Genomic DNA, 51222 nt, shown 5'->3' with positions numbered 1-51222 from the left:
TGAGCTTCAGTGGGTGTGTTCCGCTTGGCCCCTTCTCATAGATTCTTCCTGCTCTTCTTTGTTGCTGTTTTCCCTTGAATCCTTATTTTTACTATAGGAAATTTATAACCACTTCCACCTGGACCATCATAATTCTTTGGAGTTTGACCTGAGAGTCCTGATTCTTGCCGGTTTCAGAGATGAGACACTGTTATTTACTCATATATTATTTTACCTACCAAATACTATTTGTATGTTGCTATCAATGTCTTGAACAGTTTTACTTGATGCTTTCTAAGTCGTTTGTATTTTTGTAGCTATAAAAATCACTGTTTTATTGCATTTTTATTCTTTATTTGGATACCCAATCTTGAGTTCCCTAGGTTGGTTTTATATCTGGAGACCACACTCATTTTTCTTATTAATTCTACTAATTTTTCCAAAGAACGTCATGCTATTTTCAAATGTGTGTCATCATAGTTATCTCTCTCCTTTTTTTTTTTTGTCTCTTCCTATCACTTCTTCTTATTTTATTGCATTGGAGAATTTTGTCAGTAGTAAAAAAACTTATAAGGAGAGTAAACATTTTTTCTCTTTCCAAAATTAAAGCAAAATCCTCAAAGATTTGTTATTAAATAACTATTCAGACCCAGTCATCTTTGCTAGGTGTTTGAATCTTGCTTGCACGCCAAGTTTCAATGAAGTCTGTGGTCATGTGGCAGATATTAATGTGAGCGTTCTTCAGTGTTGAATAATTCCGGATTCCCAGTAGAAACTATCTTGCCATGGTGTCTTCTTTTTAGTCTTCATAAATGTGCTACATTTTTTTAGAGGTTTTTAATATTTATTCCCTTTTGTTGCCCTTGTTGTTTTATTGTTGTTGTATTGATGTCGTTGTTGTTGGATAGGACAAAGAGAAATGGAGAGAGGAGAGGAAGACAGAGAGGGGGGAGAGAAAGACAGACACCTGCAGATCTGCTTCACCGCCTGGGAAGCGACTCCCCTGCAGGTGGGGAGCCGGGGGCTCGAACTGGGATCCTTACGCCGGTCCTTGCGCTTTGCACCACCTGCGCTGAACCCGCTGCACTGCCGCGCCCGACTCCCAAATACACTACATTTTTATATTCAGAAGGTGAGTCCTTTCTGCTGACAGATTGCTGTCAACTTTCTGTTAATGAGTAAATTCAGTAATTTTCCTGTTTTCCTTTTTAAAAAACTTGTTTTTTCTGTTTGTTTTTTTTTTTTCTAAAACAATCCGGACTAAACAATGATAAGTTCTCTGGATATGTGGTGAAATTCTCTCTAGAATATTTTATTCAAAAATGTATTATCTCTATTAGTTGCATAGAGACAAGCAGAAATCTAGAGGAAGGGGAAGACAGAGAGGGAGAGAGACAGACACCTGCAGCCCTGCTTCACCACTTGTGAAGCTTTCCCCCTGCAGGTGGGGACCGGGGGTTAGAACCCAGGTCCCTGTGCACTGTAACCTGTGCTCTCAACCAGACGCTCCATTGCCTGACACCCTCTCTGGAATATTTTAGAAAGCAAAGGCAGGATTAACTTTTTAAAAATCTTTGGGGAGTCGGGCGGCAGCACAGCGGGTTAAGCACACGTGGCACGAAGCGCAAGGACCGGCTCAAGGATCCTGGTTCAAGCTCCCCACCTGCAGAGGAGTCGTTTCACAGGTCGTGAAGCAGGTCTGCAGGTGTCTATCTTTCTCTCCCCCTCTCTGTCTTCCCCTCCTGTCTCCATTTCTCTCTGTCCTATCCAACAACAACATCTATAACAACAACAACCACAACAAGGGCAACAAAATGGGAAAAAGAACCTTCAAGAGCAGTGGATTCGTAGTGCTGGCACTGAGCCCCAGTGACAACCCTGGAGACAAAAATAACATAAAATAAAATGAAATCTTTATTTATCAGAGACAGCCAGAAGTCAAGAGGGAAGGGGGAGGTAGAGAGGGAGAGAGACAGAGAGACACCTGCAGCCCTGCTTCACCCCTTGAAAAGCTTTTCCCCTGCAGGTGGGGATGGGGGGCTTGAACCCGGGTCCTTGCACATCGTAATGTGTGCGCTCAACCAGGTGCACCACCGCCTGGCCCCCAGGATTGCTTTTTAGATGTCAAATGTGTGAAGTCTCCAGGCCTGGTGCGATGATAGCCTTTCTTTTTGCCGTCACATTGTTTTCTAGAGGAGTGTCCACTTGAAAGGCTCCACTTCACTAAGCAGCTACATCGTTTTGCTTCCTCCCTGCCCCAGCTCTGTGCCAGCCATCATTTTATTCCACCTGCTGATTGTCTTTGTGTCTTTTCTTTGCCGCCATTGCTAGCTCTGCCTGAAACTTGACTGGCCAGATCACCCATTTTGTGTGACTGGTAAACTTCCCTCGTGTGTGCTGCACTGATGTCTCCGGTTTTACTAAATCCATTTTGTCTTTTCTTTTTTAAAAAATTTTATTGATTGATTAGACAGACAGAGAGAAACTGAGAGGGGAGACAGAGGCGCGAGAGAAAGAGAGACACGTGCAGCCCTGCTTCACCACTTGTGAAGCTCTCCCCTGCTTGTGTGTGCTGGGGGGAGGGCATCTGGGGGGGCTTGAACCCCGTTCTTCCTTGTGTACCGGAACTTGTGTGTTTAAGCGGGTGAGCCACCACTTGGCCCCCATTTCTTACTTCTCTGAGTCTCTGTCTTGCATTCTGCCTCCTTGAGCTGTGTGTTGGTTTCGGGATGTCTGAGATGGTTTTGGAGGGTGGGTCTGAGAAGGCCTTGAAGTTTCACTTCCTTCCTGCCTCCTTCTAAATATTTTGTCTTTCTATCGTTGCAGAGATAAAAATCACAGCTTTGGGGGCAAGGTAAAATTGTTTCCCCATGGGTTCCTTTCCTTCGCACAAGCTGGGGCGTTACTTTCCCCCATGAATTCAGGAGAACTCCTAGATTCTAGTGGATATCCAAGGTGGCTTCTATTCCTGTAGAGACATATTTAAATCTTGGTGCTTATCGCCATGACAACCCCAAACTATACCACTTAGCAAGATATCTGAGACAAAGCCTTTCTAAATAATTCCCCTTCTGCTTCGTTTCCTCCTCACCAAAACACCCATATGTGTAACGGTTTCATAAAGAGCTCGGAGCCTTTTCTCTGAAACTATACTTTTTTTTTTTTTTTCCTTTTTTATCATTATGTGAGAGCAATGATTTTTTCATGTAGAGGTATCCACAGAAACTTAAAAGAAGCTTTCCCAACGCATCCCATTCATCACATGTGCTCAGAAAGAAACGAGACGGGAGGAGACAGCTGGTCCTGCTGACACCTTGCCGCCCTGCTGTGGTCCCCACTGGCCATGGACACCCCCGTCGTGACATTCCCCATATCAATCACGGTGTCGCAGTGCTGTTGCAAGAATAGTGCAGCTCCTGCCAAAAGGAAACAGGAGTGGCTTGTTTCCTGGAGCAGGGAGGGAAAAGGAACTTGGCAAGGTGGATGAGAATAGGGCTTGTTTGGTATTGAATGGCAAATTTTTTTTCCTGTTTGATTCTGACTGTTGCGTGATTTGCAAATGTTATTTGATAGCCAAACGCATAAGGAACCCAGTGGGCTAACGGGCTAGTAAAAACCTGCTGGTCCCCTCATCTGGCTTTCCATGAGCCCAGAGAGTGGGGGCTAGAGTCTGTCCATTTCCTACTAGAGGTGAAGGGCTAGCCCTCATTTTTTTTTAAATAAATCAGTGATTAAATATTGATTTACAAAATTATGAGACAACAGGACTATAATTCCACATCGTTCCCACCCCCAGAGCTCTGTGTCCCTGTCCCCTCCATTGGAAGCCGCAGCCAAGGTCCCAGCTCTGGGCTGGCTATTATCTCTGTAACTGTCTGGATTCGTCTAGATTTGCTCCATTTTCACTATGGTTCTGCCTTCTCTTTCCCTCCAAATCACACCTACAACTTCCACTTGCCCTTCCCCAACACCTTTTTTAATTTATTTTTTCCTCTTCTCTCTCCGGGTCCTGGTGGATTTGGAGTTCAGAGCCCTCTAGTCATCTTCCCCTAACATTTCTCCCCCTCTGAGTGTACACAGCAATTTTTTTTCTTTTTTTTTTCCCTCCAGGGTTATCGATGGGGCTTGGTGCCAGCAGTATGAGTCCACTGCTCCTCCCCCCCCCATTTTATTGGATAGGACAGAGAGAAATTGGGAGGGAGGGAGGGAGAGAGAGAGAGAAAGAGCGAGAGACCTGCAGACCTGCTTCACCACTTATGAAGCTCCCCCCTCCCCCATCAGGAAGGAGGGGAGCTGGGGGCTCAAACCTGGATCTTTGCATTTAATACTATATGCGTTTAACTAGATGCACCACTGCCCGGCCCCCTACACCAAAATTCTTTTAAGGGGTACAGAAGGTAGGGTGTGGTAACTGCTTCTTTGCTGGATATGGGTGCTGGCAGGTGGACCCATCCCCCCCAGCCTGTTTCTATCTGTCCCTAGTGGCCTTGTTTCATTTCTAACCTGGGAAAGACAGACGTCTGCCTGGCTATCCTGCCCACCCCCCACCCCCACCCCCGGCCCCTGGTCTCCTTCTGGGAATTAACCAGATCTGTCCTCCTCATGCTCCTCTCTGCCTTGTCACTTGAGCATGGGGGCGGGCCTGCCAGAAAAAATAATGTCTCTGCTCTGTCCCCACTTGAAGCCAGGCTTCCCGACTATCCGCCTCCTGGGATCCCCAGCTCTCCCTGACAAAGACACTTAGGAAGGCGTGTCGGCATCCCAGTGCAAATGTTGTTCGACGATTTTTTTTTTTTTTTTTTTTTGCTGATTAGAGAAGGTCTGCTTTTCAACTCCTCTTTGCCTCCTGCTTGCCTGTCTTCACACCTAACGTCTTCCTGGAAGCACCTCACAGAACTGGGTCTTGGCTTGTGCAGCTGAGGCATTTAGCAGGTGACAGGCCGGGAGGGGTGACTCCTGGGTGTTGTTCTCAAATACACCTGCTTTGAGCTGAGGAGGGTTCCAGAAGGCAGTGAGCTTTGCCACAAGGTAGAGACAGGTGCTATCAGGGACCAGGCGGCAGTGCGGGGACCCACACAAGGATGCAGGTTCAAGTCCCCGGCTCCCTGCCTGCAGGAGGGTCACTTCACTAGCGGTGAAGCAGGATTGCAAGTGTCTGCCTTCTTCTCTCCTTCTCCATCTCCCCCACCTCTCTCAGATTCTTTCTGTCTTGTCCCATAAAATGAAAAAAAAGGGCCACCAGGAGCAGTGGATTGATTGTGCCAAAACTAAGTAAAGAGAGAGAGAGAGAGAGAGAGAGATTCTATTGCCTTCTTTATGCAGATAAGAGACTAGGGTTCGGAGAGTTAAACAGGTGGCCCAAGCCACGTGGCCAGGAAGTGGCAACTCTGAGGTCCCAGCCCCGAATGTCAGGCTTGAAGCCTGAATGTTCTGCACCAGATGCAGTAGCATTGCTTGAGAAGAGGGAAGGAGAATAAAGTGAGCAGGTGTGAAGATCAACTTCTGAAAAGAAACTTTTTTTTTAATATAATGATCGTGTAGCCCAGGAGATGGCTCAGTGGGTAAGATGTTGGACTCTCCAGCCTGAGGCCCTGAGTTGGAGACCCGGTATTGCTTGTAACAGAGGGGTATTTTGGAGAGCCTACCTCTCTCTCTCTCTCTCCTAAATAAATAATTTTTTTAAAAAAATACATAAAGTAAATCTTTTTTAAAATGTGACAAGGGGCCAAGTGGTGGCGCACCTAGTTAAGTGCACATATCACCCCGCACAAGGATTTGGGTTCAAGACCCCAGTCCCCACCTGCAGAAGGAGGCTTCTGGAGTAGTGCCTCTCCGTCTCTCTCCTTATCTCTGTCCCTCTCCCCTTTCGGTTGCTCTCTGTCTCTTCAATCATTATAATTTTAAATAAATTTGTGTCAGGTGCTGTATGCTCAGTCCAAGAATCAAAGTTGATGGACCCATTCACATATGGGCCCCTAGTGAAGACCCTGCCTCTCTGCTTTCTGCCTCCTGGGTTCTCTCTGGGGCTCGGTGCCAGCACTAGGAAACCACTGCGCCGGGCAGCCATTTCTTTCCATTTTCTTGGACAAGACAGAGAGAAATTGAGAGAGGAGGGGGAGACAGAGAGGGAGAGGGGGGGTCACCTGCAGCCCTGCTTCACCACTTGTGAAGCTTTCTCCCTTGCAGATGGGGAACGGGGGCTTGAACCTGGGTCCTTGTGCTTAGTACTCTCTGTACCACCACCTGACCTCTGCTTCTCTGTTGGCAAATGGGCTTGCGTCCGTGTGCACAGGGCTGGCAAGCACAGGTGCTCAGGTGTGTACTGGAGAGGCAGATGCACTGAGCCAGGCGTAACCTCAGAGCCGCACTCCAGGGCCGGGGGACGCCGGTCCCTGCAGAGCTGCTCCCCCAAGGTCTTTCTTCTCTGCTGGTCCAGCAGGACTGTGCTGCTTCTCACCATGAGCTCATCTTTCTCCTGGCCCTGGGGTGTGACCTGGTGACTTGCTGTCCTGGGGGGCGACGGAGAGAACGGGGCAGAGCTGGCACGTCCGTTCTCAGCTCCGCAGAAACCTCTGCCCTCCCACGCCCCATCGGAGCCAGGCCACCGAGCTGACACCCAGCAGGACTCAGGCAGGGACCGTCCTGATGAAAAGCCTGGGAAATGGGTTCATCTTAGAATCTCTGGGTGCCTGTGGGATGCAGCACTGGACAGCTCATGGCACAAGGGAGTGTTTCCAGAGAGGAGATGAGGGCAGAGGGGCCCCTGAGACTGCCAGATCTCCCGCCTCCCCTGAGCTCAGCAGGACGTGGCTGCTGGCTTTCCCTCTCCTTCCAGATGCTTAGAAATACTTTATTTATTTATTTATCTATTTATATTTATTTTAAAAAGGGGACATTATGGGAGTTGGGCAGTAGCACAGCAGGTTAAGCACAGGTGGCGCAAAGCACAAGGACCGGCGCAAGGGTCCCCGTTCGAGCCCCCGGCTCCCCACCTGCAGGAGAGTCGCTTCACAGGCGGTGAAGCAGGTCTGCAGGTGTCTGTCTTTCTCTCCCCTTCTCTGTCTTCCCCTCCTCTCTCCATTTCTCTCTGTCCTATCCAACAAGGACAATATCAATAACAACAATAATAATAACTACAGCAACAATAAAAAACAAGTGCAACAAAAGGGAAAATAAATAAATATTAAAAAAAAATTTTAAAAAGGAGACATTAACAAAATCATAGGATAAGAGGGGTACAACTCCACACAACTCCCACCACTAGATCTCCGTATCCCATCCCCTCCCCTGATAGCTTCCCCATTCTTTATCCCTTTATCCTGGAGTATGGACCCAGGGTCATTGTGGGATGCAGAAGATGGGAGGTCTGGCTTCTGTAATTGCTTCCCCACTGAACATGGGCGTTGACAGGTGGATCCATACTCCCAGCCTGTCTCTCTCTTTCCCTAGTGGGGCAGGGCTCTGGGGAAGCGGGGCTCCAGGACACATTGGTGGGGTTGTCTGTGCGGGGAAGTCTGGTTGGCATCATGCTAGCATCTGGAACCTGGTGACTTTATTTATTTTAATGAGAGAGAGAGAGAGAAGAGCCTTTCTCAGCTCTGGTTGTTGGTGGTCTCCCCAGCCTAAATGTTTTACTATTATTATTGTTATGGTTGTTATTATTTTTATTAGTGGTAGCAGTGTGTTACTACTGATTTACAAAGTTACAAGGTAACAGGGGTTGAATTCTGCACCATTCCCAACACCACAGCTCCGTGTCCCCATTCCCTCCACTGGAAACTGCAGTGGTTCTCCCAAGGTCACAGATGTGGATTCACGATTAGTTCTGTAACTGTCTACATTTATATGTGTTTGTCCATTTGTTTCCTATCATCCTGCCTCCTCTTCCTTTCTGAGTCACACCTCCCCCTGTTACTACTTCCGAGTGTCCTTCCTTGCTTCCTCTTCTCTCTCCGGGTCCTGATGGAGTTGGAGTTCAGAGCCCTCTGGGCATCTTCCCCTGACATTGTCCTCAGCATTGTGGCTCTGGCTTGTAGCAGTGTGGGGCATTGAGCCTGGGATTTTGGAACCTCAGGCATGAGAGTCTGTTTGCAGAACCACTATGCTATCTCCCCCACCTCCAGACTTTCTCTGTGGCCAGGCAAGCGGCCGTGGTCACGTCTCGTCTCCACTCCCTGGGGGAGTGGGGAAGATGCCCAGTGAACCATGTTTGTCCAGTGTTGGGTCTGCAGACTCTCTCTCCTTTCTTTCTGCCATGTTTACAGAGAATGCTGGGCCTCAGGCACTTTCTTCAGTATGAAGCCCCCACCCCACCCCCCCAAAAAAAAGATTTATGTCCTGGTTCATACAGTGCCATCCACAGACAGAGAGGACTCTGGGGATTCAGACACGCTGGGGGCAGGCAGATGGGGCCTGGGCATGATTCTAAATCAGCAGACTGAGGGCACAGCAGCCCCCGGATGCACACTGTTCCTCTGACCCCAGGGCGTGGGGCTGGGGCTGGGCAGGGAGGGGCAGTGGCTGGGGCCAAGTGTCTTGGCACGACCCAGGGACCCCCCCCACCCCAGGGGCTCCTGCACCTGCGTCCCCTCCAGAACGTCTCTCCCCTGCTTCTCTCTCCACCCGAGGAGGCTTGTACTCCTCCTTCTACCAAACCAGAAAACGTCCCACAGCATGTGGGACAGCCCTTTTTCTTTTTGTAGCACAGTTTTATTGCGAACGAGATATAAAACGATGACCTTTGTAAGGAAAACGTCAAGCTCATAGAAGCCACTATCCCCTTGAAAGCCATTGCTAGACTAGTCCAGCGGTGTTATCAGAGTATTTAAGACTCGTCCTTGAGGAAGACTTTGAAATAGCCTGGACTGTTCTCACCCTAATATGACAAAAATGGCAGTCACCCTGCACATATGTTTTTAATTTCTTTATAGGGGGGTTAATGTTTTACGATCCTACACATCTATAAGACATTCTCTCTCTCTTTTTCATAAACAGTTGTATTTTTATTTATTTTTGCAATAAAAATAGGTTACAACATTGTAAGTTTACAGGGTATAGTTCCACACGACATCCACCACCAAGATCCCCTGTCCTTGCCCTCCCTCCCAATGTTAATCACTGTAGTTTGTCTAGAGAACAATTTTTAAAGCCTGGCCATTTGCTATAGTACAGATAGATCTTTTCTTTTTTTAAAAAAATATATATTGTATTTATTTATTATTTTTGCCTCCAGGGTTATTGCTGGGACTCAGTGCCTACACTATGAATCCACTGCTCCTGGAAGCCGTTTTTCCCCATTTTTGTTGCCCTTGTTGTTGTTATTATTGTTATTGCTGCTGTTGTTGTTGGACAGGACAGAGAGAAATGGAGAGAGATGGGGAAGACAGAGAGGGGGAGAGAAAGACAGACACCTGCAGACCTGCTTCACCGCCTGTGAAGCGACTCCCCTGCAGGTGGGGGGTGGGGGGCTCGAACCCGGGATCCTATGCTTTACACCATGTGCACTGAACCCCTATTGTCCAGCCTCTGAGAATTTTCTTCTTTTCAGATTTGTGTGTTCCATCGTCTCGTTTTCCACACGAGTGAAGCTACCCATTGTATTCATGCCACATGCATCATGGCCGCCTAGATCAGTGACATGTGGCTCCTGTTTAGGGCTGTTACACAGATTTTAAATCTGATGGGGTTGGGGCCTACATTTCATAATAGCGCCACTGCCTAGAAGGTGCCTGCGTGAAGCACAGAAGACTTACTTTCATAGCTACTAGTAAAATCCTTGGAGTTTTATAAGAATGAACTTCAAGGGGACAGGTGCAGGCCAGCCTGGCTAAGCACACACATTACAGTTGGCAAGGGGACGTGGGTTCAAGCCCCTGGTCCGCACCTGCAGGGAGAGAGGCTTCACGAGCGGAGAAGCAGGGCTACTGGTGCCTCTCTCCCTACTCCTCCCTTCTAAATTCCTCTCGGCCTCATTTAATAAATGAATAAGTAATAAACTTTGAAGAAGAGTATAAAATAGAAGAGTCAACCTTCCCCTCCTGGCTGGCTTCACTGAGCATCTTCTCCACTTCCATCCACTTTATCCCCAAGGACACAACATCATCCCTTTTTGTTGCTGCATAATACTCCATTGAGTATAAGTCCCATAGTTTTTGTATCCAGTCATCTGTTGAAGGGGTGTTTTGGTTGTTTCCAAGTTTTTTAAAAAATATTTATTTATTTTTCCTTTTGTTGTCCTTGTTGTTTAACATTGTTGTGGTTATTGATGTCGTTGTTGTTGGATAGGACAGAGAGAAATGGAGAGAGGAGGGGAAGACAGAGAGGGGGAGAGAAAGACAGACACCTGCAGACCTGCTTCACCGCCTGGGAAGTGACTCCCCTGCAGGTGGGGAGCCGGGGGCTCGAACCGGGATCCTCATGCCGGTCCTTGCGCTTTGCGCCACCTGCGCCTAACCCGCTGCACCACCGCCCGACTCCCTGTTTCCAAGTTTTTGCTGTTGTGAATAAAGCCGCTGTGAACACGGGGGAGGGTGCGTGTTTATCCTTTCAAATTGGTGTCATTTCCTTTGGGTCAATGCCGGGCAGCGGGATTGCTGGGTCCTGCGGCATCTCCAGCCGAGTCTGTTTGTCTGTTTAAGGATCCTCCGCTCTGCTCCCCAGTGGCGGCACCAGCCTGCACCCCTCCCCGCCAGCAGTGTGGCAGAGACCCCTCTCCCCTCACCCTCTCACACTGGCCTCCTGCCGTCTTATTGATGGAGCCTCTGCTCAACATGTCAGGAGCAAATCAGGGCTGCTGAGGTCACTCACGGGGGCGTGTGCTGCTTTGCCAGGTGTGAACCCAGCCCCCACCACACTGAAGGAAGCTTTGGTGCGGTGGTCTCTCTCTCTCTCTCTCTCTCTCTCTCTCCCCCTCTCTCTCTCTCTTTCTCGGAAGAGCCTGGCCCCAGAGCATTCCGCCTATTCACAATGACCGACACACTGTTCTCCTGCTAGAAAGATGGAACCCGGTCATTTGTGATGTCACACTGAGTGAAATAAACCAGGATGACAAACAGAGAGACTTGTGTGGAACTGTACCCCTCTAACCCGAGGGTCTCGTCTGTGTTCCATTCATTTTATAAATAACAACTGGGAAAAAAAAAAAAGGAGGAAGGAGAAAAAGAAAAGGAACCAGTTATACTTCTTGCACTTGTGATGCTGAAGAGAAAGAAAGAAAGAATGAGAGAGAGAGAAAGAAAGAAAGAAAGAAAGAAAAGAAAGAATGAGAGAGAAAGAAAGAAAAGAAAGAATGAGAGAAAGAAAGAAAGAAAAGAAAGAATGAGAGAGAAAGAAAGAAAAGAAAGAATGAGAGAGAGAGAAAGAAAGAAAGAAAGAAAAGAAAGAATGAGAGAGAAAGAAAGAAAAGAAAGAATGAGAGAAAGAAAGAAAAGAAAAGAAAGAATGAGAGAGAAAGAAAGAAAAGAAAGAATGAGAGAAAGAAAGAAAGAAAAGAAAGAATGAGAGAGAAAGAAAGAAAAGAAAGAATGAGAGAGAGAGAAAGAAAGAAAGAAAGAAAAGAAAGAATGAGAGAGAAAGAAAGAAAAGAAAGAATGAGAGAAAGAAAGAAAGAAAAGAAAGAATGAGAGAGAAAGAAAGAAAAGAAAGAATGAGAGAGAAAGAAAGAAAAGAAAGAATGAGAGAGAGAGAAAGAAAGAAAGAAAGAAAGAAAGAAAGAAAGAAGGAAAGACAGACAAGTAACAGCTGGTCCTATTCATATAAGGACATGGTCAAAGCCAGACTTAAAAAAAAAAAAAACACCAGGGTTTATGAGCAGAACTGAGCTGACAGAGTGGAAGGGGTCTGGGGACAGCAGGGAGGAGGGAGACGGGACTGGCAGTTGGGGTGGGCATGGAGTGGCCACAGGCGTCTGGAGAAGGGTGACCCTGTTCGCTGCTACCACACAGTCCTGTAAACACTGCCGCCCCATGCGAATGAACGCCTGTTTGAGGGGCTTGGGCGGTGGTTGAGCGCACACACTACAAGGCACGAGAACCCAGGTTCAAGCCCCGGCTTCCGACCTGCAAGGGGACAACATTAGGAGAGGTGAAGCAGGTCTGCGGGTGTCTCTCTGTCTCTTTCCCTCTCTGTCTCCCCTCCCCTCTCAATTTCTCTCTGTCTCTAGCCAATAAAAAATAAACAGCAAGAAGGCTTTTGTGGAGAGCATATGAGACATCTGCTCTGAGGACCTCCCCCATGTGTCCTGGAGCCTCCCCTCCCCAGAGCCCTGCCCCACTAGGGACAGACAGACACAGGCTGGGGGTGTGGGTCCACCTGCCGACACCCATGTCCAGCGGAGAAGCAATGACAGAAGCCAGAACTCCCACCTTCTGCTCCCCATAAAGAATGTGGGTCCAGGCTCCCAGAGGGATAAAGAACAGGGACGCTTCCCATGGAGGGGACGGGACAGGGAATCTGGTGGTGGGAGCTGTGTGGAATGTACCCCTCTTATGTTACATTTTTGTGAATCATTATTAAATCACTAATGAAATAAATAAATAAAGCATATGCAGTGGCTCAGTGTCTGAACCAGCTTGTGGTCCACCTTGCACGTTACCTGTGTGTGAGGAAGGCAGTGTCCATGTGACTTAACAGGGTCTGAACTTTGCAGGGAAGAGCTGGTTGTAAGGGAGCCGGCTAGGGAGGGGCAGGGACATGGAGAAAAAGTACTTCCAATTGGACGCTTAGCAAACCAAACTTGTGGACAAAGGACCAAAACTCACGTGCGTGTGTGTGTGTGTGTGTGTGTGTGTGTGTGTGTCTGTGTGTGTGTGTGAGTCTGTGTCTGTCTGTCTGTGTGTGTGTCTGTCTGTCTGTGTGTCTGTCTGTCTGTGTGTGTCTATGTGTGTGTGTGAGTGTGTCTGTGTGTGTATCTGTGTGTGTGTCTGTCTGTCTGTGTGTGTGTCTGTCTGTGTGTGTGTCTGTGTGTGTATCTGTGTGTGTGTCTGTGTCTGTGTGAGTGTGTCTGTGTGTGTGTGTGAGTGTGTGTGTGTCTGTGTGTGTGTGTGAGTGTCTGTGTCTGTGTGTGTGTATCTGTGTGTGTGTGAGTGTGTGTGTGTGTGAGTGTCTGTGTCTGTGTGTGTGTCTGTCTGTGTGTGTGTCTGTATCTATGTGTGTCTGTCTGTGTGTGTGTCTGTGTGAGTGTGTGTGTCTGTGTGTGTATCTGTGTGTGTCTGTATGTGTGTCTGTATCTGTGTGTGTGTGTCTGTGTGTGTGTCTGTATGTGTGTCTGTATCTGTGTGTGTCTGTGAGTGTGTGTGTGTCTGTGTGAGTGTGTGTCTGTGTGTGTGTCTGTGTCTGTGTGTGTGTGTATCTGTGTGTGTGTGTGTGTATGTGTGTGTGTGTGTCTGTGTGTGTGTAACCACTGTGAGACATGCCCCTAGTCACTGCTTTTTCAGCAGGTTCTAAGGAGATGACCGGCCTGGCTTGGGTCTCAGAGCCGCAGTGACAGTGGCCGGGTGTCTCTGAGCTCCAGCAGCCCAGGGCGAGGGTCTTGGAAGAGCTTCTAGTCCATCTATCTGTCCATCTGCTCACTGTGTCTCTCTCTCTCTTATTCCAGCTCCCAGACCTGGGCTATTGGAATCCTGGATGTGTTTGGGTTTGAAGAATTTCAAAAGAACGAATTTGAACAAGTAAGTGGGTCTCTGGAAAGATGTGACAAGCGCCCTTGTTTCATCCAACTGGTAACTTAGCTCTTTTGAGCTCAGTGGAGTCCATGCTCGGGATGGGACTCCGGAGTCAGTGAGTGGTTTGTCATGGTGTTTTCAAATGAAAATACCTGAACTCTCAGGAGGTGGTGCAGAGACCACAATGTGGATGTATGAGCATGGCGTCCTGAGACTGATCCCCAGGCTGTAGTGTCAGAGTGATGCTCTGGCTCCCTCCCTCCCTCTCCCTCCTTCCCTCCCTCTCCATTCCTCGCTCCCTCCCTCCCTCTCTCTCCCTCTCACTTTCTCCCTCCCTCTCTCTCTCATTCTCTCTCCCTCTCTCTTTTCTCCCTATCTCTCCCCCCTTCCTCTTTCTCCCCATAGTTCATAAACAAATAAATAAATAAATCTTGTAAAAAGTTAAAAGATTGGAGGCCAGGTGGTAGTGCAGTGGGTTACTCACACGTGGTATGAAGCGCAAGGACCAGCTTAAGGATCCCGGTTCGAGCCCCCTGGCTCCCTACCTGCAGGGGAGTCGCTTCACAAAGGGTGAAGCAGGTCTGCAGGTGTCTTTCTCTCTCCCTCTTTGTCTCCCCTTCTCTCTGTGTTGATTTCTCTCTGTCCTATCCAATAATAACAACAACAATGACAAGGGTAACAAAAGGGGGAAAATGGCCTCCAGGAGCAGTGGATTCGTAGTGCAGGCACTGAGCCCCAGTGATAACCCTGGAGGCAAAAAAAATTTTTTTTAAAGTGGAAGGATGAACTTCTGTATCTGTCTGGCTGACATGTTCATCGTTTATATGAGAACTGGTAGATGGCTGGCGTGATCACTGTATGAAGCAGAGCTGTTGACTTTACTAATTTGCTTTCTGTTGCTCTGCTTCTAGTTCTGCTCTGGGATCCCTTCTGTTACAGTGCTTGGCGTTGTGGTCTATTTACACGGTCACTCTGTTACACGGGTTTGGTCTCACTCCCCCTGCCTCCGGGAGACTGTGGTTTAGTCTCTGCTAGTTTGCGCTTCTCTCTTCTCCCCGCCCCCATCCTACCTACTTGCTGGGTTCCTGACGCTGCCGCCAGAAGAGAGAGATGCAGGACAGATTCAGGTTGTGATTAGATTAGATTAGTTTTTTGAAGCGTCTGCTCGTGAATAAAGAAATACTGCTTCTCCGCTCAGCCGTGTGTCCCTGATCGTCTGTCTCCCGCCGTGAAGCTAGCCCGGCCTGCTGGCGCCCTGAACTCTGACTGACAGCTTTATTTCATTTTTCCCTAGAGTTGAGGTCTAGCACCTAAGTGCCACTCCTGAGCAGACTTTTCCTTGTTTTCGATTTCAATTTCGGATAGGAAAGGACAGACACATGGTGGCCTGAGCTCGACCCGGAGCCCCATGGCCGTGCCGGCCAGTCTGAGTGATGGCACAGGCTCACCCCGAACCCTCTCCACTTTCCAGCTGGTTCTGTGAGCCTCCGGTGCCGGGAGTCCGAGAGCCTGGTTTTACCTGTGCGCAGAATGATGACTGTTTGCTTGTGAAATGACTCTTCTCTCTACCGGCTGACGACCTACAGTCTGGAGCTTAAACTCTCTGAAGGAAAGCAGAGGGGGGAAGAGGTTTTGATTTCCGGGGTGGGGGGAAAACATGGTCCCTGGGAGATGATTTGAGGAGGAGGACAGAGAGGTGGAGGGGGCCAGGGCAGTCGGTGCTGCAGCCGGCCGAGTGTGCCTGTTACCAGGCACAAGGACCCAGGTTCAGGACTAACCCCTTCCTGTGGGGGTGGGGAGGGAGGTTCACCAGCGGTGATGCAGGGCTGCAGGTGTCTCTGCCTCTCTCGGTCTCTCTCTCCCCCTTCCATCTCAAGTTTTCTCTTTCTTTATCAAAAAGAAAGAGAGAAAGGAAGGAAGGAAGGAAGGTAGGAAGGAAGGAAGGAAGGAAGGAAGGAAAAAAAGAAGGAAAAGAAAAAAGTCTGGAGGGGAGTGGTGGATTTATAATGTCAGCATCCAGCCCCAGCAATAGCCCTGGTGGTGGTTAAAAAAAAAAAATGAGGGAGGGAGGGAGGACAGAGAAAACCGAAAGCAAAAGCAAATGAAAGACAGCCAGATCCTGACTCCGACTCCGACTCCGACAGCGGGCCAGGCACGGAAGCCGTCCGTCCCAAAGTGGGCCCAGGAGAGAGGCGTCTGTCATGCTGGGCCTTCCAAGATCCGCACGTGGCAGGATGCTAACGTCTCAGGGCTGGAGGTGGCAGAGCCCCGGAAATGCTGAGCTTCCAAGCTGGAGATCCTGCGTTCAACCCCTGAGGCCTTGGAGCCGGAGTGATGCTCTGATTCTCACTCTCTCTCTCTCTCTCTGTGTCTCTCTCCTCTCTCTCTGTGTGTGTCTCTCTCCTCTCTGTGTGTGTGTGTGTCTCTCTCCTCTCTCTGTGTCTCTCTCCTCTCTCTCTGTGTCTCTCTCCTCTCTCTGTGTGTGTCTCTCCTCTCTCTGTGTGTGTCTCTCTCCTCTCTGTGTGTGTCTCTCTCCTCTCTCTCTGTGTGTCTCTCTCCTCTCTCTGTGTGTGTCTCTCCTCTCTGTGTGTGTGTCTCTCTCCTCTCTGTGTGTGTGTCTCTCTCCTCTCTTTCTCTGTGTCTCTCTCTCCTCTCTCTGTGTGTGTGTCTCTCTCCTCTCTCTCTGTGTGTCTCTCTCCTCTCTCTGTGTGTGTCTCTCCTCTCTGTGTGTGTGTCTCTCTCCTCTCTCTGTGTGTGTCTCTCTCCTCTCTCTGTGTGTGTCTCTCTCCTCTCTCTGTGTGTCTCTCTCTCCTCTCTCTCTCTGTGTGTCTCTCTCCTCTCTCTGTGTCTCTCTCCTCTCTGTGTGTGTCTCTCTCCTCTCTCTGTGTGTCTCTCTCCTCTCTCTGTGTGTGTCTCTCTCCTCTCTCTCTGTGTGTGTCTCTCTCCTCTCTCTCTGTGTGTGTCTCTCTCCTCTCTCTGTGTGTCTCTCTCCTCTCTCTGTGTGTGTCTCTCTCCTCTCTCTGTGTGTGTCTCTCTCCTCTCTCTGTGTGTGTCTCTCTCCTCTCTCTCTGTGTGTGTCTCTCTCCTCTCTCTGTGTGTCTCTCTCCTCTCTCTGTGTGTGTCTCTCTCCTCTCTCTCTGTGTGTGTCTCTCTCCTCTCTCTGTGTGTCTCTCTCCTCTCTCTGTGTGTGTCTCTCTCCTCTCTCTCTGTGTGTCTCTCTCCTCTCTCTCCCTCTCTTTATCTCTTCTCTCTCCTCTCCTCTCTTTGTCTCTTCTCTCTCCTCTCTTTAACTCTTCTCTCTCTCCTCTCTCTTTCCTCTTTCTCCTCTCTTTATCTCTTCTCTCTCCTCTCTTTAACTCTTCTCTCTCTCCTCTCTCCTCTTTCTCCTCTCTTTATCTCTTCTCTCTCCTCTCTTGCTCTCTCTCTGCTCTCTCTTCTCTCTCTCGTCTCTCTATCCTCTCTCTCCTCTCCTCTCTTCTCCTCTCTTTCCTCTCTCACTCCTCTCTCGTCTCTCTCTCCTCTCTTTCTCTATCCTCTCTTTATCTCTTCTCTCTTCTCTCTCTCCTCTCTTTCTCTCCTCCCTTTCTCTCTTTCTCTTCTCTCTTTGACAACTAAATAACTTTCTGAAAGATTTCTCTTTATTGAAAATTCCGGTGTCATCACACTGTCTGTCTTTTTAAAAAATATATTATTATTGGATAGACAGAAATTGAGAGAGGAGGGGGAGGTGTGAAGACAGAGAGACCTCTGCAGCCCTGCTTCACCACTCGTGAAGCTTCCCCCTGCAGGTGGGGACCGGGGGCTTGAACCCGGGTCCCTGTGCACTGTAACACTGTAACGTGAGTCCTTAATCAGGTGCACCGCCGCCTGGCCCTTAGGGAAGAATCTTAAAGCTGGAACAAGTCAGAGACAGACCTCACTCACGATCTGAGCTTGTTCTCAGAGGCCTGTCCAGAGACCTCGCTCTACTTTCAGGTTGTTCTGAGGTCCGAGCCATGGCCCATCTTTCATATTTTTATCAGGAGACATCAGGGTACATTCTGGGCCCCAAGAAATCTCTCCCAGGCTCTAGCTGATGGGACACCTGTTAGAGTGCACATGGTACTATGGGCAAGGTCCAGGGTTCAAACCCCCAGGCCCCACCTGCAGGGGGGAATCTGTAAAATCCCTGAAGCAGGTCTGCAGGTGTCTGTCTTTCTCTCCCCCTCCCCACTCCCTCTCAGCTTCTCTCTGTCCATGAAAAAAGTGAGTGAGAAGTGCAGCATATGAGCTCGGCTGAGTGTCCCCTACAGACTCATGCACTGGGGTTGCTGCTTCATTTTCCTTCCCTTTACTGGGGGCTGGCTGGATGGTAGCACAGTCTCTCATGTCTCCTTGAAAGGCTTCGGGGGCACGTGGCCCCCCACCTAAGGCACCTCCCCCATCATGCAGCAGTGTTGTTTTCACCGGGCTATGTTGTTTTCGCCGGGCTGGCTTCACGGGAGGGGAACAGACGACCAGGGACTCATGGTTGAGCTGTAGGCAGTATCTCTTTATTCATGCAGGACGCAGCACAATCTAAGACGAGCTAAGCTAAACTCAAGGTACTGTAAAACTCACAATGCTGTCTTTATATATACTTGCCAAGTAGGGTGGAAACAGGATGTGACATAGAGAGGGTGGAGAGAAAAGTGACTGGTGAAAATCAGAGTGTGACAAGGAGAGGATCAGGGTGTGACAAGGAGAGGATCAGGGTGTGACAAGGAGAGGGGGTGGAGTAGGCGAGAATCCTATCACTGAACCACTAATGCCCTGGAGGGAGAGTGGTGCTTGTTAACAGCAGTTATGTAAATAGAATGAAGTGGTTATGTAAATAGAATAGTGTTAAGCAGGGGGGATTTAAACCAAATGAAACAGAAGGGGTCTCATGCATACCAACACAGCACGACTCCAACATCCCTTCATCCATCCCTGTCTCTGCTTCCCAGAGTCCTTTGCTTTGACGCCACAGGCCACACCCAGTCCAAGCCAACTTCAGGTTCCACTCACTGTCCTTGTTCCCTGAGTCCCAGCCAGGGGTGAGAGCCCTCGGTCTTGCTCCTTCCCTCGGCTGATCTACACACAGCATGATAACTTCAAGTTCTGTCCAACACACGGCAGAGGAGAGGGCATTACTTTTAACAGCAGTATAGTATTCCATTGTGGCTTTTTAAAATTCTTATTTATAAAGTGGAAATATTGACAAGACTATAGGGTAAGAGGGGTACTTTTCCACACAATTCCAACCCCAGAACTCTATCCCATCTCCTCCACTGGAAGCTTCCCAATTCTTTATCCCTCTGGGAGGATGGACCAGAGATCTTTATGGGGAGCAGAAGGTGGGAGTTCTGGCTTCTGTCATTGCTTCTCCGCTGGACATGGGTGTTGGCAGGTGGATCCACACCCCCAGCCTATGTCTGTCTGTCTGTCCCTAGTGTGGCAGGGCTCTGGGGAGGGGAGGGTCCAGGACACATGGTTATCTTTCTGACATAAATTTCTTAGTCACTCCTCTGTCCTGAGGCATCTGGATTGCTTCCCAAGCTTACAAACTGTGTGCTGTGAACTTCGGTGTTAATAGTCTATTCATTTTGTCCAGAGCACCACTCAACCCTCGCTTTTGGTGGTGCTGGGGATCAAACCTGGGACCCTTTGAATGCAAGTCCTGTCCGCCAGTCCTGTGCTGTCTCCCTGGCCCTAGTGGGCTTCTAGGGAGGAGGAATTGGCAGCTCACGCAGTTTGCATTTTTTCTAATATTTATTTATTTTCCCTTTTGTTGCCTATGTTGTTTTATTGTTGTGGTTATTGTTGTTATTGATGTCATCGTTGTTGGCTAGGACAGAGAGAAATGGAGAGAGGAGGGGAAGACAGAGAGGGGGAGAGAAAGACAGACACCTGCAGATCTGCTTCACCACCTGTGAAGCGACTCCCCTGCAGGTGGGGAGCCGGAGGCTCGAACCGGGATCCTTATGCCGGTCCTTGTGCTTTGCGCCACCTGCGCTTAACCTGCTTCGCTACCGCCGACTCCCACAGTTTGCATTTTTTTAATTGGAGGACTAACGCTTTGTAGTAAATACAGCTGTTGGCACATGTGTAAAATGTCTCAGTTTTCTGCAAAACACTCCCCCATCCCAGGTCCTCCTCCACCATCAACACCAGGACCTGAAAGCCCCCCCCCCACCCCCCAGAGCCCTTTGCTTTGGGGCAAAACACCAAACCCAGCCCACATTCTGCTTGGAGTTTCCCCTTCTGTTCTGATTTCTCCAATTCTGTCCCTGAGTGAGATCAACCCATCTTCATCCTGCTCTTTCTGGCTGATCTCACTTCACACGATTCCTCCCAGCCCCATCCCAGAGGAGGCAAACAAGGTGACTTCATCCTTCTTCACAGCTGAGTAGTATTCCATTGTATTTATATACCACAACTTGCTCAGCCACTCATCTGTTGTTGGACACCTGGGTGGCTTCCAGGTTGTGGCTGTTACACATTGTGCTGCTGTGAACACAGGTGCACACAGATCTTTCTGGATGGGTGTGTTGGGTTCCTTAGGATCTGTCCCCAGGAGAGGAATTGCAGGGTCATAGGGCAGGTCCCCTTCTAGTCTTCTGAGAGTCTCCAGACTGCTTTCCACAGGGCTGGACCCACTGACATTCCCAGCAGCAGTGCAGGAGGGTCCTTTGTCCCCACAACCTCTCCAGCATTTGCTGCTGCTGCCTTTTCTGCTGTGTGACATTCTCACAGGAGTGACGCGTTATCTCAGTGTTGTCTTTACTTGCATCTCTCTGACTATCAGTGACTTGGAGCATCTAACCAGTTAATTATAAGCCAGCTCATGTACCCTTCCAAACTCCACTCCCCCAGATGTGTTCATGACAAACCCAATTCCTTGAGTAAAATCTCTCCAGCTGTTCCCCTTCTGTCTGTCACCTGGTGAAGCAGGTCTGGAGCAAAGCTATAAGAGAGCCTGGCAGGCCTCACCCTGGGGAGATGGATGGGGCTGGCGGGGTGGGGGGCAGGCCGAGCCCTGGTGTCAAAAATTAACTGGAAGCATTATACCAAAGGGCTACGTCTGGCCTCGACCCCAAACCAATTCAATTAGAGCAGGTCCCTGACGCAGCTGGGCTTCAAAGCTCTCCAAGTGTTTCTAGTCTGGAGACAGAGGGAGGATGTTCTGTCCATTAACTGGCTTGCTCTTCAATTAAACACAAATGCATAGAGTGAGTGCGTGTGTGTGTGTGTGTGTGTGTGTGTGTGTGAGAGAGAGAGAGAGAGAGAGAGAGAGACTGTGACGGGGGTATCAGATTCAGACACTCAGCACTTCTCAAAGATATTCTGCAAAAAATGCTCCAAGTCACTGATGGTCAGAGAGATGCAAATAAAGACGACACTGAGATACAGCGTCACTCCTGTGAGAATGTCACACAGCAGAAAAGGCAGCAGCAACAAGTGCTGGAGAGGCTGTGGGGACAGAGGAGCCTCCTGCTCTGCTGGTGGGAATGTCCTTGGTCCAGCCCCTGTGCAGAGCAATCTGGAGACTCTCAGAAGCTGGAAGGGGACCTGCCCTGTGACCCTGCAATTCCTCTCCTGGGGACAGATCCTAAGGAACCCAACACACCCATCCAGAAAGATCTGTGTGCACCTGTGTTCACAGCAGCACCATGTGTAACAGCCAAAACCTGGAAGCAACCCAGGTGCCCAACAACAGATGAGTGGCTGAGCAAGCTGTGGTCTAGATACACCATGGAATACTACTCAGCTGTTAAAAGTGATGAATTCACCTTCTTCCCCTCCTCTGGGATGGAGCTTGAAGGCATCCTGTGAAGTGAGATCATCCAGAAAGAGCAGGATGAAGTTGGGGTGATCTCACTCATGGACAGAAGTGGAGACATCAGAACAGAAGGGGACACACTAAACAGAACGTGGGCTGGGTTTGGTGTCTTGCCCCAAAGTCAAGGGCTCTGGGGAGGTGGTGGCGGGGAGGCTTTCAGGTCCTGGTGCTGATGGCGGAGGAGGACTTAGGCTGGAGGGAGGAAAGGGTGTTTTGCAGAAGACTGATAAATTTTACACATGTTCCAGTGACTATATTTACTTGTTGTCTATAAGCCATTAACCCCCAATTAAAATAAAAGTTATCAACAGGGTGGGGGGTTACTGGAGGTGCAGGCGGCAGCCTGGGTTCTAATCCCAGAACATCCCTGCCTCCTGGGCGGCTCTTCCTGACCACAGCTCGTTCTCTGCCGGTCTCACCCCTCAGCCTCCTCCAGTGCTGCTCCGAGCACGTGTGTCAAATGTCTGGGGTGTGAGGGGCCCTGGGCGCCCAGACACCTACACTGTGCAGGCCTTCGGCTGTCTCTGTCTCAGACGAGACGCCATCACTAACAGGGTGGCAAGAATCAGTCTCTTCTGTGTGGGACTTGGGAGCGTTTGCTCCGTGGGAAGCGCTCAGTGTTCAACCGGGAATTCTGTGAGCCCCATCTATGGAGCTTGGAGGTTCATGCTGCAGAAAGTGGCTTTTTTAATATTTTATTTGTGGTGCCCGGGTGATGGCACACTGGGTTAAGCACATATCAAAGTGCAAGGACCAGCATAAGGACTCCAGTCAGTGCTGGCATGGAGCCCCAGAGATAACCCTGGATAGTAACAATACTGTTACTACTACTAATAACAATAATAGAGTGGTGAAGCAGGGCTGCACGTGTCTCTCTGTCTCTATTTGATAGATAAAGAAATAACATAAGAAAAGTTACAACCATCTATTGGATTTCTTTGCTTTAATGTCTTTTTTTTCTAATATTTATTTATTTACTTATTCCCTTTAGTTGTCCTTATTGTTTTATTGTTGTAGTTATTATTGTTGTCGTCATTGTTGGATAGGACAGAGAGAAATGGAGAGAGGAGGGAAGACAGAGACGGGGAGAGAAAGACAGACACCTGCAGACCTGCTTCACCGCCTGTGAAGCGACTCCCCTGCAGGTGGGGAGCCGGGGGCTCGAACCGGGATCCTGACGCCGGTCCCTGCACTTTGCACCATGTGCACTTAACCCGCTGCGCTACCGCCCGCCTCCCTGGGTTTCTCTCACTTACTTCACTGAGCAATATATGTGGCTTACTCATCACGCCGCCCGTGACCACGTCTCCTTCTTGTTTTCCTTTATTTCCGTGCGACTGCATCGCACCAACACACATAGGTGCCAGGGGTTCCCCCTTGTCTGCACTTCCCCTCCCACTTCCTGAGAATCCCCAGCCCCACCTGTGACCACCGGCGGAGACTTTAATCACAGTTTTCAGAGGGGCTTGGAGGCCTGGGAGGGGGGTGTCCCCACGACCGCTGGCAGGAGGACACAGGTAAACACCATCACTGCGGCTTCACTGTAGACATCGCCCTTTCTTATTTTTTATTTTGATTTTTTTTTCTGCCTCCAGGGTCATCGCTGGGGCTCAGCGCCGGCACTATGAATCCACTGCTCCTGGAGGCCATTTTTTTCCATGTTATTGGACAGGACAGAGAGAAATTGAGAGAGAAGGGGGCAGAGAGATAGAGAAAGAGAGGCACCTGCAGCCCTGTTTCACCACTTGTGAAATGTCCCCTCTGCAGGTGGGGAGCCGGGGATTGAACCCAGATCCTTGTGTGGGGCCTTACGCTTCACACTGTGTGCATTTAACTGAGTGCTCCACCGCCTGCCCCCCCCCCCCGTGTCTTCGTAATAATCTAGAAAGGTCTTTTTTTTCCCCCTGCTCCTTACATCCTTTTGATTACAGGAGAAGCCCTCTTCCTCCGGGAAGCCCTCCTTCATCATGACTCATTTACTAAGCACTTTGCTGAGGTCGTCTGCCTTCCTTCATGTCCTAAGCAGACTCTGAATGGCACCGCCAGATGGTGGGAAGTGGACAGTCTGATGTCCAGGCACCACTGCCGGGCTTTCCGGAGAGAGACTGCCAGCCGGGGTTCTAAGTCGGTATTTCTGCTCCCGGCCCCCAGGCTCGGTACCTCACGAACTGTCCTCTGTTCCCCCTGCAGCTCTGTGTCAACATGACCAACGAGAAGGTGCAGGAGTACATCAGCCAAGAGCTTTTCCTCCAGGAGCAAGAGGAGTGTGTCCAGGAGGGAGTCGCCATGGAAACCACTTACTCTCCCGGGAACCAGGCAGGAGTCCTGGATTTTTTTTTCCAGGTATTCATATCATATCATCACAGGCCTCACGGCTGCACGTGTTTCCACGTGCCAGAGACAAAGCACCTTCTCTCAAGGGCGCCTCGGCTTTGCGTCTGTCTGTCCCTGGCAGTGCATTCTCAGTCTGACGGACGGGCACAGGGCGCCTCGCTCTCCAGGGCCGGGAAGTCTGCTGACTCACTGTAGGGACAAGAAATATCAGATCGTTTTGCTACAGAAATAACCCGCATCGATTCTGTCTCCACTTCCTCTGGCATAGTTACCAATGCCCGTGCCCAGAATTAATATTTTATAAGATAACATCAAGAGAGAGAGAGACCATAAGACAGATTCAACAGAATCCTTTTACCTATATTGGGAAGGTTGGCAGGGACTATCTGCGTGCTCGTGGTTTCAGCTTCTCTGCAGGTGTTTTTGTACATCTATATCTATAAATAGTTTCTGCCTTACAGTACAAGAATCTTTCCTTCAATAATTCCACCACAGAGGGAGTCGGGCTGTGGTCCAGCGGGTTAAGCACAAGTGGTGCAAAGCGCAAGAACGGGCGTAAGGATCCCGGTTTGAGCCCCCGGCTCCCCACCTGCAGGGGAGTCGCTTCACAGGCGGTGAAGCAGGTCTGCAGGTGTCTGTCTTTCTCTCCCCCTCTCTGTCTTCCCCTCCTCTCTCCATTTCTCACTGTCCTAACAACAACAACAACATCAATAGCTATAACAATTGTAAACAACAAAGGCAACAACAACAAAATAGTAATAATTCTCCCACAGAAACCCAGACCAAGCAATGGACAGCCCGTCCTATTGACGAGTCTGTGAAGAAGGGCCTATGTAGGCAGGTGCAGGCTAACTCAAAGTCCCCTGAGTGCTGTTTAACATGGATGCGTATTTAATTCCTGTCTTTATTTCTGTCCTTGTTGACATATGCGTGATGTTGTTTTTGGTTTTTTTTGTTTTTTTATTTTGTTGTCCTTGTTGTTTTATTGTTGTAGTTATTGTTGATGTCGTTGCTGTTGGATAGGACAGAGAGAAATGGAGAGAGGAGGGAAGACAGAGAGGAGGAGAGAAAGACAGACACCTGCAGACCTGCTTCACCGCCTGTGAAGCGACTCCCCTGCAGGTGGGGAGCCGGGGGCTCGAACCAGGATCCTTACGCTGGTCCTTGCGCTTTGCGCCACGTGCGCTTAACCCGCTGCGCCACTGCTTGACTTCCCTATATGTGATGTTTTTATTAGTGATTTAATAATGATGAACAAGATTATAAGATCACAGGGGTACAATCCCACACAGCTCCCACCACCAGAGTTCCTGTCCCATCCCCTCCATTGGAAGCTTCCCTGTTCTTTATCCCTCTGGGAGCCTGGACCCAAATTCTCTATGGGGAGCAGAAGGTGGAGGTTCTGGCTTCTGTCATTGCTTCTCCGCTGGACATGGGTGTTGGCAGCTCCGTTGAAATATACATTATTTTATTTTTTATATTTATTTTTTTCCCTTTTGTTGCCATTGTTGTTTTTCACTGTTGTTGTAGGTTTTATTGTGTTGTTATTATTGTCATCATTGTTGGATAGGACAGAGAGAAATGGAGAGAGGAGGGGAAGACAGAGAGGAGGAGAGAAAGACACCCGCAGACCTGCCTCACTGCTTGTAAATCGACTCCCCTGCAGGTGGGCCGCTGGGGGCTCGAGAAATACACATTTTTTAAAGGTTGTTTATTGATCGATGAGAGAAAGCCTCAGAGCATGACTCTGGCACGTGCGGTACCAGGATCAGAACTCAGTACCCCCTGCTTGATAGCCCACATCTGTATCCACTCTACCACCTGCCTGGCCGGACCTTACCCACAGTGTCAGATGCTCTCGTTTCTGCCACTCACTTGCCAACGTATTTCTGTATTACTCACTACTGCCATGGCTGTTTGCAGAGCCAGGACTTCATACACGTGTATTTCACTGCTTTGGGGCCGACATTTCATTCTCATTTCAGATAGAGAGACAAAGGGACATGGAGACACCACCTTGCTGGGGCTTCCCCCAACCCCATGGCACCTCCCAGGTGTCACCAGGGTTTGAACCTGGGCAGCACACATGCCATAGTGTGTGCCCTTCCCAGGAGCTATTATTGAGTCCCATACTTTCTATTGATTTATTTTGACCAGGGTTATCACGGGGGGCCCTGTGCCTGGAGTACAGATTTGCTGCTCCCAGTGGCCATTTTTTCCTGTTATTTTTCTTTATTGGACAAGACAGAGAGAAACTGAGAGGGGAAGATGAGATGAAGAGGGAGAGGGACAGAGAGACACTCGCAAGCCTGCTTCACCGCTTACGACACTTTCCCCCTGCACATGGGGAGCGGGGACTCGAACCTGGCTTCTTGTGCATAGAGACATGGGTCCTTAACCAGGTGTGCCACCACCGCCCAGCCCCCAGCCCCAGACTCTTTAAAATTAGTTGCAGAAAATGCCCTTCTTCAGAGAGCCCGTCCCCAGCAGGACGACACGCAGAGCTTAGGGTTCACCCAGCTTGTCTGTTTCACAGTTTTTTAAGTGCTTTTAGACACATCTCCTCCTCCCTCGTCCACAGGAAGCTGAGGGAGCCGGCACCCTCATTCCTGCTTCCGGCATTTTCCTGACTCCCCAACAGCCCCCTGGCACACATGAGCGATTCTCCCTCTTGGTTTTCTTCCCAGGGAAGCCGAGCTCAGGACTCCTTTTCAGCCCCGTGTCCCTCCCTCCGCGGGAGATTAAGGTCCCCTGGTTCCCTCACCTGGCAGCATTCTGATCACACTCCTCAGCTGAGGGTCCCGAGTCCCCCCCCCCTTTTTTTTTCCCCTAGTCCTAAGCATGGGACTATTGGAGTTGTTAGTTCTTGATGAAAAGGATTCCATCACGATTTTGTAAAATAAAAATACTTCATTATGATTTTTTAAAAACGTATTGAGGGGATTAATGTTTTGCAGTCAACAGTAAATACAGTTGTTGGTACTTGTGTAAAATTTATCAGTTTGGGGCAGGGAGGTAGACAGCATAATGGTTATGCAAAGTCACTCTCGTGCTTGAGGCTCCAAAGTCCCAGGTTCAGTCCCCACACCACCATAAGCTAGAGCAGAGCAGAACTCTGGTAATTTAAATTTCTCAGTTTTCTGCCAAACACACCCCCCCCAGCCCAGATCCTCCTCCACCATCAGCACCGAGACCTGAAAGCCCCCCACCCACCCAACCAGAGTCCTTGACTTTGGATCAAGACACCAAACCCAGCCCACGTTCTGCTTGGTGTTTCCACTTCTGTTCTGATGTCTCCACTTCTGTCCCCGAGTGAGATCAGCCCATCTTCATCCTGCTTTTTCTGGCTGATCTCACTTCACAGGATTCCTCTCCTGGGGATAGATCCTAAGGAACCCAACACATCCATCCAGAAAGATCTGTGTACACCTGTGTTCACAGTAGCACAACGTGTAACAGCAGAAACCTGGAAGCAACCCAGGTGCCCAACAACAGATGAGTGGCTGAGAAAGTTGTGGCCTAGACACACCATGGAATACTATTCAGCTGTGAAGAAGGATGACATCTCCTCCTTCACTTTCTCTAGGATGGAGCTAGGAGGAGTCTGTCACAGGTTCTATGGCCTAACCCCTTGCTAGCACTGCCCCGTGATGTGTGCCTTCCCTTGGCAGCAGTGTGATGTGTCTGGTGTGTTCTTTAGGTTAAGGGGGGAAAAAAAATCAGGATTTTCTTTTACTTGACTTGTTCAAAAATTATTATTAAAATGAAAACATACTTTTCAGTAGCTCCAGTGGTTTATTTCCATGAGGAAACAGGATTTCCTTCTTTCATTCTTCCAGTCAACAAATATTTCTGGGATGCCGCACTGGCATAGCGCTTCTGCTGCTGCCATTTTTGTTAGGCCAAGGCGGAGTGCTGCTGCTGCTGCTGCTGCTGCTGGAACCCAAACTGATGCTCTTTAAAAACAGAAAAAGGTTTCCGCATCACATAACGTGGAAAACTGAGAAACGCTGTGCATGTACAAACAGTGTATTTACTGTTGAGTGTAAAACATTAATCCCCAATAAAGAAATTTTAAAAAAGGAAAAAAAAAAGGTTATTCTTAACTCAAAAAAAAAAAAGAAAGAAAGAAAGAAAACCAGAGTAAGTGAGCATGGATAGCTCAGTTGGGTAGTACGCTGCTGTGCCATGTGTGGGACCCAGGTTTGAGCCTGGCTTCTTCCACCACATTGAAGGAAGCTTCAGTGCTGTGGGCTGGATCTCTCTCTCTCTTTGTTTTTAATTATTAATTAATTAATTAATTAATTGGACAGAAACAGACAGAAATCGAGAGGGAAGGAGGAGAGACACCCGCAGCCCTGCTTCACCACTCGTGAAGCTTCCCCTCCCCTCCCCTCCCCTCCCCCCCCCCCCGCGTTCGGGACCAGGGGCTTGAACCTGGGTCCTTGCACATTGTAATGTGTGCACTCAACCAGATGTGCTGCCACCCGGCTCCCATTTTAGCGTCCTCTCTCCCTCTCTCTTATCATCAGTTTAAAAAATATTATCTTTATTTATTGAATAGAGACAGCCAGAAATCAAGGAAAGAGAAAGAGAGAGAGAGAGAGAGAGAGAGAGACGCCTGCAGCCCTGCTTCACCACTCACAAAGCTTTCCTCCTGCAGGTAGGGGATTGAACCCAGGCCCTTGCTCACGTAACATGTGCGCTCAACCAGGTGTGCCACCACCCGGCCCCTTCTATCTCTGTCAATCTCTCTGTATGTTTATATACCTATACAGATACATATATACTGATATATAATCAGTGTATCAGGCATAGAGGCTGGTGTGTTTGCTCAGCTCGAATGGGAGCTGGTGAAAATGTGAGTCCAGAAGCAGCAAGCAGGGATGCAGAGGAAGGCCACAGCCCCTGCCTCTCTCCCCTCCAGGAGCCTGCTGGGTTCCTGTCCTTGCTGGACGAGGAAAGCCACGCGCTCTGGGCCGCGGAGCCCGGCCTCCCCCGGAAGCTGCAGGGCCTCCTGGATGCCTCCAACAGCAACGCTGTCTACTCCCCGGCCAAGGATGGCAACGGGAACGTGGCCTTCAGGGAGCAGGGCGCTGCCTTCACCGTCATGCACTACGCGGGCAGGGTGAGTGCAAAGGGCGGGTGGAGGGGTGGCCGGTCCAGTGTCCCAGGAACCTTGGGGACGGTTTAGAGACCTTTCCTGTGAGCAGAGGAGTCCCGGACACTCCGCCCTTCTTCATGTGGCCGGTCTGCAGGAGTCTCCCCTTTCTGTCTCTCCCTCACTTCCTCCCTCTCTTTCTCTCACCCTCTATAAAGGAGGAAGGAAGGGAGGGAGGAACGGAGGGCGGAGGAAGGAAAGGAGGGAGTGAGGAAGGAAAGGAGAAAGGAAGAAAGAAAGAGAGAGGAGGGGGAAGAAAAGAGATAGAAAGGGAGGGAAGGAAGGAGGGAGGTAGAAAGGAAGGAAGGGAGGGAGGGAGAAAGAAAGGAAGGGAATAATAGAGATAGACAGGGAAGGAGGGAAAAGGAGAGAGGAAGGAAGAGAGGGAGAGAAAGAAAGAGAGGAAGAAAGGAAGGAAGGAAGAGGAAGGGAAAGGAACAGGGGATAGAAGGAAGGCAGGAAGGCAAGCTGACTTCTGGGAGATGCTGGAGGAATGATGCCAGCACTGAGCCCCAGTGACAATCCTGGTGGCCAAAAAATGCATATCTTAGTGATTTTTGTACTTTTTATTATAGTGTCATTTTATTACAAGTCTATATGATTTAATATAGATTTGAAAAATTAAAAGAGTGTGAGGTGTAACTCCACTTTGTGCCCACCACCAGAGAAGCTGGAGTGTTTCTCCCAAGGTCACACATATGAGCTGAATCTCTGACTGTAACTACACTTTGCATCTGTATCAGTATCTGTATCTCTATCTGTATCTGTATCTGTATCTGTATCTGTATCTCTATCTGTATCTGTATCTGTATCTGTATCTGTATCTCTATCTGTATCTGTATCTCTATCTGTATCTCTGTATCTTTATCTCTATCTGTATCTGTATCTCTATCTGTATCTGTATCTCTATCTGTATCTCTATCTGTATCTGTATCTCTATCTGTATCTGTATCTCTATCTGTATCTGTATCTCTATCTGTATCTCTACCTGTATCTGTATCTCTATCTGTATCTGTATCTCTATCTGTATCTGTATCTATAGCTATTTCTTGCCCGTTTTGCCCAAGAGTTGAAATGCTTTTTTTTATTTTCCTCTCTATCAGTGACCTTATGATCTCTTCAATCTTGTTCTAGAGCTGATTTGTAGAATCTTGATATCCACTGTCTTAAAAAATGGTGCTGGAGGTGGTGTCCACCCCGCTGGTGGCCTCCAGGCCCCGGGCATCACTGATCTGCAAAGAGGGCCCAGGCTGGGCGTGCTGTGTCTGAGTCCCTCTCCCGCATGGCGGCCTGACCTGGCTTGTTAGAGGGGGTGCTTAAACGGAGCCCCCAGAGCCACCGAGTGGCCGTCCTTGCGTTTCCCAGGCTGGCTAGGGCAGAGGCTCAGAGGCCCTTTTAGAAATGCTTGAGCAACGTTATTCCAATTGCAGCGGAAGATCTTTCTCCAACACGTTTGAATTTTTCATTACTCGTAGGGGCGAGGTGTCGTTTCCACTCTCCATTAGAGAAAGATCTTAAAGTCCGTGGGAAGAGGGAGGCATGAAGTATTAGCCGGCAACCTTAATGAGCACAGGTCTGGTACGGTTTGGCCTTTCCAATCTTTGTCAATCAGTATGAAATCACTAATACAAATTAAGGGAAAAAAGAGTATACATATCCACACATGGAACTCCATACCTGCACACACATACATGTTAATATCTAGTAAAAATGGACTACATATTACTTAATGTATGTGTATGTTAAAGGTTGATATTCCAAATAGGTAAGATTCAACAGTGCTTTTAAGTTATTATCAAATACAATTCAACAATACTTCTGAAGACTTATCACTACAAATAAGTTTTTTCTTCAAGATACAAAACTCTTTCAGTATTTGAAAAGCAACCAAGCTAACCTATCATGTTAACCAGCACAGGAAGGAAAAGCTTACATTATCTTGTCAACAATGAAAAGAAATTAACTAGATCCAACAGCCATTCATGATAAAACCATGTAGAAATTAGGAAGAGACATCCTCTATTATATATAAATCTCCAACGTTCTAATAGTTGACATTAGATTTAATAGTTAAAAGCTGTATGTTTTATTTATAAGACCATAAAAAAGACAGGGCCGCTGGCTCTTACGTCTTATTCAACATAGGGATGGGCTTCTAGCCAGGGATTTAAGGCAAGAAATAAAATTGAAAGCAGACACCTTGGAAAGGAAGATATAAATCCACCTTTGCAGATGGCAAGTTTATGTGTTAGAAACTCAGGGAATCTAAACCCCCCCCCACCCACCCGAGAAAAGGTTTCTGGTGTGTAGCCATGTCTGAACACTCCCCCCCTTACAGCTAGAAAATACAACAAAATAAACACGCCGGTGATCTCTGCCAAGCATGTGGAGGGAACGAGTGCGTAAAGACACTTCACTGTCAGTTCCTCATCAGATCTCTCGCAAACTCCAGTGGGAAGCAGAGAGTGGAAGGACGTATTCAGAGCACTCAGATGCAAGGACTGGGGCTGAGTGCCTATGGTGCAATGCCTTAAGGACCCGGGTTCAAGCCCCTGGACCCCACCTGCAGCGGGAAAGCTTCACAAGTGGTGAAGCAGGGCTGCAGGTCGCTCTCCGTCTCTCCCTCTCCTTCCCTCTCTCTCTCCCTCTCTCTCTCTCCCTCCCTCTCTGTCCCTCTCCCTCCCTCTCTCTTTTTCTCTCTTCCTCTCCCTCTCTCTCTCTCTTTCCCTCTCCTTCTCCCTCTCTCCCTCCCTCTCTCTCTCCCTCTTCCTCTCCCTCTCCCTTTTACTCTTCCTCTCCTCCCTCCCTCTCTCTCCTCCTTCTTCTCTCTCTCCCTCTCCCTCCCTCTCTCTCCCTCTCCCTCTCTCTCTCCTTCTTCTTCTCCCTCTCCCTCCATCTCTCTCCCTCCTCCTGTCTCTCTCCCTCTCCCTCTCTCTCCCTCTCTCTCCCTCCCTCTCCCTCTCTCTCCCTCTCCCTCTCTCTCCCTCTCCTTCTCTCTCTCCCTCTCCCTCTCTCTCCCTCTCCCTCTCCCTCTCTCTCCTCCCTCTCCCTCTCTCTCCCTCTCCCTCTCTCTCCCTCTCCTTCTCTCTCTACCTCTCCCTCTCCCTCTCTCTCCCTCTCCCTCTCCCTCTCTCTCCCTCTCCTTCTCTCTCTCCCTCTCCCTCTCCCTCTCCCTCTCTCTCCCTCTCCCTCTCCCTCTCCCTCTCCCTCTCTCTCCCTCCCTCTCCCTCCCTCTCTCTCCCTCTCCCTCTCCCTCTCCCTCTCTCTCCCTCCCTCTCCCTCCCTCTCTCTCCCTCTCCCTCTCCCTCCCTCTCCCTCCCTCTCCCTCCCTCTCTCTCCCTCTCTCTCTCTCCCTCTCTCTCCCTCTCCTTCTCTCTCTCCCTCTCCCTCTCCCTCTCTCTCCCTCTCCCTCTCTCTCCCTCTCTCTCCCTCTCTCTCCCTCTCCTTCTCTCTCTACCTCTCCCTCTTCCTCTCCCTCCCTCTCTCCCTCTCTCTCTCTCTCTCTCTCTCCCTCTCTACCTCCCCTTCCTTCTGGAGTTTTCTCTGTCTCTATGCAATAAATTAATTTTTTAAAAACTGCAAACATATAAGAACTGCCAGTTGTGACCACGTTACCCTGCCCAACTTCATTCAGACATGAGGGTGGAACTGGGGGGTGTGGATGCTGGTCCCTGTGTTCAGCAGAGGCTGGAAGCTGACTGCTGGAAGTTTCACTCGGCTGTGGAGTGCAGATATCTGCATATAAAGCGACTGTTGTCAGGAGTGGATGGGGGTGGCGGTGGCGCACCTGGTTGAGCGCACACGTTACAGTGAGCAAGGACCCAGGTTCAAGCCCCGGTCCCCACCTGCAGGGGGAAAGCTTTGCGGGTGGTGAAGCAGGGCTGCGGGGGTCTCCATTTCTCTGTCCCTCTGTCCCTTTCCCATCCCTCTCAAGTTCTGTCTTTACCAAAAGGAGAAAAGAAAGGGAGAAGATGGCCTTTGGGAGTGGTGAGTTACTCCTGTAAGACAGTGAACTCCGGCCATCATCCCCTGCCGCAATAAGAAGAAGAAGAAGAAAAAACATGTCTGGAATTAGATCGTATTTTATCTTTAAAATAGTGAAAAGACACTCAGGTGTGTGTGTGTGAGTGTGTGAGTGTGTGTGTGTGTGTGTGTGTGTGTGTGTGTGTGTGTGTGTGTGAATCTCTGTGTGTGTGTGAATCTCTCTCTCTGTGTCTGTCTCCGTCTGTGTGTGCGTGTGAGCTCTGCCCACTGCAAACCCCTAAACCACAACTTCATCTTGTGACAGTGCTGCTGCCGTGACTTCCTAGGTCAAGATGCTGCCCTTCTGTCCCTCCCCCCCCTAAAATCTGAAGGGCTTCTTGAGGCTGTGCTTGGATTTTAGATTTGGGATCAGGAAGACGTGGAAAAACGTCATTTGGAGCACGTGCCCACATCCCCTGAGCGCCAGTGTGAGGGGACATACCGTCGGCCATTTGCATCACCATGCGAGGTGTGATACACCCACTGGGCCGTCTGGGGAAGGGTGGGTCTGGCGTGTGTGGACCTGTCAGCTTCACAGCCTGTCGGGCGCAGCCTCGCAGAGGGTCCTCGCAGAGCGGGATTCGGCGCGTGGACAAAGTGTATCTCCCTCCCCACCCCACCCCACCCCCACACACGACTGTCCTCACCCACTTCCAGCATCATTAATTTGATGCAGAAGAAAAGCTTTGTTTCTAAATGCTGCACTTAGAGAGGCAGCAGACTGATTCCTTAAATGCCTGCACTTGTGTGAGCTGAGACCATCCTCGCCTGGCTCAGCCGCGGGGCGGGGAGCTCCCACCTGGGTGCCGGCTGCCTCTCGTTTTTAACGGGAAACCTTCAGCTTCTTCCTCTGAATAGGCAGGCCCAGCCAGGGGGCCCTTTCTGAGAGCTTTGCAAAGCCGCATCTGATGTGAAAGCCCACGGGGGCACAGAGACCATTGAGAAGCTGTGCTGGGTCTGGTCCCAGTGCCACCAGACCTTCATTTCTGTTCCCTTCTCAGAATCCATGTTCAGTGTCGCCGTGAGAGGAGGCATTTTACTGGCTCTTCGGCAGTAGTCTGCTGTCTTTAGACAGCAGAAGTCTAGACTTCCTTTGCCCTCCCTGCATGGCAGGGAGTTTGCTACTGGGGTCAGGAAGGGGGTCTCTCAAAACCAGGTCACAACAGGAACAGAGACAGTCAGGGAGTCCATTGTGCCTGTGTGTGTGTGTGTGTGTGTGTGTGTGTGTGTGTGTGTGTGTGTGTGTGTGTGTGTGCGTGTGCGCGCATGTGTCTGTGTGAGTGCCTCTGTGTGTGTGTCTGTATTTGTGTGTGTCTGTGTGCATGTGTGTGTGTGCCTTTGTGTGTGTGTGTCTGTGCATGTGTCTTTGTGTGTGTCTGTACGTGTGTGTGTGTGTGCGTGCCTTTGTGTGTGTGTGTGTCTGTGCATGTGTCTGTGTGTGTGCATGTGTGTGTGTCTGCATGTGTCTCTGTGTGTGCATGTGTGTGTGCCTCTGTGTGTGTGCCTGCACGTGTTTGTGTGTGTGCATGTGTGTGTGCCTTTGTATGTGTGTGCCTGTGCATGTGTCTGTGTGTGTCTGTGCATGTGTCTCTGTGCGTGTGACTCTGTGCGTGTGTCTCTGTGCGTGTGTGTGTGTGCGTGCCTTTGTGTGTGTCTGTGCATGTGTCTGTGTGTGTGTCTATGTGTGTGTGTGTTTTGTGCGAGTGTCTGTGTGTGTCTTTTCATGTGTCTGTGTGTGCATATGTGTGTGTGTCTGCATGTGTCTCTGTGTGTGCATGTGTGTATGCCTCTGTGTGTCTCTGCATGTGTTTGTGTGTGTGCATGTGTGTGCTTCTGTGTGTGTGCCTTTGTGTGTGTGTCTGTGCATGTGTGTGTGTCTATGCATGTGTGTGTGTCTGTGCATGTGTCTGTGCGTGTGTCTGTGTGTGTGTCTGAGCATGTCTGTGTGTGTGCCTATTTCCATGTGTGTCTGTGCATGTGTGTGTGTGCCTTTGTGTGTGTGTCTGTGCGTGTGTGTGTGTTGTATGTATGTGTGCCTGTCTCCATGTGTGTCTCTGTGCATGTCTGTGTCTATGCATGTGTGTGCCTGTCTCTATGTGTGTCTGTGCACGTGTGTGTGCCTCTGTGTGTGTGTGTTTTATGTGTGTGCCTGTCTCTCTGTGTTCAGGCACTTCAGTTCACCGTGCACCTGATCCCATGCAGTAATCGGCACCAGACTTGGCAGGAGCGGTGTGAAAAGCTCTGCAGGGCAGCCTCAGTGGGCTGAAGATGGGACAAGGTGACATTCTCAGGTCATTTACTGAATAGGAAAAATGGCTTTGATGGGGGTGGGGGCATGGCGTCAAACAGCAGTGTGGAGATGAGCCAGAGTCCAAATCAAGGGCAAGTCTTCAGGTCCTTTTCCTTGTTCACCTTTGTGCGTCGTCCACCCCGCACGCAGTGATGGTTTCCACTCTGTGTAGACGCAGAGGGTGGGAAGGGGGTGAGGAGATGTTACTTGAGTAACAGGGTTCTTGAGGGAGCGACCTGGGTGCCACATGGTTTCTTTAGGACATGCTCGGGAGACAACTGCAGGAGAGAGGATATCTTCATGATACGTATTATCCTGTTTTCTTTCATACAATTTTTATTAGTGATTTAATGATGAACAAGATTGTAGGATAACAGGGGCACAATTCCACACAGTTCCCACCACCAGAGCTCCCTGTCCCATCCCCTCCATGGGAAGCGTCCCTGTTCTTTATCCCTCTGGGAGCCTGGACCCAAATTCTTTATGGGGAGCAGGAAGTGGGAGTTCTGGCTTCTGCCATTGCTTCTCCGCTGGACATGGGTGTTGGCAGATGGACCCACACCCCCAGCCTGTGTCTGTCTGTCCCTAGTGGGGCAGGGCTCTGGGGAGGGGAGGCTCCAGGACACATGGGTGAGGGCGTCTGCCCATGTGAGTCAGGATGGCATAATAGTAGCATCTGCAACTTGGTGGCTGAAAGATAGTAAGATATAAAGCAGGACAATATGTTTTAATAAACAGGAACCCAAAGGTACAAATAGAGCAGATGAAATTATGGGTCTTCCTATGGGAAGAAGCCAGGAAGTCTATTTCAGGTATGTTCCAAGGGGCCCGTGATTTAGTGATTTTTGTCTGAGCCTGACAGCTAACATGCAGGTGGGCTGAAAGACTTGTCTGGGAAGATGGTGTCAGAGTTGAGAACAGGACTAGGAAGCTGGGTCAGGGCAGAGAGCAGCTCCCACATATGAGGAAAGTATATAAAGACCATTAACTGTAAGCAACAACCCATCCATCTGACCCAGGGCCCACGTCTGTTCCTATTCAGCACAGGAGCCTGTGTGCCCTCCAAGTCCCTGTCAGTCTGAGCTCACAGTCCATGGGCACAGCTGGAACCTTCTGGTCTGCACTCATGTCAGGACCCGTCTTCCTCGAGGGGCAGGGCAGAGTGACTTACTCTATGAAATATGGTCCTCTGGTGGGGACAGGAAAACCGTGGGGTGGATGTGGACATCTAAGAGAGGCTGCAAGGTTTCTAACAGGTACTGAGAACTTTGTGATGTGGTGCCGTGCAGAGGGACTGCCTTGGGCTGGGTGGTGCTACACCCCCATGAGCCCACTGCACCTTGCCCAGGGATCTGGGTTCAAGTCCCCTGGTCCCCACCTGCAGGGGGAAGCTTCACAAGTGGTGATGCAGGGCTGCAGGTGTCTCTCTGTCTCTCTCCCTCTCTGTCTCCCCTCCCCTCTCAGTTTCTCTCTGACCTGTCAACATAAAGAGGACAAAGAATGATGGCTGTGAACAGGGGATTCATCTTGCAAGCACCAAGCCCTAACAATAACCCTGGTGACTGGGTTTGCACTGAATGAAGCAAAGGACTCTGGGAGGAGGGTGCTTCCAGCTTCACTTTATGGGGACTGGGGGGGGGGGGGCACAGTCCTTTTGGTGGTGCAAATGGTGAGTCTCAGCCTAGATTCTTAGGAATCACCGTGAACCACAGTATGTCAGGGGACAGACAGATGGACTATCTCAAGTTCTCTAATTGCCTGTATTTCAGTCTCGGTAGAAACTTCTTTCATCTAAGCATTTAACGTTTCAAATTTGTAAACGGATTGAATTCTGACTCTAGGCTTGAGTTGTCTTTGTGGTTCTAAATATAGAAGTTGTAAAAACAGGGGCACCCGTGCGTTTTCAGTCACAACACGGACACTACCGTAGGGCACTTCTTATCTGTTCAGACAGAAGGTCTGGGGGCATCAATGAGTCTGCACAGGCCCAGAGCGGCTGGGAAGGCTTTGGCATCTGTTCCCCGACCCGACTGGGTACTGGGGTCCCAGACCAAACAGGATGTGGAGGAGGCAGACCTCCAGCGAGCTGTCGCCCAGCGTCAGGATGATGGGTGCTTGGGGCCAGGTGGCATTTCACCAGAGAGCTGTTTCTGCACAGGGGGCCCGGGCGTCCCTCCCTGCCCTGTCCCTCACCCTTCTGCACCGCAGACCCTGGCTGGCTCCTCTGGGGACCGGCCACCAGCCTGGCTGCTGAGCCACTGCCCTGCGTGATATAAAGTCCATAGCCAGGGGCCAGGCACAGCGGGCTAAGCGCACATAGTGCAAAGCACATGGACCAGAACCGGCATAAGGATCCCGGTTCGAGCCCCCGGCTCCCCACCTGCAGGGGAGTCGCTTCACAGGCGGTGAAGCAGGTCTGCAGGTGTCTGTCTTTCTCTCCCCTCTGTCTTCCCCTCCTCTCTCCATTTCTCTCTGTCCTGTCCAACAACAATGACATCAATAATATTAACAACAACCATGATAAATAACAAAGGCAACAAAAGGGAAAAAATGGCCTTCAGGAGCAGTGGATTCGTAGTGCGGGCACTGAGCCCCGGCAATAACCTTGGAGGCAAAAAAAAAAAAAGTCCATACCCGTGCCGTTCGCTGAGATATCTTGTTGGGGACCGTTCCCTCTGGGGCTGTGTGGGCTGTCCGGGGCGTCCTGCGCTCTGCAGGCCCCTGCGAGGAACCGAAAGAATGGCTCAGGGCAGCCTCGTCCTGACCGTGGACCCTGACTCCCTTGCCGTGCAGGACTCTGTGAGTTCCTTTGCTCCTCCCCGGAGGCTCTTTCTCAGAGAATCTCCGTCCTGTCCCCCACAATGATCACCTCTCTCTCTGTGTGTGCTGCAGTTGAGATTCCGGAAGGAGTGGGAGTGGTCACAGTTAAAGACGTTTCTGGGGCCTGGCAGTGGCGCACCTGACTGAGCACACGTTACAGTGCACAGGGACCCGGGTTCAAGTCCTTGGTCCCCAGCTACAGGGGGAAAGCTTCACAAGTGGTGAAGCAGGGCTGCAGGGGTCTCTCTGTCTCTCTTCCTCTCCCCTTTCAATTTCTGCCTGTCTCTATAATATATCTATCTATATATTATTAAAAAAATATATAAAATTTAAAAAGATGTTTCTTTTCCCCGACTTCCTGGTCCTCATCACTGGGGCCCTACCGGCCGGCCGTCACCTCTGCATCTCCGTGTGCAAAGGGGGGTCGCTTGCCCGCCAGGCAGGGTCCTTGGACTGAGGGCACCAGGGGCCTGTCTTCCCGGCTGTGTCCCGACTCCATGAGTCCTGCTCTGGGGCAGAGGCTGGAGACGGCGCAGATGCGATCGGCCCGCAGGCGAGCGCTGGTGGTGTCGCCACCTGCCGTCACCCGGCACTCTGCCGTCTGGCTGCTGCCCTGAGGGTCTGGACACTGTGCCAGGGACACACGGACAGACCCAGCGTCTGATGGCGTCGGAGACTGGACCTGGTGTAATGGCGCGGGGACAGTGAGTTTCAAGCTCCCTTAATCTGATGTAATGACATTAGAACTATGGCAGGTTTTTGTTTGTTTGTTTTTTGCCTCCAGGGGCTTGGTGGGGCTGGAGCTTGGTGCCTGCATGATGAATTCACTGCTCCCAGAGGCCATTTTTCACCATTTTTGTTGTTGTTGTTGTTGTTGTTGTCATTGCTGCCATTGTTGTTGGATAGGACAGAGAGAAATGGAGAGAGATGGGGAGACAGAGAGGGGGAGAGAGAGAGATAGATACCTACAGACCTGCTTCACTGCCTGTGAAGTGACTCCCCTGCAGGTGGGGAGCTGGGGATTTGACCCGGGATCCTTATGCCGGTCCTTGAGCTTCGTACCACATGTGCTTAACCTGCCTTGCTACCACCCAGCCCCCAACATGGCAGTTCTAAGCACCCTTCCCCTAAGGTTTTTTCCCCTTAGAAATATATTCTGATCTCTATCTGTGTGATGTGTAACCAACCACCTGTTACTTGTGTCTTAACATTGACCTCTGATGTGTATTTTCCTTACAAACACATCCCTCCTTTTTGATATGATGCATCATTTTACCAGCAAACACTCCTGGGAGCTTGGGATGGGGGTTCGCACCTGACAGTGTCCAGCTCAGGGTGTCCTGTGTCCCTCCTGCCATCTTCTCACCAGCTGCCCAGTGACTGACTGTCTGACGGTCCCTGCGCCCTGGAGCGCCTCTCAGCTCAGGGCCCCCAGCAGCTGGCTGGGGCTCTCTGCCTGGCCTTTCGTTGCTCTGAGACGTCCTGGGCTCCGCGTGGTGCAGTGAGATGATGCATCTCTTGGGAGAAATTTCTCCTGCAGCCAGTCCCTGTCCTTGGAGGGCACGGGGCAAACTGTGGCACCTGGAGGCATCCTTGTCCTGGGACGTGGTGGACACCAGTCCAGGGAACTTCAGCAAGAGTCAGCTGTTGAAACAGAGGAATTGTGGGAGTCGGGCAGTAGCGCAGCGGGTTAAGCGCAGGTGGTGCAAAGCGCAAGGACCAGCGTAAGGATCCCGGTTCGAGCCCCCGCCTCCCCACCTGCAGGGGAGTCGCTTCACAGGCGGTGAAGCAGGTCTGCAGGTGTCTGTCTTTCTCTCCCCCTCTCTGTCTTCCCCTCCTCTCTCCATTTCTCTCTGTCCTATTCAACAAAAACGACATCAATAATAACTACAACAATTAAAAAAAAGAAAGAAAAGGAACTGCATTGGGGGGTGTCAGGGTTTTCAAGGTCGTAGGTGACTCTTCTTCTTCTAGCGTTTGCCCTTCTTCCGTAGCCAGTCAACAGCGTCAGGTTGAGCCTGATGTAAAGTTTCGAGACCTCCTTTGAATCTGGAGAGGTGGCAGTCGTTGACTATGTGGGTCATAGTCTGTCTGGAGCCGCAGGGGCAGTTCGGGTCGTCTCTGGCTCCCCAGCGATGGAACATAGCGGCGCACCGGCCATGGCCTGTTCGATAGCGATTGAGGAGGGCCCGATCATAACGTGCTAGGTCAAAGCCGGGTTGACGCTCGCAGGGGTCTGTGATGAGGTGTTTGTTCTTTACCTCAGCTGACTGCCAGCTCTGTTTCCAAGAGTCTGGAACAGAGAAGTTCAGTGTAGGCGTAGGGGACCAGATTGGGTGACGAGACGTCAAGCGTTGGACAGGGTGGGCGAAGATATCCACGTATATTGGCAGGTCCGGTCGAGCGTAGACGTGGGAAATGAACTTAGATGATGCCGCATCCCGACGACTATCTGGCAGGGCGATGTTGCTAAGAACTGGCAGCCATGGAACCGGGGTGGAACGGATGGTTCCAGAAATTATCCTCATGGAGGAATATAATTTGGAATCGACCAAGTGGACATAGGTGACTCTGAGAGCTGTCAGTGGACCAGGTGTGCCGCACCACCGGCCTGGATCTGTTCAGCCAGAGAATGGTGCATTTCCCAGACAAAGGGTGGTGAAGTGTCCCAGAAAACCTCGGCGGGGGGGCAGGTGGTGGTGCACCTGGTTGAGCGCACATGTTACAATGTGCAAGAACCTGGGTTCAAGTCCCCAGTCCCCACCTGCAGGGGGATAGCTTTACGAGTGGTGAAGCAGGGCTGCAGGTGTCTCTCTCTCTCCCTCTCTCCCTCCCCCTTCCCTCTGGATTTCTGGCTTTCTCTATCCAATAAATGAACATAATACATTTAAAAAAGAGAGAGAAAATGTTACAGAGGGGATCGAACAATGGTGTACCTGGTTACGTGCACATAATACTAAGCACAAGGACCCGGGTTGAAGCCGGTAAAACAGGTCTGTGGGTGTCTTTCTTTCTCTCTCTATCTATCTCACCCTCCTCTCTCAATTTCTCTCTGTCCTGTCCAATAAAATAGAAAAAAAAATGGGTGCCAGGAGCAGTGGATTCATAGTGCTGGCAGTGAGCCCCAGTAATAACCCTGGAGGGAAAAGAAAGAAAGAAAGAAAGAAAGAAAGAAAGAAAGAAAGAAAGGAAGGAAGGAAGGAAGGAAGGAAAGTAAGGCAGAGAGAGAGAGAAAATGCTATGGCAGAAACATTTAGCCTCAGCAAAGAGTCAAGAGACATCCCAGGGGCGTGAGGAGAACAGTTTCTCTGTGTGAAGGGGCCACCCTGAAATCTGTCCTCAGACAGAGGAGACAAGCTGGGGGAGGGCCTTCAACGCACAGCCTGGGGTCTGGCTGTCGGGGTTACTGGCGTCTGTTCCTGCACAGCTGTGTCTCGGGAAGGTTAGTCCAGGGTTCCAAGGAGCCTGGGTCTAGGAGACTGGGTCCTGCTGCATTCAGTGGCTGCCTTGGAGAGCATTTACGAGATCTGCCCTGAGGTAGGGGCGGCCTTCCTCAAGCCCTTGTGCCTTCTGGGGCTTCCAGGGACCTCTGGCTAATTACCTCTTCCACTGCCTTAACAGAAAGACATGGTTCTTGAGATAGTCCCAAGTTGATCCATTCACGACAGGTGAATTATAAATGATCCCAGAGGGGGTCGGGCAGTGGCGCAGTGGGTTAAGCGCAGGTGGCGCAAAGCGCAGGGACCGGCATAAGGATCCCTGTTCGAGCCCCCGGCTCCCCACCTGCAGGGGAGTCGCTTCACAGGTGGTGAAGCAGGTCTGCAGGTGTCTGTCTTTCTCTCCCCTTCTCTGTCTTCCCCTCCTCTCTCCATTTCTCTCTGTTCTATCCAACAACGAATTGCATCAACAAGGGCAATAATAATAACCACAATGAAGCTACAACAAGGGCAACAAAAGGGGGAAAAAAATGGCCTCCAGGAGCGGTCGATTCATGGTGCAGGCACCAAGCCCAGCAATAACCCTGGAGGAGGGAAAAAAAAATAAAAATTAAAGATTAAAAAATAAATGATCCCAGAGACCTTTTATGAATAGAGACCACTGGAATTCCAAAACAAAAATCTCACTTCTTTCTTTTTTATAATCATTTATTTATTTATTATTGGCTAGGGACAGAAATTGAGAGGGGGAGGGAGAGGGAGAGGGAGACAGACAGAGAGACACCTGCAGCCCTGTTTCCCCACTCGTGAAGCTTTCCCCCTGCCGGTGGGGGACCAGGGGCTTGAACCCAGGTCCTTAGACACTATGATGTGAGCGGTTAGCCAGGTACGCCACTACCTGTGGCCCAGAATCTCACTTATTTCCAAGGTGGTGTAGAGTTTCTTCTGCCGTGCTCAGTGAGTCTTCGGAGCTGGTGGGAGGGCCGAGGTAGAACGAGCCCCAGAGGGAGAAAGAACAGGAAAGCTGTCAGGGGAGGGGATGGGATACGGAGTTCTGGTGGTGGGAACTGTGTGGAGTTGTACCCCTCTTATCCTATGGTTTTTTCAGTGTTTCCTTTTCATAAATAAAATAATAAAATAAAATCAAGAAAGCGGAAGACAGAAATATGCCGGTGACCAGCACTTTTCCTCACTCTGTGGATCAGAGGAGGGACTCACCAGTCAGACAGGAGAGGGGCCCCTCCCTCGGCCAGGGTGTCAGAGGAGGGGTCTCCCTGTGAACAGAGCCACTGCTTCTCCTCTGAATAATTCCCGACCCCAGGCAGAGTCCAGTGAGCTCTTACAAGGCGATTATTCTCAAGGTCATGTTGACTCATTCGTAATCACGCCGCTTCCTTCTGCCTTTCATTGCAGGTGACTTATGAAATCACTGGAACCGCTGAGAAGAATAGAGACGCCCTTTCCCAGAGCCTTCTGTTTCTGATGAAAAGTGAGTCGCTCCCCCACCCCACCCCCATGGTTAAAATGCCACATTCTTCACCCCCTCTCTCCTTCTCTTTCCCTCTCTCTCTCTCACTCCCTTCCTCTCTCTCTTCCCCTCTCTCCCTCTCTCTCTCTTTTCTCTCCCTCTCTCTTTCCCTCTCTCTCTCTCCCTCTCTCCCTCTCTCTCTCTCCCTCTCTCTCCCTCTCCCTCTCTCTTTCCCTCTCTCTCTCCCTCTCTCTCTCCCTTCCTCTCTCTCTCTTTCTCTCTTTTCTCTCCCTCTCTCTCTTTCTCTCTCTCTCTCCCTCTCTCTCGCCCTCTCTCTCCCTCTCTCTCTGTCTCTCCCTCTCTTTCTCTCTTTTCTCTCTCTCTCTCTCTCTCTCTCTCTCTCGATTGTTCTCTAAAACATGGCAGCAGCTACAGGATAATTGAAATATCTTCTGCATCCACATGAGTCAGGAAGGGCCCTTGTCTTACTGCAGGCTGGCTACAATTTCATTTGGACTCGAGCAGAAGCCATAATTTAACTGAGCTTTTAGCAGATAGAAATATAAAACACCTTTACTGCCCTGGTGGTATGAATATGAAAAGGCTCTTCAGTGACGTGTAATGAAGATGGATTTGACGGCCTGGGTTTTTCAGACCCCGGCGTTGGGGGGCGGGGGGAGGTTCATTACTTAAGATGCTTCTGGGTCACACCTGAGGCTGCATTTTGCATTTATGGCCTTTTGCTTTCCCAGAACTGGTGCTGAGGAAGCACGTAGCCCATGGGTATAGCTTCTGGGTCTCTGCACCTCGGCGGTCCTCAGGCTCGGGGATCCTTGGTGCTTTGATCGGTTTATCTGTAATGCTACATACTCGCTGTGATTCCCCAGCGCCTCTGGTCATTATTATTATTTTTTTATTTCTTTACTGGGGAATTAATGGTTTACAGTCAACAGTAAAATAAAATACAATAGTTTCTACATGTGTAACATTTCTCAGTTTGATTGTCACCATCTTAAGAGCAGTTCTGGGAGTGGGCGGTAGTGCAGTGGGTTAAGCACAGGTGGCGCCAAGCGCAAGGACCAGTTGTAAGGACCCTGGTTCGAGCCCCCGGCTCCCCACCTGCAGGGGAGTCGCTTCACACAGGCGGTGAAGCAGGTCTGCAGGTGTCTGTCTTTCTCTCCCCTCTCTGTCTTCCCCTCCTCTCTCCATTTCTTGCTTACTTGATATTTTGTGCAGGAGGATACTTTGTAGGAGAAAGCAAGTGAATCTTGTTTAATTCTAAATTCTGTGCGGGAGCTATCTGGATATTGATACAAGTACATACGGCAAGAGGACAGGGTGGGCAGTGTGCTCTCACACCTGTCGAGAGGCCCTGGCAGACATTTCCTGTGAAGGACCAGGCACAGACGCTTTGGGCTCGGCAGTGTCCGGAGCGCTAGCTCACCTCTGCTCTCCCAACAAGAAAGCTCCCCGTGGAGGTGTCCTTGCTGGTGGCCCTGCGCCAATAAAACTTTATTCGCAAAAGCAGCAGGTGGGCCAGTCTGGGTCCAGGGGCCTCAGCTGCTCAGCCATCCCGGCACTGAGCACTGAAGCCGGACAGACGGACGGACGTCTCCAGCCCCCAGCAGTGAAGGTGTGAATCTGAGTGTCCCTTCTCCTGCAGACAGCTAAGGAACCAGTGCCAGCTGAAAACACCCACCGCCTCCTCTTTCCAGGAGCTGCGCTGGGCGCCACTCCCTGTCTCTTGCTCAGTCCTCACCAGCTTCCTGCGTGAGCTCCTCCATGTGGGGGGCAGGTTTGAGCCTGGCCTCTAGCACATTGAAGGAAGTTCTGGTGTTGGCGTTTCTGCTCTTTCCCTGCCTTCTCTGTCTCTGTCTAAAAAGAAGAAAAGGAAGGAAGAGGGAGGGAGGGAGGGAGGGAGGGAGGGAGGGAGGGAGGGAGGGAAACGAAAAGAAGCAGAAAGATAAAGAAAAGAGAAAAGGAAAGAAATGTAGCATTTGCCTTCATTGTGTCTGAGATTAAAATGAAGTTTGCCCGACTCAGACAAAAGAAGCCCAAATTCAGACGGCTAAGCCTGCTGCAGCAATAGGAAAGTTTAACACTTAAAAACAAATTTAAAAAGAAAAAACTTTGTTTATTTTACTTGATAGAACACAGAGAGAAATTGAGAGGGAGAGGGAGTAAAGAAGAGAGAGACAGGGAGACATCGGCAGCCCTGCTTTACCTGCTTTTCCCCTCCAGGCAGGGACCCGGGGCTTGAACCTGCGTCTTTGTGTGTGGTCATATATGCACTGAGCCAGGCACGCCATCACCCGGCCCCCAAGTTGGATGTTTTAATTTCGCCGATGTGGTAGCATTTAGTGAGACTTTTTTTAAAAAAAAAAATTATTTATTTATCCCCTTTTGTTGCCCATGTTGTTTTTATTGCTGTAGTTTGATTATTGTTCTTGATGTCACCCTTGTTGGACAGGACAGAGAGAAATGGAGAGAGGAGGGGAAGACAGAGGAGGAGAGAAAGACAGATACCTGCAGACCTGCTTTACCATCTGTGAATCGACTCCCCTGCAGGTGGGGAGCCGGAGGCTAGAACCGGGATCCTTACGCCGGTCCTTGCGCTTTGCGCCACCTGTGCTTAACCTGCTGCGCCACCGCCTGACCCCCCAATAGTTTTTTTTAATGAGATAGAGATAGTGACTGAATCAGGGCTCTCTGGGACACAAGTCCTGCACTCCACCAACTGGCTCCCAGACCCCCCTGTAGACCGTCTATAGCCTGTGGGCCCCTGACTCACTGTCTCTTGAAACTTTGTTCCCGGCTAGAGTTGGTCCCGTCTGCTGCAACACTCTGTCCCTGTGCTGTTGGAGTGACACCGACTCCCGGCTGCTCCTTCGGGGCTGGAGAACGGCAGCTCTGACCAGCTCGAGATGCTGGTCTCTGCCAGACAGAGAGATGTGGCTCAGAAACATGTCGCTTCAGTCCACGGCCACAGGGCTCATGCTATACGGGAAACTGAGAAATGTTATGCATGTATAAACTATTGTATTTACTGTTGAATGGAAAACATTAATTCCCAATAAAGAAAATTAAGTAATAATAATAATGATTAGCAAGACTGTAAGATCACAGGGGGACAATTCCACACAGTTCCTACCACCAGAGCTCCCTGTCCCCTCCTGTCCATGGGAAGCTTCCCTGTTCTTTACCCCTCTGGGAGTCTGGACCCAAATTCTTTATGGGGAGCAGAAGGTGGGAGTTCTGGCTTCTGTCATTGCTTCTCCACTGGACATGGGTGTTGGCAGGTGGATCCACACCCCCAGCCTGTGTCTGTCTGTCCCTAGTGGGGCAGGGCTCTGGGGAGGGGAGGCTCCAGGACACATGGGTGAGGGCGTCTGCCCAGGGAGGTCAGGATGGTGTCATGGTAGCATCTGCGACTTGGTGTCTGAAAAGCAGTAAGATATAAGACAGGACACATTGTTTAATAAACAGGAACTCAAAGGCACAAATAGAGCAGATGAAACTAGGGGTCTTCATGTGGGAAGAAGCCAGGAAGTCTATTTTAGCTATGTCCCCAGGGGCCCATGACTTTAGTAATTTTTGCCTGAGCCCCACAGCTCACATGCAGGTGGGCTGAAAGTCTTGTCTGGGGAGATGGTGTCAGAGTTGGGAACAGGACCAGAAAGCTGGGTCAGGGCAGAGAGCAGCTCCCAAATATGAGGAAAGTGTATAGATACTGTGAACTGACCATCCTAGTGATCTGACCTAATGATGACTCTGAATGTCCCCCTGCAAATATCCGTGTGTTTACTCCCCAGCTAGTGACAACGTCATCATCCGCCATCTGTTCCAGTCGAAACTGTCACCCACGGGGTCCCTGGTGCCTTCTTATCCTCCCTTCAAGTTCAGAGGACAGAAATCAGCCGTGCTCAGTAAGAGATTGGCAGTAGCTTCCTTTGCTAGAGGAGACAGGAACTATCTCGAGCTCAGTAAGGTAGGAGATGGTTCCTGCTTGGTGGTCCTTTCAATTTGCTAAATGCCTTTGCTTCTCTCTCTCTCTCTCTCCTTGTCCACCCCCCCGACTTTAATACTAAAAGTGAAATAAATGAATATGTTTTTCACTGCAGTGTAGCAACCTGAGAGAGCTCCGTCTGGGAGAACAGAGCAAGAACTGTACTCAGTGAGCAAAGGTTCTCGTTGAATGATTGCCTGGTCATATGAAAGGCAGTGTCTCCCATCTGTGCCTCCTGGCACCAGCTCTGTCCCGGTGAGACGCTAGGGAGAGCCGGTGAGGCCGGCAGGCTGACAGGGAGTTAGTTGCTCATTCCACCTGTACCCTTGACACCCACCATTTCAGCTGCTTCAGGTCTCCAGACAGTGAACTGTGAACTGTGCTTCCTCTAAGAGAAACGGTGTATTTTCCAAAACACACAGTGTATTTTGTGGGTTTCCAACTTACCTTCGTATCATATTATTTTTTATTTGGGAGCTGTCAGCACAAGGAGCTTCTACTTGAGACATAAAGGTTCTCTCTGGAAAACAGAACTGAGGCTTAAGAAAAAAAAAAAGGGAGTCGGGCTGTAGCGCAGCAGGTTAAGCGCATGTGGTACAAAGCACAAGGACCGGCGTGAGGATCCCGGTTCGAGCCCCCGGCTCCCCACCTGCAGGGGAGTCGCTTCACAGGCAGTGAAGCAGGTCTGCAGGTGTCTGTCTTTCTCTCCCCCTCTCTGTCTGCCCCTCCTCTCTCCAGTTCTCTCTGTCCTGTCCAACAATGATGGCATCCATAACAACAACAACAATAACCACAACAACAATAAAAAACAAGGGCAACCAAAGGGAAAATAAGGAAAGAAAGAAAAAAGAAAAAAAAAGGAAAAGAAAGTGTTATAAGAAGTCAACACTGGGGACGGGTGGTGGCGCACCGGGCTACAAGCACACACCACAGGGCTCAAGGACCCAGGTTCGAGCCCCTGGTCCCCACCTGCAGGGGGGAAGCTTCATGAGTGGTGAAGCAGGGCCGCAGGTGTCTCTCTGTCTCCCTCTCTATCTCCTCCTCCCCTCTCAATTTCTCACTGTCCTATCTAATAAAAACTAGAAAGGAAGGAAGGAAGGAAAAAAGAATGCCTGGGGGATGGCCACTGAGAGTGATGGATTCCTAGTGCTGGCTCTGAGCCAAGCGATACCCTGATGGCCGAAAGAAAGAAAGAAAGAGAAATAGAAAAAAAGAAAGAGAAAAAGACAATGCCTGGTTGCAGTTGTAGGCCAGTTTGTAGTACTTGTCTCTACCAAAGCTGTAAAAGAGAGAGGGGAGGAGGGAAGAGGGGGGAATTAGGAACTTGTCCAGGACAATCAATTTTAGAAATTCAGTTCTTGTGGTTTTCCTGAAATGAATTTGAGCTTACAAATTAAAATGAAATCGTAATTAGAATTGACCCAATTTTAGAATGTGGCGGAAGCGTATGTGTATGTGTGTGCCTGTGCGTGTGCCTGTGCATGTGTGTGCATGTGCGTGTGTGCCTGTGCATGTGTGTGTGCATGTCCGTGTGTGTGCCTGTGTGTGTGCATGTGCGTGTGTGCCTGTGCATGTGTGTGCATGTGTGTGTGCCTGTGTGTGTGCCTGTGTGTGCCTGTGCGTGTGTGCCTGTGCATGTGTGTGCATGTGTGTGTGCCTGTGCGTGTGCGTGTGTGTGCGTGTGTGCCTGTGCGTATGTGCATGTGTGCCTATGTATGTGTGTGTGCGTGTGTGTGTGCCTGTGCGTGTGCGTGCGTGTGCGTGTGTGTGTGCCTGTGCGTATGTGCATGTGTGCCTATGTGTGTGCGTGCGTGTGCACGCGTGTGTGTGCCTGTGTGTGTGTGTGTGCATGTGTGCCTATGTGTGTGCGTGTGCGTGTGTGCCTGTGCCTGTGCGTGTGCGTGTGCATGTGCCTGTGTGTGTGTGTGTGTGTATGGCCAGCACAGAACTAGGCATCCTTTGACAGAACCATTCCCAAGCTAAATGGTCACAGGGATTCTAGCTCAGTGCACACAAAGTGGCATCTTTTACATTAAAAAATTAAAAAGAGGGTGAAGTAGCACAGGACCGGCATAAGGATCCCGGTTCGAGCCCTGGCTCCCCACCTGCAGGGGAGTTGCTTCCCAGGCGGTGAAGCAGGTCTGCAGGTGTCTGTCTTTTCCCTTCCCCAAATCCCTTCCTCTCGAATTCTCTCTGTCCTATCCAACGATAGCAGCAACAACAATGATAATAATAATAATAACTAAAACAACAAGGGCAACAAAAGGGGAAAAATAGCCTCCAGGAGCAGTGGATTTGTGGTGCAGGCACTGAACCCCGGCAATAACCCTGGAGGCAAAAAAAAAAATTAAAAAGAGGAAGGACGACCATTGGGCAGGCAGGTGTCTCTTCCTAGGAGTTTCCTGAGCCTCCTGACCCATGCTGCCTCTGTCTCCGGCATCGTGGAAATCCTGAGTGAGAAGTCACCGTGAGCCTCTAGACTGTAAATCTCAACCTTAATTATTAAACACTGCCGGGCAGACACCCCATTAGTCTCCTTCCCGGAGGACGGCAAAGGATGATTCACGGCGGCTCCCCCACCCGCAGAAGGACAGTAGGCATTCCATTTGGAGGGCTGGAGATTTACTTATGAGGATGACTCCTCCGCCTCGAGCCCTTCCACTTCCGATTCCCGAAGCCAAAGCTCTGTCTGCATGTTCACTGGTCATGGGCTTCTCTCATGTGCACAGAAAATGGGGCCCCTTTGCACCCAGCACCCCATCTCCCGGTCCCTTGTCAGCGGCCATGAATCATTTGAGCTGGGCAGCCATCCCACAAGAAGCAGACGCAGAAGGTTGAGAAAGATGTTTTTATCAGAAAGTTGCCTTCCAGGAAGATCTTTTTATTTGAAGGCAGAGGACTCGGGGGTCAAGGGCTCAGTTGGTCCGAGGCTGTGGGGTTATTTGTGAAACGTAAGGGTACATTCGTAGCGGAGGCTCCTTTTAACCCCCGGTGATGTATCATTAATTACCGTCTGTCCTGGATGTTTTTACAAACTGGCTTCACATGACCCTTTGTACTTTGTGACGTCTTCTCCTCAGAAGAACTCCGTGTAATCGCATCTATAAGAAAACACAGTCTGTTGTCATTGTTCGCTGGCAGGTCATTGAGACTTTTAGTAGTTAGGAAAATAAAAACAAAATATCGTCGCTAGACTTGAAGGACCCCGGTGCTGATTTGTAAGACACCAGTCGTGTGGCCGCTGGGGGAAGCTACCAGCATTTCAAGGTCGTGTCCACAATTAGTAACAGGCTGCGAGCGAGTTTGCTGAGGACAGTGGCAGGGCTCATGTTCATTCTCCTTTAAGAAGAAATACACTCTTTTTGTAATATATTTTATTTATTTATTATTGGATAGAGACAGAGAGAATTTGAGGAGGGGAGGGGGAGACAGAGGGAGAAAGACAGAGAGACACCTGCAGCCCTGCTTCACCCCTCGTGAAGCTTTCCCTCTGCAGGTGGGGACCAGGGGCTTGAAAATGCATCCTTGTGCGCTGTGACATGTGCGCTTAACCAGGCGTACCACCGCCTGGCCTCCTGCATGTTTATTCTCAATGGACAGAGAGAGAGAGAGAGAAGAAGCTCCATTCTTACAACAGCCATGTGCTAGAAATAGGCAGTAATGTTATTTCCCACCTCCCCGTCTCAGTTCCCATCACAGGGGGTCACTGAGTGTGAAGTGTGAAGTGTGTGATGTCTCTCTCAGCCGCCAAACACTGGGTTTGCATGGGGGGGAGGGCCTTGTTTTTCTCCTGAACCAGAATTTAGTCCAATCAGTCCGCTCTCTCTCTCTCTCTCTCCCTCTCCTCTCCCTCTCCCTCCCTCCCCTCTTCCTCCCCCTCCCCTTCTCCCTTCCCCTCCCCCTCTTCCTTCGCCTCCCCCTCTCCCTCTCCCTCTCCCTCCCCCTCTCCCTCTCCATCTCTCTCTCCCTCCCCCTCTCCCTCTCCCTCTCTCTCTCCCTCTCCCTCTCCCTCTCCCTCTCCTCTCCCTCCCCCTCTCCCTCTCTTTCTCCCTCTCCCTCTCCCTCCCCCTCTCCCTCTCCCTCTCCTCTCCCTCCCCCTCTCCCTCTCTTTCTCCCTCTCCCTCTCCCTCCCCTCTCCCTCTCCCTCTCTCTCTCCCTCTCCTCTCCCTCTCCCTCTCCCTCTCCCTCCCTCTCCCTCTT

General features: G+C 50.2%; 1 protein-coding gene across 1 annotated transcript; it reads left to right on the top strand.

Moving 5' to 3' along the window:
* Positions 1–13573: 13573 nt before the first annotated feature.
* On the top strand, positions 13574–47004 carry LOC132536321 (unconventional myosin-XVI-like; the record flags this gene model as incomplete). Its single annotated transcript, XM_060183955.1, has 5 exons — positions 13574–13646; positions 23674–23826; positions 28745–28945; positions 42962–43037; positions 46829–47004. Coding segments are annotated over 5 exons (679 nt in total), but the record flags the coding sequence as incomplete, so codon positions are not given.
* Between the last annotated feature and the right edge of the window lie 4218 nt (positions 47005–51222).

Source organism: Erinaceus europaeus, unplaced genomic scaffold, assembly GCF_950295315.1.
Source record: "Erinaceus europaeus unplaced genomic scaffold, mEriEur2.1 scaffold_887, whole genome shotgun sequence".
Classification (NCBI taxonomy): domain Eukaryota; kingdom Metazoa; phylum Chordata; class Mammalia; order Eulipotyphla; family Erinaceidae; genus Erinaceus; species Erinaceus europaeus.
This window is presented reverse-complemented; position numbering and strand designations above follow the sequence as displayed.